Genomic DNA, 72,089 nt, shown 5'->3' with positions numbered 1-72,089 from the left:
AACAAAAATATCTACAAATTTATTAGTATTCATTATATTGCCTAAAGTACTTTCAAATTCTTCTTCAGTAGGCAATTAGAACCTACTGAAAAAGAATTTGAAAGTACTTTAGGCAATATAACAAATACTAATAAATTTGTAGATTTTTTTGTTAATTAAAAAAAACTTTTTAATTAAAACAATTTTGATAAAGACAAAAAAATCTCGAAGAACAACACACAACCAAGGGAAGATTTGAGATACAAAAACTAAAATATTCTTACAATAAATAGTTGTTGTAAATTTATTAGGATAATTTTCTCATCGATGACAGTTATTTTATTTTCTAATTAATGGCCGTAGGGCTTTAATAACTAAAAAAAATAATAATTAAACTTAAAGTTAGATGAAAGCTAGAAATATATTATATCCTTTGCTTTTCAAAGAAAAAAAGAGATATATAGTCAGTTCAAAAAGTTTAAAATACAAAGAAATTGAGGAGAAATTTTTAGTAGCTGATTTTCTTAACAGCTAAAAAAAACCTTCAAATTTTCAGGAAATGTTTAGTGCATTAAAAGAAAATATTTTGTTGAAACAAATTAAAATAAATTTAATGTATTATTTTTTTATGACCTAAATACTATTTTTTTAAAAAAGAAAAATTTAAAAACAAATTAAAAAAAGTCTTACACCAAAATTGTTTATTTTCAAGTTGTGGTAAAATTGAAAAAGTTGATTAACAAATTGTTAGAACTTTTAGTTAAAGGCATACTTTTAATAAACAGTCTTTTTTGTCTATTTTTATGATCCTTCCATAACAAACCCATTGACTTCTCTCTCTTTGTACCCTCACATCTCAAAAATGAGTTTCTTAAAATTTTTTTATAGCAAAAAGCAACTGCAAGCTGAGTTAAAGATCTTTATAATAAAACCAACATTTAAAATAGTTTCAACTCTCATATTACTATAAATGATTATAATTTATTGTAAGCTTATTTAAAAAAGATAATTTCATTTACAAAATAATATGATATGTTACATTTATAATGAGGCTATTTAAAAAACAATATCTTTAACAAAGTTATAATGCACCTTTACATTTTGTTATTTAATTTGTAATTTAATTGTTCTTTATAATAGTTTTAAAAATATAAATTTCCAAGTGGAGTTTTCTCTTTTTAACATTTTCTTTGCTTTAAATTGTCTGATTAACATATTTTAAAATTTTACTTGCTGTTTTTTTTATTTGTTTTCAAACTGCTTCTAAATAAATCTTACTTATCCCTTAAAAATAACATTTAATTTTTGCCTATTTAATAAAAGTTTATGATAATACTTCTTTAATTACTTCTAAGTTTATTTTAAATAGCCAATTATTTTTGAATGAAATGTTTTTGAACACATTCAAAACAACCTAAATTTTTTATACATTAATGTTCAAACAACTTCATTAAATACTTATGATATTTATTACTTAATTTTTGATATTATTATACAATGTCATTTGATTTTTTTGCCTATTTTACTATTTTCTCTGTGAGGTTTACATTATATTTTCAGAATATAAATAAGTCTTAAACAAAATATCTGCTCAAAAGTAAAATGGAAAAGAAAAGGGTAAGAAATTAATAGCTGCTTTGATAGTACTTAAAACAGTATAGTCAGTACATAGTATGATAAAAGTGTGATAAATTTTTGAAAATATCTTCTGAATAAGTTGTTGTTTTATTAACTCATTATTGTGCTAGAGTTTAAGGTGACAATTTTTGTAGATTACTAGATTTACAACTAAAAGGTAAAGTGTTTTTCAAGCTTAACAATTATAGTTGTTGTACATCTTGAGTTTATTATAGAATTTTGAAATACATAAAAAAATATTAGACAATTAGAAAACAACATAAGATAATGATTGATAATTTTTTATCTGATTTATGTTGTTATAAGTTTTAAAACTAAGAAAAATGTTCAATAATTTTTATGCATGAACTGAATTGTGCAATTAAACTAAATGTATGCATATATAATTTTGCTATACTAAACTAGTTTGAATAATACTAAATGTTTTTTTATTCACTTACCGTGTTTGTTGTTTTAGTTTAGAAAAAACTTTTTAACTAATATTAATAAAAAAGAGTTTAAAGTATAGAAAAAACTAAATATTTATGTCCTATTTTTGTCAAAAAATTCAAACACATGTAAAAAGTCAAGTGCTTATAGACTTAATTTTAAATAGTAAAACAGTTATTACACAAAATTTGGAAGTGAAATTATTTTTTAAGATTTTTTTTGAAAATAAATATCACAACGTTTTTATAATACTTTAAGACAATTAAAAAAACAATATTTATTTGTTGTTTTGATTTACAAAATGTAGTCTATTGTATATTTTAAATTTAGTTGTTTTAAATATAATGTATTATAAACTGATAACTGTAGATATATTAAAACTTAAATAAAGTCCGAAAATTATACTTTATAGTTAGGTTTATGCAAATAATAATTCTTTTTAATTTGTTTTATAAATATGTTCAATTATTTATATTTGTAGACTCATTGAATAAATGATAAATTATTTTTTTAATCAAATTATTACACTGTAAAAAGTATGTAAGTGAGTATAAAATAAACAATATTATAAATTGAGTAATCATGCATTTTATTTAAAATAAATGTTGTTTAGTTATTAAACAATTATATTAAATAGATCGTTTACTTATAAGTATGTAGCTCTCTTCAAGCTACAGTCAGGTTTGCCACAAAACCTGGAATCTGGAAATCGAGAAAATTTGAAAAAAAAAACACCTAGAAAAACAGGAATTTTAAACAATTTTTACATGTTAAGTATTAAAGGTTTGATTTGACACAAAAATTCTATGATATAGATTTTAAAATTTTGTCATCACCAAAATTTTATTATTAAAAAACACATTTAAAGTAGAAGCTTTACAGTATCTTTTCAATGCTTTTATTCTACTTAACTTACTTTGAACCTTAAGCTTAACTTTAAACTAAAAATGAACCAAAAAATTGTTATTTAAAAACCTTGAAGAAGTGTACAAAAAACCTACAAGAAATTTCTCGAAAACCAGTGGCAACCCTGTACAGTTGATGTTATGCTATATTGTCAATACTCATTGTTAAGTATTGTACATTTTTATATATTAATATTTTTTATTAAGTCAATGGAAGCATCTAAGGTCTACTAAAAAATCAATTAAACGTTGTCTTAGTATATATAAGTGTATAGCAGGGTTTCTCAAACTGGCCAATTGGAGTCCATTATAGATATTTAGAGGGCCATGAGTAGAAAAGGGGCCATGGGGAGCCATGAGGTCATAGTTTGAAACTTACACTAGACATTTTGGAGTTAATGATGAAGACCAAAAAAAGGTCTTAGGCGTTTTTAATGGTAGTTTTGAAATTTACACCAGATATTTTCGAAAAAATGTAAGAAATTTAGCAGGCCACAAGCTATAAAAGGGGGAGCACAAGGCCATAATTTGAAAATTACACTAGATATTCTCGAGTTGATGATAAAAAGCAAAAAGAAATAAAAAAAACTTTGGTGGTTTTAATGGTAGTTTTTACAAAATCTTGAAAGAGGTGGCCATAGCTTTTTTCATTTCTTTAAAGGGGGCCTTTTGAAAAATGTTTTAGCCACCCTGGTTTAAAGCATATGTTATAATTTTTTTAATGTAGGACAAAAATTGACTAAAATAGTTATATATGTTTACATTTAGGGTATAGGGAAGGTAAAAACTTTTTTTTCAAAATATGTCGTTTTAGTTTGCGCCTCCCATAAGGAACCTATTGTTGCCTACGACTTTGACCGGCTATATCACAAAAATTATTTTGAATTTTTTAAATCTGTAAAAAGCATCTTGTAGCTTAGTAAAAACTATATAAAATCAAATTTCAAAAAAAGGTGTTTATCCCCCCCCCCTATGCCCTTAATAGGTTTAACCAAATGAAAAGCGAATATTAAACAATTTGTTTTTAAAAGTAATTTAATTGTATTTAAACTGTAAGTCAAAGGTTTAAAATAAGTAACTCAAAAGCAGTTTACCTAAATCTTACATTTTTCACAAAAAACTTATACCATTTTTGATAAGTGATATATAAGAATAAATTCAGCAATGAATACTAACATTCTTAACTTAAGTATTTTACTTAAAGTATTTATACAGAACTTAAAGTTAACTTTATTGTTATAAAAAATATTTTTATAAATTTAAAAAACATAAAGAATATATCTTAACACCTTACATCTTTTATTTTAACTGATTACTATAAAAGTTTGGACTGTTTAATGTATATAATATGTTGTTTAAGTAATCAAAATAAAACATGTTAAATTTTTAAAAACCTAAATTAGCATAGAAAAAAGTATAATTTTGTATGCAGTGTTTGTAGTAAATAGTTTTGCACTTTTATTTTTTAATGGTGTCTGATTGACCATAAACTTGCTGAAATGAACATGCTCAATAATCTTACCAGGAGATGTTTCTCAATGTCTCAAGTTAGTTTTATTTGAACGAGCTGCATGTTTGCTTTTTTAGTTAAAATATAATGTGCCTAAAAATGCTTAAAACTTTCAATTAGTTTGTAGATTTTGTTTACTAATACCCTTATCCAAAATCTAAAAAGTTTGTTCCAATAAGTCTTTTTTTTTTTGGGAAATTTCTTTTAAAGTTGTTATAAGTTGTTTAGCACTGTTTCTTTAAAAACTTAAAGATTTTAAACAATTCTTAATATATTGATACTAATTATTTAAAACTGTTCTGCAAGTTAGTTTAAACTAGTAATTATTTGTTCAAGCAACAAAATATGTTTTCTTAGTTATTTCAATTAAGTTAGAAAGTTTTAATATTTTGAATAACTATAAGCTCTATTTTTGTCCTTAGCAAAACTGGAGCACCAACCCAAAACTGCGAATAGCAGTCATAGGACAATCAATGTTCGGAGCTGACACTTACAAAACTCTTAAAAGAGACGGTCATGAGGTGGTGGGAGTTTTTACAATACCTGACATTGATGGAAAGGAAGATGTTCTTGGTTAGTTACAACAGATATTTTAACTTAATCCAACTGAGTGATTTAATTTTTAGTTGTCTGAAATTTTTTTGTTTAAGCTAGAATTTAGTTTTGTTATAATTTAAAACAGTTTAATTATATAGTTTTACACTTGTTTTTGTTTAATATTTTAGGGTCTTTTTTCCAATTAAATTATTATTTTCATACTTTTCTTTACAGTATATGCTACAGCTTTTATTTATTTTAATTGTGTTACCTATAAATTTGTTGTTTCTTTATTAACAAAAATAGTTTTTATTTGTTAAAAAGACCAAGTGTCTAAACAATAGTTCTGTTTTATTAAAGTTATCAGGGTTGCCACAGACTCAGGGAAACTCAGGGAACTTTGACCTTTTTTTTTAATTCAGGGAAACCCAGGGAATTTTGGGTTTTTTCTAAAAATTTCAGGGAAGTTTTAAGGTTTTTTAAAAAATCTCAGGGAAAACTTTTTCTAGATCTAGAATGAGATTTAGTTAATCCAGTTTCAATATTTTGTTCAAAAAAGTTAATTTTATTAATTTTCAAGTGATTGTTTAGAAATTTTTTAGCCTTGCAGCTAGTTCTTCAATATGTTTAGAATTAAAATAGAATTTTTTAATAAACAATAAAAATTTTAAGGTTTAAAAAAAACTCAGGGAAACTCAAGGAAGTTTAAGGTTACTCAGGGAAGTTTCTGGTCACTCAGAGAAGATTTTTTCTCTCAAAGAGTGGCAACCCTGAGTTATTAACTTAAAAGTTGTTAACCATGCTTAAGTTTAATATGAGTTAAGTTTTTGTTTTACATTTACTTTAATCTATGTTTTTAGAAAAGGTATTTTATAAACATTTCTAATAATTAAATATTTATCACTCAAAACTTTTTTAGCAGGTTTTCTTGTCAATTTAATGTATTAGTAATGTATTTTTTAAATTTATAGCATCAGCTGCTAAAGAAGATGGAGTACCAGTCTTTAAGTTTAAAAGATGGAGATTAAAAGGCAAATCACTTCCAAAAGTTGTGGAACAGTATAAGGAGGTTACTATTGTTTTAATTACTAAAGGAGGTATAAAAGTTAATACTAAATGAATTAAAACTTTGTTTTTAGTTATTTTTTCTTCTTAACCTAAATAATGTAATAATGTAATGAAGTAAAATGTTTAGTATGAAATAAATTTTGTACTACTACAAATAGTATTTTTTTAATTAACATTATTCTATAACAGGTAGGTGCTGATTTAAATGTCATGCCTTTTTGTTCACAATTTATTCCAATGGATGTAATTGATCATCCAAAACATGGGTCAATCGTTTACCATCCTTCAATACTTCCAATACACAGAGGTGCATCAGCCATTAACTGGTAATTAAGCATTTCTAAAGATTTACTTTTACAAATCTGGTATCAAAAGTATATAAAATTATTAAATGTATTTCTTAATTAAAGTTAAAATTAAAAAAAAAATAGTTTGGAGGATTGTTTTAGTTGAAAAAAGCTATAGCACTTTTTTATAAATGTATTAATCTGTTTATTTTATTTTAGTTTCAGGCATTGTTTTAAATTTTAATAAGATATAGAAAGCTTAAGAATATTTTGTTTCAGTTCATTTTACTTTTTATTATCCGTTTTTAGAAATAAGAACAAAGTACTGTTGTAGCAAATATACTGATTAAATATTTATATTTAGGACTATCATGTCAGGAAGAAAGCATGCTGGATTCACGATCTTCCATGCTGATGACGGGCTTGATACTGGGCCAGTCCTGCTACAAAGAAAAACTCCAATAAAAATGGACGACACTCTGGATGATGTTTACAATAGATTTTTGTATCCCGAAGGTATCAAAGCCATGGTTTGTTATAGTTTTAGCTATATAAAGAGGAATAAATATTATTAGCTTTCTAGCTTTTTTGTTAGCTTATTTAATATAAAGTATAAAAAGACAGTTAACTGTTTTTTGATTTAATATTTGTTGACGAAAGGTAAAATTACAGTTGTATTTTATGGGAATAAAAGCTTTTTTTTTTAACTTTTGTAAGAAAAATATTTTTGTAACAAAAACATCAAGTATAGATCATTTTATATTACAGTGAACAATGATGGCCTGTTGTTTTACTAACTAACGTTAAAACTATGTTAAGCAAACCTTAAAATAAAATCCCTCATTACTATATTGCTACATCCTAAAAAGCAAACAATATTACAACTCTATAGTTTAATGTAAACTGTTATTTAAAACTAAAAATATTAAAAGGTAGACGTATTATGCCTAAGCATATTGCCTATGTTTTAGTATTTAATAAAAAAGTACGGCACTAAAACTATATTTGTAAAAGTTGTATACAATTTAATTAATTAAAGTATGTTAATATATATGAAAAAATAAGCTATTTGAAGTAATTCACTACTTTATTGCTAAAAACTTCGAAAACAATTTATTGTTCTTTTTTTGGGTCAATCGTTTACCATATATAAATAGTGTGTTAGTATAAATTAGCTTATTATTTTTACTTAAAATGATTGAATAACCTTTTAAGCCTAATTATCCTCAGTTTTCAAAAATACATTTTTTTAGAACTATCTTTAACTCAGAATCAAAACCTTTACGAGCTTATGACATTTACATTTTATTTCACAGTAACTTGACATAAAATCAATTCAAAGTACTAGTTTTGCAAGCTGCAATGCTACCATTTAACTCTAGTTTATTCTGAAACTAAACTTAATTAAAATAGTTGAACTTACAAACAAACTTGTTCAGGGGGAAGCAGTCCACCTGGTTGCAGCCGGAAAAGCGCCGAAGATCGAGCAGAACCACGACGAGGCCACGTACGAGCACATCATGAGCAAGGACAAGGCCAAGATCGATTTCAACCAGACCGGTTGGCAGCTGCACAACTTCATCAGAGGAAACGACAAGGTGCCTGGTGCTTGGTGCAATATTAACAACGAGGTACGTCTGATTGTTTCATAGTACTGCGGTATTAATGTTCTAAAGAATATCAGACCATCCTATTTCATACAAATTTCATACTTCGTGTAAAGTTTGATTTTAATAAAGTTTATGACCTTTTTTTTCTATAGCAAGTAACTCTGTATGGATCAAGCTTTTACCGAAACAAACTTCCCGAAGGAGAATCAGTTGAAATAGAAGGGCTATCTGCAAGGGCTGTAGTTCACAAAGGCGGCCTTTGCATTGAAGGAACGGACGGAAATACAGTAAGCTTTTCAGTTTAAAAACTATCTCAAAGTTTTAAAATATTTGTGTATTTTAAGTCCTAAAATTGGAATTTTATACGTTATAAGTTTAACCTAAATAACATGTTAACGACTTTATCAATTTTAGTTTAATATTAGTTTCATATAATACTTAAATAATATTGTAAGCTTTTCAATTTAAAAATATCTTAAATATTGAAGTAATTTTTGAAATTCCAAAAATTTGATTTTTCTTTTATATGATGAGTTAAGTCTTTATGACATTTCTACGACTTATTATTTTTTATTTGAGGTAAAATTACTGTAAGTAAGTTTACTGCAGAATTTAGTAAGACTTAAAAGTTATCAAAGTAATAATAAGAGTAACAGTCAATGGTAATATTTTGTATACTATTTTTTCTTCCTTTAATATGTTTATAATCTATATTTCTTGCAGGTAAATGTAATGAACCTTCAAATGTCTGACGGTAGAATGATAGCTGCTAAAGACTTGCTAAACCCATCATCAAGCGAAGCTTTAGTGCTCACACCTGAAGAACTAGACATGGAAAAACAACTGAACAATGTTTGGAAAGGAATCGTTAATAAAGATGTATGTCTAATTTTAGTTCCCTTTTTAATTTCAACAACCCTCTTTAGAAACTAATAATTTAAATTCGTGTTTTTACCTAACAAATTTATCAATTTTTAGATTGATGATTCAACCGACTTCTTTAAGTCAGGTGCCGGTAGTATGGATGTAGTAAGGTGAAGTTTTTAACTTCAATGTATAAATTTAGTTGTGCTATAATTTACTACATGTTTTAAAAATATTTTTAAACTTTAATGTTTTAGTTACTTATTTTTTATAATTTCTAAAGCGTTTTATATAACAACTTGAAGTAGAACTACTCAGTAAAACAAAAAAATTTAAGTATATTTTGAAAATTATTTTTTTTACCTTAAAAAGTTAGTTGAAGTTACTGAAAATATTTCTTTAAACTTTATACACCTAAGAATTTTGTACATAGTAGTATTAGTTTTAGTTTCAAGTTATCATACATTATTTTTCCAATGCCTCTTCTTAATTAAAAAACTATTTATAATGTTATTATTAAATTTATAAAAAGTACAATAGGACCTTAAAAAAGTCTTAAATTTTATTATTTCTTTTAACTTGATACAAAATTAAAATTAAAGTTTATACTGTTTTCAGTTCTTATTACAATTATAATAGTCTGTAAATAGTTTAACAAATTGATGTTTTTTTTGTATTTAACCCAAATGAATAACTAACAGGTTAGTTGAAGAGATCAAGCAAACAATTAAAGTTATAATAAAAACTGACGATGTCTACATGAATACAACTTTTGGTGATCTTATGCAACATGTAAGCTTCTTTTTAATATTTAAATTCCAATTATTTAGTTAGATTATTCATAACTGATTTTTAAAACCATATACGTTGGTTATACATTGCATTATATACTACTAATCACAAAAAGTACTGGTAAATTTCCGCTTAGCTTTACGACATTTGTGAAAAAACATCCAACAGTGATTAGGCAAATTGTTGCGAAACAAACCTAACCGGCTGTTGTTTGATAGTTGTCTGCATACTTGTTGACTGCTAAAAAAACTTGGCATGTGAATTCATATTTGTTTGTTTTATAACTGGTTACTATTGAATAAAAAAAGGTGTTGGTATAGGTTTGTCTTTTTATTGGTTTTGAATTTAATTTGGTTGGCGCTAAGTAAATAAAACTGCTAGTAAAATTTTATCAACAGCTATTTTGCAAAAATGGTTTCTATATTATAAATTAAATGATTTATAACATAATTGTAATACTATTGGCTAGAAAAAGTATTTATGATATATAAGATTGATAAAATAACTACTTTTCACCTATTATAAAATTAAAGTGTTTTACCATGTTTTTTCTATAAATCTAATGACAATAGCACTAGCTTTGTTTCACTAAAATAAAAATATTATTGCTATTTGATCCACATTTTTTAGATTTAATGGTTAACAGAAGTTGATTGTAAAATAAAAACCAATAATTTTTATATCTTTTCATAAATACTTTTAAATAGTAAAGTAAAGATTTTGTCTACTAAAGTATTTTTGTTAAGTTGTTCCTAAATTACAATTTGACCATGTTTTTCTAGTTACGCTTCATAATTTAAGTTTTTATTTACTATTTAACATTATAAAAACCTTCTTATTTGAACCTTTTAATTTACGTAAGTGAACAAGTTTAATATAAGCTATACAACTAATATAAATTTATATTAGTTTTATACTATTTATTAAGCTTTAAATTACCTTGGTAAACTTGTACATCTTATAGTTTGAACTCATAGTCTTACAGTTTAAAAAATATAAAACAAGCACATATTCCTTAATTATTTTGAAGCTGTAGTAAACTTTTTCATACCACCACAAGTACTTATAAAAAAAATTATAGATAATCAAAGTGCACAGAGGTCTCATAAAGGAAGAAGAATTAGAAGTCGATTATTGCGAGAAAGAAGTATTAGGAATGCCGTTGAAAATGCCTACTCAATTGTTTATTAACAACAAATTTGTTGATAGTTTCGACGGAAACGCTTATGACACCATTAATCCTGCTGATGAAAGCGTAAGTTTGTTTTTTATTAACTTGTTGAAATCTACCAAGATAGTTTAATTTTTAAACAACGATGTACTTAAAAAACTAATTCATTATAAAGTGTTTAACGTGCGTTACGTCTGATTTTTTATTTAGTTTTACCTGTAAGTAGCGACTTTTCAACTTGATATTCAATTGAAACAAAACACCTCGCTTCAGGTAATTTGCAAAGTTTCAAAAGCAACACTTCACGATGTCGATGAGGCTGTAATGGCTGCCAAAGAAGCTTTCGAAGAAGGTCCTTGGGGAAGTATGAATGCGAGAGATAGAGGAGAGATTATGTATAAGTTAGTAAAACGATTAAAAGTTATTGCTTTAATTACATATTTTAAATTATTTAATGATATAAAAGTTTTTAAATGTACTTCGGAAGATAATCACCATAAGTATCACAAATTATTTAAGTCACGCAAAATTTATTTTACTTAAACAAAAATATTTTCTTATATTTTATTAACCGTATTATTAATCAATGTATTTACATTAATTTAATCATGCATTGCCTCAGGATAGCTGATCTAATGGAACAACATCAAGAAGAACTGGCAGCAATTGAGTCTATTGACAGTGGTGCTGTTTACACACTTGCTTTGAAAACTCACGTTGGTATGAGCATTCAAACTTTTAGGTAACTTTTTTCGTGTATATCTTTTTTTAAAGCTTAGAGCTACCTAATACTAAACAAAAAAATCTAGTTTATTTAAGCTGTATTGAATTTTTTTAATAAAATTAAAACTTTGTCTAAACCAATGTGTTTATGTAAATAGTACTGCTTTTTAATTATAGTGGATTTTAATACAACGTTTTTACCCTAAATTACCAAATTATTAAAAGAATATTATGCTAATGTGTTTTAATTTTATTTTTATGACGCTAACGATAAGATTAAAACAACAGATACTTTGCTGGATGGTGTGACAAAATACACGGAAAGACGATTCCTATAAACAATGCCACTCCTAACTTCAATCTCACATTCACCAAAAAAGAACCAATTGGGTATATTTTATTTTTTGAAGCACTCAATTGTGAATTTTTATTACAAGAATGTAAATTGATTAAATTTTAGTCCATTTTAGTACTACATAATTTATTCGGTTATTGACTTTTAGTTTTTCCTATTGAAATGACACTGAACTGTTTATAATGTCAATAAATGACTTGGCTATTTTAAAACAAACAAAGCTTAGCAAACAAACTTAAAAGTTTTTTATGTTTTCATTCTATTTTTGTCCTTGAGTATTTGACTATTTTTGTCCAACTTTTGATAGACTTTCAAATTTTTACAAAAACTCAAAACGCATCATTACAGTTTTATCATAGAAATTAATAATTATAATAAGATATTCTATAAAAAATTTAAACAAACTTTTAATTAAAAAATTCACAATAAAAACCAGGGTTTGTGCAATCGTGATTCCATGGAACTACCCTCTGATGATGTTGGCGTGGAAGATGGCTTCATGTCTAGCTGCCGGCAACACTGTAGTTCTCAAACCTGCTCAAGTCACTCCCTTGACCGCCTTAAAGGTGTTATTTTGTTTCTTAAATATAAGAGGAGTTACCAACTCTTGATAAACTTTTAACAAAGTTTAAGTCTTTAAAAAACTTTTAGTTAACTGATTTTATGGAAACTATAAAAAATATTAATAAATTTATCAAGGTATTATGATGTTGGCAGTATTCTAGTTAAACTAAAACAGCTAAGGATTATGATTAAACTGTAAACTTATATAAACACCACAAAAAAGTATGTTTTCTTCAATGAATATCTTTTGTTTAACAGTTTGCAGAGCTCGCTGTAAAAGCTGGAGTTCCTAAAGGTGTCATCAACATCCTTCCAGGGTCAGGATCTTTGATTGGTCAAGCAATGTCTGAACATCCTGACATAAGAAAGCTTGGATTTACTGGGAGCACACCGATCGGAAAAACTATAATGAAGAGGTATTATGGTTCATGTTAAAAAGTTTACAAAAATAGTAACTATATAATTAAAATATGAAAAATCACACTTTGTTTGAACCGTAGTATGGAGATAAAGACTTCTTATCTTTTATATTCAAAAATGATATTGTTTTATTTATACTAACTGTGTATGCTGTTCAAAACTTAAACTAACTTATTACTTTTACAATATTTTTGATTATTGTGACTGCTTGGATGTTGTGTTTTTTATGAGTTTCATTGTAGACAGTACCATAAGTTACTCCGTTTGGGTTTCATAAAGTGTGCACCTGTTTACAGGAGCATGCATACAATTTATTTTGCTGTGCACAGAACTTTAAAAGAGAATAAGTGTTTAAAATATCTTGAAATTTAATATTCTAGTATATATGAAGTTGTTTTCAAACGTCAATTTTTAATAGTTGTTAAAAAGTTTTAATATCAAAAACAAATAGGCTAGGTAAAAATTATTAAGATTAATTTTAGTATATTATTATACTACTAAAATATCTAGTGTGCAAATAATTCTTTAGTTTAAGTTTTACTGCACACAGCTTTAGAAAAGATTAAGAAAAGCTGTATTAAAAAAGCTGATTACAATATTATTTCTAACTATAAATTTACTAAGAACTATAAAACTAAAACTTGATATTTTATGCAGTTGTGCTTCAAACCTAAAGAAGACTTCCCTAGAGTTAGGAGGAAAGTCACCACTTATTATATTTAAGGATTGTGATATGGAGAAAGCCGTTAGATTTGTAAGTTTAATTATTAATAAAAAATCATTATACTAGTTCCGTAAAATTTCCTTACCAATTTTCCTTATCATAGCTTGTTTTTCAAAATTAGCAATGTGCTATATACTTCTTTATACTAATTTTTTTGTTTTTGTACAGGGAATGTCATCTGTATTTTTCAACAAAGGAGAAAATTGCATTGCTGCCGGCAGACTTTTTGTTGAGAACTCAATTCATGACGAATTTGTTGGCAGAATAATCGAAGAGATCAAAAAAATGAAAATAGGAAACCCGCTTGACGCCAGCACTGATCATGGACCACAAAATCATAAGTTGGTTTTAAAAATTAATTAAGACATATGAGTTTGTTAACCAACTACACAATTATATCAACTAAAAGTTTAAAATTATAGTCACTGTTTAAATTTTATCAAATTTTTTTTTTTTTTTGGTACTACAGTCCTGCTTATTCTATGGAAAGATTTTTATCTAACAATTAAGAAAAGTAGCAAAAATTAGTAGTGTATTAATGTTGAACTATTTTGTTAAAAGCTTTTTTTCATTATTAAATAAATTATTTATCAAAGCAAGATGTCGGTGAAAGCCACGGTAAAAGTTTTTGAAGCTTGCATATTAAACTATATCTTGATTTGAAACTGTTTTACATAGTGTGCTTTCAGCTATGCAAAAATGAATATTTTCGGATGTTATAGAAATTCTTAAAGTTCTATTGTATTTTTTTATACTGCTTATTAGATGGAAGCCTCTTGTGCATCGTTCTCGCATCGTTTATTCAAATGTTAGTATTTGCCATTATGTTCGTTACATGCTGAGCTCAAGGATATTTCAGGCCACTTTTGGCAACTATGGTACTTTCTGTCTCGTAACTCAGATAGTTGAAATTTTAAATTCAATTTAAAAGTTACAAAGTGTTAGCTACTATTGTCAGAAAAAAAATTATTTGGTAAAAGTTGTTTTTTTTTAATTTTTTTTTTTCAATTATGATTCAGTTACTTTTTCAATACTTTTTTTTATTAATGTTTAGGGACTTGACCGATCTTATAAAGTATCTCAAAACAACAATTAAAAAGGACTGTGTTGTTCTTAAGTTTTTAGAATAAATCAAAGTTTTGCTTATTGAAATAATTTTGAACTATGTATAACAAGTTTATTTTATATACTATATTATTAGTAAACTTATAAGCAACAATATTAACGTGTAGCTGAAACATTCTTCTGTTGATAAATATATTACTGCAACTAGAAAAAACGAATTATGTATTGTAATATTTTAAGCATAGGTATTAAGTATATAGTCATCTATAAATGTTTTTGACACAAAATAAAATGTAAGTTACAATTAAGTATTGATAATTTCTATATCAATAAATTTTAATGAGTCATTTGAGAAAAGTGCTATAAAGTTATAAGTGTTGATAAAGTGTATAAAAATGTGTAAGGTTTTCCTTAAACTGTATTAAAGTTAAACTATATGCATTGGAAAGCGGAATAATGATTATAATGTAGCGAATACTATGAATAAATATCATTTTGTACTTAAGCTTAAAAGAACTCACCAATATTGACGATTGCAGCATTTAGGTTGTATATAGTTTGTTTGCTCACTGACTGGCAAGCCTACCTAGAAAGTAAACAGAACGTTGTTTATTATGTAGCACTTAAGTAAAACATATTTAAAGAGCAGTAAAAAAAATTTATGAAGGTCATTCTGTGTTCCAATATTTTATTAACTTTGTAAATGCAATGAAAAATAGTACTAATAACTTGTGCTGCTTTTCTTTTTATTATAACAAAATTGTATATAAAACTATATAAAACATACAACATATTGAAAAAAAAAATCCAGAGAGATTTATTTTTTAGTTATAAAAAAACAATTTGTTAAACATAGTTTTAGTTACACTGCTTAGAAAAATTATTCATGCTTAAAACTAGTTTGTTACTTTTAAAAAGTTAAAGAATTTTATTGTAAATATACATCATAAGTTAAATGCTATGGGTTTTTTTTCCAAAAAAACAGCTTCTTCCTTTTGATTGCTTTTTAAATAAATCAAAAAATTTTATTCAAGTAAAGTTGCGGACTAATTTAATATTAACTAAATTTTACTTTATTTTTTCTTGTTTTTCAAATATTTTCATGTTTAGTGGTAGAAAAATTACTTTACTTGGAATCTAACTAGTACTTACAAAACAACAGAGCCCATCTTATGAAGTTAGTAGAATATGTTGAAACTGCAGTAAATGAGGGTGCAACTTTGGTCCACGGAGGAAAAAGATGTGACATGCCAGGTATTGTAGTAGTTTTTTTTAACTTTAATCATACTTTAACTTTTAAATGCTGTCATTAAACAAATTTTAATATCATTTAATAATTTTAAACTTCCTGTAGATAGGATTTAGTACATAACTTGTGATAGTTTTATAACATTTAAGTTTCTCAAATCGTCATTTTCGTATGTCAATCGTATTTTGTGATTTTTTTCCTTTATCTTAATTATTTACTAAAAAATATAATACATCAGAAAAATCAACAAAGCTTTTATTTTAAACTCATTACTATTGATCTAAGTTCTTTTAAATGCGTCGTCAGCAAGCAAGTAAAATAAGAACTCTTAATTTTTTATTTATAGTGAGTACAAAACTAGCAATTTGTAAAGTATATACAATCAGGTTTGTACATGGAGCCAACGGTGATCACAGATGTGTACGACAACATGTGGGTGGCTCACGAGGAATCATTCGGACCAATCATGGTCATATCCAGATTCGAAGATGGGTTGGTAGAAATATTTTACATAGCTCATTTAGTTTCAAAATTAAAGAAAGTATGAAACTTTTGCACATGTACTCTTTTATAACCCTTACAGCTTTATACTTTTTGTTTTCTAAATTACTTATTTACTAAAATAAGATACCTTTAAATTAGTTTTGCAATTTGTATAGTTACAGAAAAAAAGTATTTAATGTATAAGTTCTTTATTTAATACTGTTTCGTTTAAATGTTTTTTTTTATCAATGAAATTGTTCAGCGACATCGACGGAGTTTTGAAATCAGCAAACGGCGTCGAATACGGATTGGCGTCTGGAGTTTTCACTGAAGATGTCAACAAGGCGATGTACGTGTCGAAGAACCTCGATGCGGGAACTGTTTTCGTCAATGTTTACAACAAGACTGATGTGGCCGCGCCATTCGGAGGATTTAAGCAATCCGGATTTGGAAAAGATCTCGGTAATAAAAGTTTTGATAAGAAAAATTATTATCAGATTGCGATTTATTTTAAAACTTAAAACTAGTTTTAAAATTGACTTTTGTTCTATGAAATACAATAATTTCGAAAACTAATTTTATGAAACAAAAAAATGTATGCTTGTTTACGAGGTACGAGATTAGACTTTGAAATAGTTTATAATTAATTACGACTATTACTTTTGCAGGTGAAGAAGCTTTGAATGAATATTTGAAAACCAAAACTGTTACTGTTGAGTACGGTATTTAAAAAGCTGTGGCTTGAATCAAAATAATCTTCAATCATTTTCAATCTTCTGTAATTTTTTACTAATTTACTCTTTCTTTATTGTTTTATTTTTACTAGATATATATATGCTTTGACTTTTTAATCAACTTCAAGTGTAAATAGTTTTAATTAACCCATAATATCCTTTCTATCATATTTTTATGAATAATCAGTATTTATTTTTTGAATTTTTTTGTTCTTTAATGTTTGTAACTTTTAGTTATACTAGTGATACAAGTCAATTTAAAGGTGAATAAAATTGATACATATGAAAGTAGTAGTTTTTTTTTATTATTTTGAGTTATCATTTTAATTTCTAAAGACTACTTGAAACAGTTATATCCTAATTTTCTTAGGCTAACTTGTATAAATGTGATTCGATGAACATTTTTTTTGCAGTTACTAATTCAAGTCCGAACAATTTAATAATTATAGATATTTTTTATTGAAGTTGTTTTAACAATAAATTTTTAAAGAGCTTCACAATTAAGGAGCCTTTATACAATTATGACAAAAGTTAAATTGTAAAAAAGTTTATTACTTAACAATTGTTTCACGCTAGTGCGATGATCACAAATAAAAGTAAACAAACTAATAAGTTGCAACGGACAAACATTTTATATAGTTTAGATAAGTAATTAGTTGATTAGGTGATTGGTTAACTAATTCAATTTTAGTAATATTCAGCAAGATAAATTATAATTAACGTAAATACAATTATAACAAAAATCAAACGACAAAACAAAACTATATAATGAAAACAAAGGTAGATTAAACTTAAATCTAGCAAATTAAGACTTTAAATAAAATTTTGTAAAATGTCTACATTTTCCCACCAGTTCTGATCTCAAGTTTAAAAGTTTGTTTTTATCTGCAAATGCGATTTTGAGTCTTTCCAAGTTACATAGGGTACAAATTTTACTGGGCTTATTTTGGTTACTGCGATGAATAGTTTCCCATTTTATCATTTTTCTCCAATCAGGGTTGCAATTTTTTATTTTGTGAATAAATCTACTTAATCTTGTGCTTTCTTTCTTCTTTCCATTATTAAAGGATTGTATATGTTCGTAAAATCTACTTTTGAATTGTCTCCCAGTTGAACCAATGTAAATATGTTCTTTTTTGTTATACATGACTGTTGCTTTATAAATGACTCCTTTAGTATAACATTCACCTTTAACTGGACAATTATTTTTTGATCTACAATTGCATAATTTGCGGTTTTCTTCAGTTGTATCATTTGAGTTTTGAAGTAATTTCTGGTTGTGATTGGACAATTCTTTTTCCAAATTGGACATGCAAGAATATGAAATCTTAATTGTATTTCTATTAAATATAGAACCATAAAAGCCTGATTTAGGAAAATGTCCGGATACTAATTTTAGGAATTCTTTCCCAATATTCGTCTTTATAGAATTACTGAAAGGAGGATTGAAGTAAAAAACTTTCTTTTTCCTTAATTTTCTTCTACTTTTTCCAATAGGATCACTGTGAACATATGATAGTTTTGTTTTAAAGCCACTATTTTCTAAGGTTTTTTCATACGGATCTTTTATCTTGTCAAATATGTCTTTAGTTTTGGATAGTGAGGATAACCTTTTTTGTATCATTGATGGAATTTCTTTTTTTATTGGGCATGGGTGATTTGAATTAAAGTTCATATAAATATTCTTAGCATTTTCTTTTCTAAATGGAAGGTACTCGTCTTTCTCCAGGTCCATAGTTATGTCCAAAAAATCCACCCTCTGTGTGCTGAGTTCGATTGTCACTTTTAAGTTATGTAGCTGAAATACTTTCGTTAGGGATTTTCTCAGTTGTTCAATAAATCTTGGTGATCGTTTTTTCACTATAAGTAAACCGTCATCTCGATTAAGGCCGCAATTGGATATTTCGATCTTCTTATCATTAATAATCTCATTTAGGATAAATAATCCAACCAGTTCACAAACCTCTGCTCCATGAAAGCTTCACATTGGGATATCAAAAAGATCATGAGCAGAATTCTTTTTGATCCAGCATTCATTATTGAAAAATAGGATAGTTTTACATGAGTGAAAAATAATTTCAACTTGATCTTTACTAATATCAATATATTTTCTTGCGAATTGAATAGACTTTGTTAAGAGTTCTTTGGAAATGCTAGGATAAAAATCTACGACATCAAATTTCATGAAAGCGTATAGTTAATAATCTCTAAGAATAAAATAAAAGGTAAGATCCACAAAATAAATAATTCAAATGCCTTTATTACACTAAAGGATCATAAAGAAAACTTTCCATACAAAAAATCATGTAGATTAATAAATACATGTAAGTCCAGTTTAGGAATAATCAGTAAAAAAATACTGGATAATATTCTGCCTGTGATTAGATCTAAAACAGGGCTGCTACAGTGGAAAAATTCACTTGAAGTTCTTGAATGGTTTAATAATATCAAAAATAAGAAACTATACGCTTTCATGAAATTTGATGTCGTAGATTTTTATCCTAGCATTTCCAAAGAACTCTTAACAAAGTCTATTCAATTCGCAAGAAAATATATTGATATTAGTAAAGATCAAGTTGAAATTATTTTTCACTCATGTAAAACTATCCTATTTTTCAATAATGAATGCTGGATCAAAAAGAATTCTGCTCATGATCTTTTTGATATCCCAATGTGAAGCTTTCATGGAGCAGAGGTTTGTGAACTGGTTGGATTATTTATCCTAAATGAGATTATTAATGATAAGAAGATCGAAATATCCAATTGCGGCCTTAATCGAGATGACGGTTTACTTATAGTGAAAAAACGATCACCAAGATCTATTTAACAACTGATAAAATCCCTAACGAAAGTATTTCAGCTACATAACTTAAAAGTGACAATCGAACTCAGCACACAGAGGGTGGATTTTTTGGACATAACTATGGACCTGGAGAAAGACGAGTACCTTCCATTTAGAAAAGAAAATGCTAAGAATATTTATATGAACTTTAATTCAAATCACCCATGCCCAATAAAAAAAGAAATTCCATCAATGATACAAAAAAGGTTATCCTCACTATCCAAAACTAAAGACATATTTGACAAGATAAAAGATCCGTATGAAAAAACCTTAGAAAATAGTGGCTTTAAAACAAAACTATCATATGTTCACAGTGATCCTATTGGAAAAAGTAGAAGAAAATTAAGGAAAAAGAAAGTTTTTTACTTCAATCCTCCTTTCAGTAATTCTATAAAGACGAATATTGGGAAAGAATTCCTAAAATTAGTATCCGGACATTTTCCTAAATCAGGCTTTTATGGTTCTATATTTAATAGAAATACAATTAAGATTTCATATTCTTGCATGTCCAATTTGGAAAAAAAATTGTCCAATCACAACCAGAAATTACTTCAAAACTCAAATGATACAACTGAAGAAAACCGCAAATTATGCAATTGTAGATCAAAAAATAATTGTCCAGTTAAAGGTGAATGTTATACTAAAGGAGTCATTTATAAAGCAACAGTCATGTATAACAAAAAAGAACATATTTACATTGGTTCAACTGGGAGACAATTCAAAAGTAGATTTTACGAACATATACAATCCTTTAATAATGGAAAGAAGAAAGAAAGCACAAGATTAAGTAGATTTATTCACAAAATAAAAAATTGCAACCCTGATTGGAGAAAAATGATAAAATGGGAAACTATTCATCGCAGTAACCAAAATAAGCCCAGTAAAATTTGTACCCTATGTAACTTGGAAAGACTCAAAATCGCATTTGCAGATAAAAACAAACTTTTAAACTTGAGATCAGAACTGGTGGGAAAATGTAGACATTTTACAAAATTTTATTTAAAGTCTTAATTTGCTAGATTTAAGTTTAATCTACCTTTGTTTTCATTATATAGTTTTGTTTTGTCGTTTGATTTTTGTTATAATTGTATTTACGTTAATTATAATTTATCTTGCTGAATATTACTAAAATTCAATTAGTTAACCAATCACCTAATCAACTAATTACTTATCTAAACTATATAAAATGTTTGTCCGTTGCAACTTATTAGTTTTTTTACTTTTATTTGTGATCATCGCACTAGCGTGAAACAATTGTTAAGCAATAAACTTTTTTACAATTTAACTTTTGTCATAATTGTATAGATATTTTTTATACTTAAAAGTAAATTTTTAGTTTAACATTTGTTTTAACTACCTAAATACTTTCAAATATATTCAAACTTAACTTTTTTTTTAACTATTCCAAATTTAAATCTATCTAAACGTTATTTTTTAAAGTCAGCAAAATTACATAGCCATTTTTAAATAAAGATTAGATGTATTTAACCGAAACTAATTTAGACTTTTATTAGCATAATATCTATAAATGCTAATAAATTTAGTAAGCATTAGTGTAAACTTACCTGATTTATAAAATATTTCTAAACACATGTGAACTTATTATACACTTAATACCTAAGCCGTTTAACTACATTTATGATAAACTGTGTGCCACTTGAACAACGAAGTTCTTAACATGATTGTAACAGTTTATTAATAACAATATTTTAGATATATTATTTATGAATTTAGTAAATAGACCAGGGTTTCCTAAAATGAGAAATAATTCCCTTTACCAGCATCTTTTGCTTTCAGGGGGCAATAAATTAAATAGGTAATAAACTACAAAACAGGCAATTTCTATTAAAATTGTGCCTTTGTTTTTCAAACTTTTACCAAGGGAGTGAATATGAAAACGATTTTAGGAAACTCTTCTCAAGGCGCTTACTTTTAACTAAACAGCATGTTAAACGAAAATAGTCTAATTGAATAAAATTTTATTAAGATAAAAAGTAATGAATTACTTCGTAATCTTTTAAGAAAATTTATTTTCAAAAAAAAAGAACCATTAATTTTTATTTAGTATAAAGTTTTCAAAATTTTTAGTGAAGTTTTAAATAGCTAACTTTCGAAACTTTTTTTTGGACATAACTCAAGAAGAAAATAATATTAGTTTTTTTCATAATCTGTTAAAAATATCTTAACTAGTGAACAAAAAAATATCTGTTCATAAAATGCTTTTAGAAGTATACAATAGATTCAATTTCCTTTTTTAAATTCTTTTCTGCTTCAAGAGTAAAATTAGGTTAATTTAGTTTGTCTAAAATATAAAAAGCAAATATGAGTTTTAAAGTATAAATAATTTTTTTCTAATAAGGTATGACACAAATAAGTTCTGGGCACGTTTAATAATCAGATATGATGTTGAAACAGATTAAAAAAACAATCAATTCAAGTGGGTGAAACTCAGTTACTGTCTGAATTTTGCAATAATATTTCCTAAAGTTTAAATAATAATAAAAAACTAGGTTTCACATATACTTGAATATCGTGTCAATAGCGTTAAAAATTAAAATTCTTTATTTCTGAAATGGAATAATAGAAAAACTACTATAGCTTAACAAGTTAAACCGCTTTCATTGATTTTTTGGGTAAAGTTTTCAGTAGTGATTTTTTGTTATTGTTATCTTTAAAATAGTATACTAACATTTCCCACCCGCGCTCAATTCCCAACCGCACGATTACCACCTGATAAATTCCCACTTGAACCATTTCCAACCCAAATAGAATCCCACCCGAATCATTTCTTCCCGATCAAATCCCACTAGATCGATTTCCACCTTAATAAAATCCCATCCGATCAGTTTTCACCCGGTTAATTCGCAGCCGTATCAATTCCCACCCAATTTGTTCGTCACTTTCATAATGATCTTTTTTTTCACGGCGTCATTTTTATACGGGTTTTATTTTTGCACGAAGCATCACTTTTGAACGAGTATCCACTTTTGCATAACATTATTTTTATACAATTCGTCAATTTTGCACAGTTTGAAACTTTTTCAATGTATAAGTATATTTAAAATAAATTAAACTAAGTTGAATTTAAGTTTCAAAAACCTTAAAAAAATCAAACAAATCTAAAATTAATTTTAATTTCTACTGTACAAAACCTTAATATACTTAGTATAAATTATACTATTTAGACTCGAACTAAAACTATACTTGAAAAAATATTTGTTGATAACTAAAATGTTTTTTAAGTAAAATTAAAAAAAAAAATTTAACTTAAAATCTTTGCTTGCCTAATTTCAACTTAAAGATGACTTTGACTTGGTTTAAAGTCAAAAAAACAACATAGAATACATAGATGCACAAAAACACGCACGAACCATGGTTTTTGACAATGGTGTTAAATTATATTCTTTTATGTTTAACTGTACAAATGCCAAGAGTCTTTAAAAAACTTTTCTATTTTAATACATTTTTGCTTAAGTTAAACAAAAGTTTGATAGTTTTACTTATTTTTTATCTAGCTTAACAGTTTACTAGCATGTAACTTCATCGAAAAATAGGCTAATTGACTGACGGATAAAGCAATACTCAATTTTATACCCTTTTTAAACCATACTATTTATGAAATATATTCCATCTAACTCATTGAAAAAAACTGTAGTTCAATTGATCACTTATCCTATATAAGAATATCAGATAACTTAAAGTTTTGATCAAGTAATCTAAGACTACCCTACTAATATCAATGAATGTAATTTTTTGCTAGGAAGAGAAAGTCCTATTTGAATTACGTAATACCAAAAAATCACTTTGTACAAAAACAATTGAAAATTTTTTTATGCAACTTGATTACCAGCTATTGTTATAACTGCCGTGACATTTTAACTTTAAGAATATTAGCCTTAGAAAACATCGGCGTAAGTTTAAATAGAACCTAAGCATGGACTTGCATAAACCGTGAGATAAGCTTAAGTAAAGCATAAAAGTTTGATCATACTACTTCGACCATATACAATTTCAGAAAAAAATATAATGTATAAGTTCTTTACTTATTAAAGTTTTAGTTAAATGTTTTTTTTACCAATAAAATTGTTCAGCGATATCGACGGAGTTTTGAAATCAGCAAACGGCTAGTAACGTCCTAGTATGATCATACCAGCAAACGGTATATTTATGGTGAAACATTATCAACTGTTTGTAAGTTAAAGATTGCTGATTTTTCGGTTGCAACTGACTGGCAAGTTTCTACCGAAAGCTTTTGGTCAGGTGATCTAAAGTTTATCACAACTTAAGCTAAAGCATAATAAGTAATTTTTAGTTCGGGTTTTACTTATTTGATTAAAAAATATAACTAAACTTGTAAATCTAAAATAACAGTGCTTTTCTGTTTAGGCAAATAAATAGTTTTTATCATTTATTTGTTTATTCATTTTTTATCATTTTTTCAGTTGGTCAGTTGCAGAAAAAAAAAAAAACAGATAGAAAAATGTGCGACTAATTATATTCTTTATTAATCTGTTTTAAGAGTTTGATTTTGAAAGTAGAGTTAGTTTATTCGAAATTTTATTAAAATAGGATATCCACCAAAATTTAAAGACTTACAGAGTTCTTTCATAACATCACAACCAAAAAGCTCTTTAGAACTTTTATTTATGCTTTTTAAAACACTTTTGGTGCAGCGGGAGAAGGTTTGTACCTGTAAACCATATTACAGACCAGTTATTCCGCTCAAAAAATTGTCTTCCATACAATCTCAACGAAAAAGCTTCTTCGAATATCCTAAAGGAGCAAGACACAAACATTGATTTATTATACAGTTGCGGTCTACAGCTGTGTTCACAATACTTCGTCAACAAATATTTCGCCGGCTTGGACATGTCCATCAAATACAATAAAAAAGGATATCAAAAGTTAAATTATACGAAATACGTATTAATTGCAAGAGTAATTTGGAATGTCGCTACAGGGACATAAAGGAGTTAAATTATGACCTAAAAGTTTAAAATAGGTTGCAATGGACCGCTGTTAGTGCAAAATAATAACAAATTATTTTACAAGTTAGCAAATTACTTGTATGCCCTATTTAAGTAAAAAAATATATATAATTGATTTGAATATAAAATAAACGAGACAAAAAAATAAAAAAACTGCCAACAACAGTTGCCAGATTTCAATAAACAAGTGGCCAAAATGATAATGGAGCATTAACTGTTTATTTATTTTTGTACATGTGTTGGTTGACTACTTGAATTTGTTTTTGCAACGTTTATATTAAAGTGATTTCAAATTTGTCAATAGGATCCTTATTTTCTTACGCTACACGTTTTATAAATTTTAATTTTGAACAAGCAGACACTTATTAAGTGTTCAGATTTATTCATTTTTGGAAACTCTGCTGCAAACAAATTAAGAAAATAATTTTTAGAACTGTTACAACTAGTTTCAACTAGATTAGAAACCTTTTTTTAAGGTGTCGTACTTTTACATAGCATATAAAATGTCAATAATTGTAATGCAAGATTAAGCTTAAAATAAGTATTATGTGATTAGTTTATTTAATAAAGCTAAATTATAATATTAAAGTGTAACTTTATTTTATGTAATTACTGTGACTTTAGCTTGTGACTATGAGTAAACATTTTTTAAACATTGGAAGTTTATTAAACAAGTTTTTTTTTTAATAATTACATTCTTTTTAAATCAAGTTGTTTTAAAACTGAAACTTTTTGCATTTATTTATTAAGATTAACTGCTTAGCTCAACTGTCTAAGTGAAAAATTATGTTAACTACAGGTGCTCAATAAAGATAAGTTTTTTTTAGTAAGTAATGGCATTTCTGCTGTCGTTGAAGTTTATTTTTTGAAACTTGACCGTACTTTTATTAGGCTAGAAATACTGTGGGTTTTAATAAATTATTACTAAAACTATTTCTCTGCTCACAAGTATTATTTCTGTTTAAGTACAAAATGGCGAATAATAAGAAATTCTAATTTTTGGCAGGCTTAAGTAATAATGTACAATGTAGAATGAATATATAAAATAAATTAAGTAAAAAATATTGTAAATTGTATTTAAACTTATGAATTATTAAATTCATAGATTATTTGATTGTAAGTAGTTTCTAACTGGCTATTTTATTTACTCATCTTAATGTACATTCCTAGCTATATTGAATAGAGAATGGTTTGCCTTAAATAGTTTGCTAAACTTTGCATATTTTAATTGCAGTAAATGAATATATTTTTGATCTGACCAGGAATGTTGACACAAATATAAAGGAAAACTATCTGCAGTTTTTTGAATTTATTTGATGTGTAGACTACTTTCTTAAAAAACTCCAATTTTTGTTGTTAATGTTATTAAAAATCTATAGTTGTAATTTTTAATTATAAATTTTAGTTATCCTTCAGTTAATATCATCTCATTTTGTTCAGGCTTTCATTGAAATAATTTTTTATTGCAATTTATAAATATTACACCTTGTACTTTGATATACAGTTAAACTCTAAAAATACTTGATAGTTTCAAGAAAACATTACTTTACTAACTCAGGAAGAAAACCAGAAAATGTAGAAGTTTTAAAGATAACAAATGGCCTGAATTGGTTCTCACTATTCTTCTACTTACTTGACTTGACAGTGGCCAATTTGTTAAATGAGATTTAGTTGATTTAGTTTTCAATACCTGTTACTTTTATAAACATGTTGGAATGCTTATTTTCTCTAATTTTAAAAGGTGTTAATTTCAATTTTTAAGTACAAGTTTCTATGGATAGAAGTGCTTTAAAATGTAGTTAATACTTGATTAGTGCCAAAATAAAGAATTGTAATGTAATAATGATGAATTTCACTGTTTCTGTTTGAAGTTTTTGAAAAGCTCAGGCAAAATGGTTTCTTTTTTGAGAATCAAGACTAGTTTTTTGTTAAATTTTAGCGGATAATGAGTTAATTCATTATTTGTTTTATTTACTTCCAAGGTTGCCAAAAAACCAGGAATCCTAATTAAACATAAAAATTGAATTTTTAGGTAAATAAAAGAGATAGAGAAATTTTGAGCAAATATAAGAAAAACCTGACAACTTGAACAAAAATCATTGAACACCTAGAAAAACCTCAAGTTTTAAAGAGTTGAATAAATGAATTTGATTAGATAAAAAAAAATCTATCATACAGAAAAAAATTATCATTAAAAATTAATCAAAAAAACCGATAAAAGATCTATTCTTTAAAAAATCTAGAAAAAAATTATTTGACAACCTTGAAATGTTCTGTTTGTTCTCTTCCATGGGTCAATATTTTGGTCTTACAGCTAGCTTTGATGTAATTTAAATTCTAAATATGATTGCATTTAATTAGAACTATAGTGATAACATAAGCAGTTTAGATGAATAACATTTAAAGTTTTGTAATTAAAATACTTTAGTTTATTTCAGAGTGTTAAAAATTTAGTGTTGTTTAGGGTTTCCTAAAGGTGGGATATTGCTCCTATCTAGCCAATTTCAGTAAGTCAGGGGCTATTTTAAAGTTTTTTAGCAGTTAAAGAATTTTTAATTTTTGTCTTGCTTTTTACTTATTTAATAATTATTACCCATGAACCAAAAACCTGTAATCCTGGAATATGACAACTAAAGATAACTAGGAATTTTGGACAAAAAACATAAAAAAACCTAAAATTATAACTATTTTTGCATGGAAAGTAACAAAATTCAATTAGATAATTTATCATAAAGATAAAAAAATGTTTGTACTTGATTGTATTTTTTTTAATAAACAAATAAATATACTTAAAAACTTCATGCTTATTAAGTTTTTTAGTGATTTTTGTTCAATATCCCATGTAAAAGTAGTAAGACACCAAAAAATTTAATTTAACCTATACTAGATGTTCTAGGGTTTGTAAAAGTAATTAAAAAAAGGTCTGAAGAGAGTTGCTACTCACTCAGGACACTCTAAAAATTTTGTAGTTTTTGAAAAACTCAGGATGACTCAGGACAGTGTTTTTTGACTCAAAGAGTGGCAACCCTGTTAGAATAATTAAGGGCATAGGGGGGGTAAACACCCTTTTTTGGTTTTTGATCTTATTTTATATAGTTTTTACTAAGCTAAAAGATGCTTTTTACAGATTTAAAAAATTCAAAATAGTTTTTGAGATATAGCTGGTCAAAGTCAGAGCCAACAATAGGTTCCTTATGGGAGACGCAAACTAAAACTGCAAAAATAGACTATTTCACTAAAAATCTGTCTTCTCCTACGTTTTTTGAGATAACTACTTCAAACTTTCAGGAAATGTTCCTTGATATATTTAGAAAATTCTGTCGGAAGGAATTTTTAAAAAATAAAAATTTTATATAAAAAATAAACAACAAATATTTCCAACAGAGTTTCCTAAATATATTAAAGATAGGGTTGCCACTTTACCTGGAATCCTGGAAAAACCTGGAATTTGACAATTTAGGCTAAGAAACCTAGAATTTGGGAAATTTTGAAAAAAACCTCAAATTTTAAACAAAAATCATTAGAAAAACCTGGAATTTAAACAATTTTCACATTTTCAGTAGTAAAATTTGGATTTGACTCAAAAAATCTATCATATAAATAAAAAAATTTGTCATCATCAAAAATTTTATTAATTAAAAAACATTTTTAAAGTAGCTTTACAGTATCTTTTCAGTGTTTTTATACAATTTAACACATTTTCTTAAACTTAACTTTAAACTAAAAATAGACCCAAAATGTGTACTTTTAAAAACCTGAAAAATTTTGAAAACCTGGAAAAATTTTTGAAAAAACAAGTGGCAACCCTGTAAAGAACACTTCCTGAAATTTTGAGGTAGTTATCTCAAAAAATGTAGGAGAAAATAGATTTTTAGTGAAATAGTCTATTTTTGCTGTTTTAGTTTGTGCCTCCCATAAGGAATCTATAGTTGCCTCCAAGTTTGACCGGCTACATCTCAAAAATTATTTTGAATTTTTAAAATCTGTAAAAAGCATCTTGTAGCTTGATAAAAACTATATAAAATAAGATCAAATTTCAAAAAAAAAAAGTGATTTACTCTCCCCTATGCTCTTAACAGCATCTTTTTAATGTTTTTATACCATTTAACACAGTTTTTTACCTAAACTTAACTTTAAACTAAAATAGACCCAAAAATGGGTATTTTTAAAAACCTGGAGAAAATTTGCTAAAAACATTTGGCAACCCTGTTTTATACATCTTAAATCTACAATAGTATTATAAAAAGCATATTATTGACAAATATTACACAAATCTTACCAAACTTATGGATTTTTACAAAATCATAGAAAATATTCCTATTTGAAAATTAAGTGAAAGAATGTTTGAATATTTTGAATAATAAATTTGTTAAGTTAGAAAAAGTTGTGGAACATCCTGGAAATTGGTACAATATCATTCAATATTCTTCAATTTTTAACTGTTTTCAAAAAGTATGAACATTGAATATCTAAAAGTCTTCAACTTAAATAAAATCTATATGGTATATTCAGAGTTTCCAAAAAACTTATCCTGGAAAAACCTGGAATTTGACAACTTAGCAAAAAAATAACTGGAACTTAAGAAAAAATAAAACTTAGAATTTCAACCAAAAATCACTGAAAAACCTGGAATTTTAAACTATTTTACATGTAAAGTAAGAAAATTTGGATTAGGTACAAAACATTTTTCTAAAGTTATGATTAAACCTTATAAATATACTCTACAAGATACCTTTCAAAGAATAAAAAAAATATTTATTAATTTTCAAGATATTGTCAATTGTGTAAAACGTTTCCAATGCAAACATACAAAAGAATAATTTTTTATTGCTAATATTTTATAACTTTCAAAAGTTTACAAATAATCTTCTCCATCATTTTTACTTACCTCAAATTTTCAGGAAATGTTCTTTGCATTAAAAGAAAAAACCTTATTATAAATAAAAAGAAATTTGTTACCAAAATATAAAACATAATTGAATTTAAAAAAGTTCTACAATAGAAATGTTTTTTTATTTAGTTAATATTAAACTAAGAAAGTTAGCTTGAAAACTGTAGGAGAAGATAGATTTTCAATGAAATAGTCTTTTTTGCCTTTTTGCTTTGGTCCCTCCATAAGGAACCTATTGAGCCTTCCGTGGTAAAAAGCAACTGCTAGCTTTCAAATTGAAGATCTTTAAACTGGAATCAAAATGTAAAAAAAAAGTGCCTTTTATAAAGATTTATTTTATACAAGTTTCTTAAAATTATTTGTGTTACAAAAGAGCTAAAAATTATAAGAAAAAAAAGTTAACAGCTAAAAAAACATTATAAATGTATAACTTGTAAAGTTTGATAAGTTTGCAATCCAGAAATATTTAAATCGTATAAATTTTTTTTTTTTTGGTTATTTTGGAAATCTTAAGTTGATTGTTTACTACTAAAATAATTCAATTTTCAATTTTTATCTCAAATTGACAAAAGCTTCATAAATACTGCTTAATGTAATTTCTAAGTGTAAAGTTAAAACAAATGTATTTAAAACAATAAACGCAATACTTAATTTATTTATGACCAAAATACCTATTTGACTTGATATTGTGAGTAAAATTAATCACATTTTCATTTATTGAAATTTTTTTAATAAAATTAAAAAGTATAAAGTATTTCTTATTCATTGCAGATACTTTATATAAACTAAAATGGCAAAAAGTTTGAGAAGTAAATGGAAGAGAAAAATGCGTGCTGTAAAGCGTGACAAAAACGAAGTAAAAGTTATAAAGCAGTTAAAAGAAGTGCTTAAAAAAGACAAGATCAATTTGACTGAAGATATGATCAAGTTTAAAGCTCTTGACTTGATAAAAAAAGAGGAAGCAGAAAAAGCTGCTCCATCTACCAGTGCAGGTAGTATTTGATTCTGTTCTTAAATACAGTAGACTACCGCTTAAGTACGCAAATTGAACCCGACCAAAAAGTGCGTACTTAGCACGGATAGTGCGTACTTTTTGACAACATAGTATAATATGAAATTTAGTTGTTTTTTTTCTTTCTTACTACTAGCCAGCAAATAATTAAAACAAATAAACAAGTCTTTTTATTTTAAATAACATTTAATAAATAATTCTAATCTGCAAATTTTTTTAATAGATTTTGAAATGATTTATTTTTTCTGTAAAAAGTTTCTACATAATACATACATTTAATATAGAAAGTCAATGACAGTCAATGAAATAAAAAAGAATATTAAGCCATATTTTCCATATTTTATTTTGTTAGAGGGAAAGTACCAAACTACATTTTGTTTACCAAACATTTTCAAAACATCAATGTGTGTACATTTAAATTATGACTTAACTATGTTGTATTTGTAGGTTATTTTTTAACTTTGTCATCTATATTTATTTATTTTATAGCATTACAGCTCAAATATCATTATTATTTTCACTTTTCTGCAACCACTACATAAGTATTTAGTTTATTAGCATTTAATAACAGGACTGTCACAATCTCAGGCCACTTAGACTACTCAGGATTACTCACCCTAGCTTAAAAGTTGTAAAAGTCTCAGGCTAACTCAGTAGGTTGGCCATTCTACCTGGAAACATAAAATAATCTGAAAAAACTTGATGATTGAAAATTTAGGTAAAAAAACTGGAATTTATTAGAAGTTCTAATATAAACTTCCTTTATTTTGATATTTAAAGTTGATATAAATATATAAAAAATATATTTTTTTTTTAATTAACCTAGAATTTTTTTTTGTCTTTCTGGATAAGTGCGTACTTAAGGTGGGGTGCGTACCAAAAAAAGTGCGTACTTAAGCGGTAGTCTACTGTACTTATATATTTAAAATAGTTTGTTGGTTTTAAAATATTATAATTTTTACTTATTGATGTAAATATCTTATTAAAGTATATAAATTTTATATCTGAAATTAAAAATCTTTGAGTTTTAATTTTAAACTGCCTAGTGCCATACTTTTACTCTTAATATTTTCAAGTCATTAGTTTTTTTTTCTTAATTGTAATTTTTATTTTTTTACAACTACAAAGCTAAATGTATAATTATACTGTTTTCAGGGTTGCCAAAAAACTTGAAAACCTGGAAAAGCCTAGAATTTGACAATCTAGGATGAAAAACCTGGAATTTGAGAAATTTTGATAAAAAACCTGTAAAAACCTGGAATTTTAAACAATTTTTACATAAGTAGAAACATTTTGATTTGAATTATAAAACCTTCCATACAGAAAATATTTTCTATCATCATTAAATATTTTTTTTTTGTTCAAAAACACTTATCAATTAGCTTATTAATATCTTTTCAATGTTTTTATACTATTTAATAATTGATAACCTTAAACTTAACTTTAATCTAAAAATTGACCCAAAAATTAGTACTTTTAAAAACCTAGAGGATATTTCAAAAACCTGGAGAAAGTTTTCCAAAAACATTTGGCAACCCTGTGTTTTCTAGGTACCTTTGAAAACAAGTTATAAAAGGGTTTATATTTTTACAATTAGTTGTATAAAGAACAAAATTAACAAAAAAATATCACAAAAGTTTAAGGGTTGCTTACTATCAACATACTTTGGATAACTCAGGATATTTTGTTTTAAAAATCAGGCTGACTGAGGGTAGTTTTTTTTAGATTAATAACTCAAAATAGTTATAGGTTTTTTTTTAAACCTCAGATCAGATTTTTTTCTAGAGTTAAAATGAGGTTTACTTGATTCTGTGTCAATATTTTGTTTTTATATAAACAACTTTGTAGAAAAACTTGAATTTTATGATTAAAAAAAAAAAAACTTTTTAAAGATATGAAAAAACTAAGAATGACTCAACTCAGTTTAAGGTCACTCAGGACAGTTTGTAATCACTCGGAGCTATTTTTATGACTTGAGTCACTTTTGCATTGTCAATTTTGCACAAATGGACACTTTTGCATGGCTTGAATGTTGTTTTTGTTTTCATTATTATTTTTTTAATTAAAAAAAAATTCCTTTCACTTCCCCTTACCCTTGGACAGTAATTTTTTTTAAATAGTATATATTTATTATTATTATTTTCATCATATTTATTTTTACTATCGCATTTAACCCTTACCCTTGTGGTTTTTTTTTTCATATTTTGTTTTTTATTATATTTTTTCATTTCTTTTATTTGTTTTTATATTTTCTTGTGCAAAATGTTTTTGTGCATATTTGACCTGTTCCTATTTTATGGACCACTTTTTTTCTATTGTTAAACATCCCAGAAAATTTAGAATATAAGTATAAATCTTTTTAAATACTTATCTACTTGATACTTCAAATTTAAGTTTAATATAAATTTTTTGCAATATTTTGAAACATATGTCCAAGTATAATTATTAAATAAAAATTTTGATTAAAAAAGAAAGTCAATTTTTTTGATATTTTTTAACTTTAAATTAAAATTTAATCAAAATATATGTCAAAAAAGATGAACATTGAAAAATTGTGTAGTTCTACTAGGTGTGTATTTACACAGCAGATGATTGTACTTTACATTATGATGTTTTAATCTATTAAATAGTATAGTTGACAGTTCTTATACTGAGTAAAATACTAATTTTATTTATTTAATTAAGGTATTTGAAAGTATCAATGCAAAAAAGAAAAATAAATCAAAAAAATTGGTCTTAAAAAGTAATAGAGGTTATAACAAAAATAAAGTAAATTATTATTAGTTAAATATGGTGAGCCTATCTAAGGTATATTTGTTGAAATAGTTTTGTTATTTTGAGAGCAAAAGCTAAAACATTCGAATCTACAGTGTATTATTTGAATATTAATGTTTTTAAAGCTAACTACATTACAATTTCAATTACTTACAAATTAAGTAATGCCAAAAACACTATTGTTTATTAATAACAAATTTTTGCTTTGTATACTATAGTTGCTGCTGCCAAAACAGAAGATTCAATGGATGTGGACAAGGAAAAAGTATTTCGTGACAAAAGGACTATGTTAGACGCAGATGGCCAATATCCAAATTGGGTCAATCCCAGAAAAGCAAAGAAATTGCGTGCCAAAAGAAAGGCCTCTAGACAGAAGGGTGGTGTTAGAAAAACAGCCAAGTCAAAACAGCTTGCTTGGTAATAGAATCGGTTTTAAGCATAGGAAATTGTTTTGTGTACATAATTATGTAAATTCACATCTAAATGCAACTAAGTATTCTGATTTGATTATTAATTACTTGATTTTTTTTAACAAGAGCTATTAGTGCAAATTAATAAACTAGTTTAATTGCTTTTTTCAAACCGTGCTGTCTTTTTTTAATGAATTTTTTAAAGTAACTAAATTTAATGAAGTTAAAATTACAAAAACTTGAAAGTAATAGAATATTAGTTAAAAATACAGTTAAAGTACAAGTCAATAAAATAAGTATCATGCCACCTTTAGTAATGTTAATTTTAAGTAAAAGTTTAAGTTATTTTTAAAGGATGTTCAATAAAAAGTTTGAATGAAACAAGTTTGTTGGAATGTAATAACAACAAATTACTTAAACCTTAAATTTAACAACGCATCTATGTTTTAACTAAATAAATCATTGCTAGTTGAACTCTATTACAAAAATAAGATGGCTAGTTTTTAAGATTGAAAAGTTTATAGCAATGTTCTACTAATTTAATATTTTGTCTGTACTTGAGAAAGCTTTAACTATGTTACAACAATATTTTTTGTTTGGACCTTTCATTAATTAAATCGTGGTGTTTCAAACACTAATTTAAATCAAATAAATGATTTGAAAGTCATTCAAGCCTTTGATGTGATATATTTCACCTATCTTTAGCAAAAAAGATTAACTCTAGCAAGCTAATAAATTTATTTTCAAAGTACAGTATAGGTAGATTTAAAGTTGTAATAATTTTATAGTATAACATTTTTTAGTTATTTAATATGTTTTAACATGCGTAGTTATGAGCTAGTTAAATGGAATTGAGTTTTTTGACAAAAATAACTAAATGTTTTTGTAGAGCTGCTGTACAGTAGTGTTGATCATAATTGTTTAAAATAACTTCTTTTAACACCCAACTTAAAAGTTAAAAATATGTTCAAAAAATTGCTTACATTATTTGAAGCTTTAGTTAGTGTTTAACTTTTATGTGTTTTGTTTCTTAAACAGTTTTTAGTTCAAATAAAAATTTGTCTAATCATTTTACACTTGTGATTTAGTAGCTTAAAAAAAATTACAACATCTTAAACTCTACCTTTGCTTTAAGTAAAAATCACTTTTATAAGAGTTTATTTTAAAAGAAAGTTTTCTATTATACTGATACATGAGCAATGTTATTAAGTTTAATAACTTAATTTTTCAGTAAATAATCATTTTTAACAGGTACATATAAACTTAGAAAAGTTAATTTACTAAAAAAACTTTGAAGTTTGAACAAGAAAAGGTAAAAGTATTTTAGTTATTATTAAAGGTTTACTTTTCAAACTATCAAGAAGATATATTTTCTTTTCACTATTGATATTTTTAAGTTTCAAACTCTGTTGTGAATACAAATTAAAATGACAGTATTTTAATTGTTTATCAACTTATAAACTTGTGAAGTTTTAAAGACCTCTCTGAAACAATAAATCAGAATTTTGAACAAATTAACACTGAAACCACTAACTGTAATGCAAGGATTTATAAACTTTTTATATTTAAAACTAACAACTTCCATTACATTCCACCATCAAAGACCGCAATGTCATAAAATAAAAATCATCTGGTTATTAGTAAAACTACTTATTCACCAATAGAATAAGGTTTTACTTAAAATTTAAAAGCAGAATTTCTTAACCTATCATAAGACATATAACCTGATGGCTTAAAACTAATTTTTGATATATTATTTTAAAAATGATATTGCAGATTGTCACATGAAGTGTTGTTTCTTAACACTTATTGAATGATGGCGAAAAGCCAGCTTTGCTTTAGATAGCCAAATGAAAATAACAGACATGAATTTAAGAAATGTTGAAATCGGAAACAAAATGAGTTAGACAGAAAAATCAACAGTAGTAGTAAACTACGTAATTTTAAAATGGTGTCATAGAAATTAAAAAACTAATTCTTGTTAAGAAATATTTATTCAAAAAGAATGCAAATGCTTTTTAGTTGAGATTATAGCAATGCACAAGCTATATTCATGATAACTACCAAAAGCTTCTGTTAATTTTTAGTACATTTTACTATATTTATAGAAAGATTATTCCAAGCCAGTCTACTTCACTTAATTCGTATTAATAAAAATCAAACTTGCTTATAAATAAAATATTTGAACACATTACTGCAGGTTAAACATAATATTCTAATTTTGTTTTTTGCTCTATCAACTGATTCTAGTACATTTTCTTTATTCGTTAAACTCATAAATCTTAAAATTGTAACCACTTGTCTGTAAAACTATATAGTTGTAAATCTAAAAAATCTTTTTTAACTTACATTCAAGTCAAAAAACATGTTTTAATATAGGCTGTGTCTAAATAAGCAGATATTAAAACTTAGCCAGACGTTTTTTTTCAATATGTAATTGATTTTTACCATCAGTTAAGGCTAATGTCATCCTTAAAATTCACATACTTAACACTAAAGTATGGAACCTTCACATTATTTTGCTTATAAAATGCTTCGATTACAGCCTGTTTTAAACTTTGAAAACAATCAGAGCACTTTGTAGTATAAATTAGAAAAATATGAACGAGCTTAAAGTTAATTTATAGGCAAATTTATAAATTTTTCAAAAAACATAAAAGTTTAATGTCAATTATTTTCCTTATCTTAAAAGCTATCTAATTTTTTTTTCTTCTATAGAGAACGCACCGTTGTCTTTAATTTAAAAATTGGTTTGGGGTTTGAATTATTTCATGGAGTCCCTCCAAAAATAAAGGTTTTTTTTTTATTATTATGGTATTAAAACCAAAAATAAATATATATTTTTATTTTTTTCCCTTATTTTGCAAAATGATGTCCATTACACTATCATTTGCCTTGGCCATTTCCTAGATAAAATATTGATAAAAGATAAAAAATAATTAATAAGAATGTGAATTACAACAAATTTAGTTAAACTAAAATAATTTAGTTAAATTTGTTGTAATTCACATTCTAATTAGTTTTTTTTTCCTTTTATCAATTTTTTATCTAGGAAATGGCCAAGGCAAATGATAGTGTAATATACACCATTTTGCTTTGGGGCAAAATCGTAAAAGATATTAACATTATTTATAAAATAAACATTTAAGAGTTTTAATATAATGCAAACTAAGGGGAAAAAAATTTTTTGGTTTTAATACCATAATAATGAAAAAAAAACCTTTATTTTTGGAGGGACCCCATGAAATAATTCAAACCCCATACCAAATTTTTTTTTCTTAAATTAAAGACAAAGGTGCGTTCTCTAAAATAAAAAAAAAATCTTTAGATAGCTTTTAAGATAAAGAAAATAACTGATATTTAAGTTTTATGTTTTTTGAAAAATTATAAATTTGCCTATAAAATTAACTTTATGCACGTGAAATATGATGATAGTGTTCGAAAATTGAAAGTCTGTTTTTATAAAAATTAGGTATCTTTATGATTAAATTTAACAACCATTTGTTACCAACTAGCTTTAATGATTACTTTAAAAGTGTTAAAAGTATCCATAATTATTATACGAGGTTTCAGAAACAAATCATTTCCTACCTAGAATCAACAACACGAGTGGTCACAAATTGCTAGCTTATCAAGGTAGTAAATTATGTTGAAAAAATCTAAGTCATTTTGGAAAATTCCAGGATGAACTTTAAAAATATTTACTAAATAGTTATTATCAAGGTCGTAAGTAATCATTGCTACTCGTTTGTTTACTTTTGTTCAGGGAGTTAATAATAAATGTCATTTATTACAACAAAAAAGTTCAAAAGTTGATTTTTATGGTTACAATAACAGTGGTTCAGTCTAAATTGCAGCATTTTCTATCTGGCTATTGTTTTGATTATTAATTAAGATGACTACTTTGAGTTAACTTCAGAATTTTTACAAATTTCTTTATGTATATATTTATTTCCCTAGTATTTCCATATAAAAATTGAGTGATAGATGTACTATTTAGCAGAGAGTTAAGTAAATAAATAAATGGTAAGTTGAGATTACTATCTCAAGTTAACTTATAATCTATTAAGCTGATTTTCTGAGGAAACCTAAAACAAATTTTCTTTTTTTATCTTTGCAAATATAATCTGTTTCTTTATAATAACATTAGTGGGCTGAAAAAAGTATTCAGAAGAAAAATTTAATAAAATAAATTTTTTGTTATTGTTATTATTCGTTGTTACTGTTTTATTTTATTTTCTCATCAAGTGCATAGTGTATAAATGTTACAGTACTTGTTTCTATATTGTTATTTATAAAAGTCAAGTTGTGCTTATGGTCAAATTCACTTGTTTATAAAATAATTAAATTCTTCTTGTATTTTTTTGTCTATTTATTAAAATATTAACTTCTTCAAGTATTTCAACCAGTTTAAAAATAAATTAAACTTTTCGCATAAAATACTGATAAAATTCAACGTAAAAGTATTTCAGCTTTTTACAACTTTACCTTATTTAAAAAGTTGTGAACTATTTTTCAATTATATTCATGTCTGCTATTAGTACTGTTTTTCTCGTTTTATAAATTAAGTTTTAGTAAACTTTTTAAGTCTAGAAGTGTTATTTACTTCTATGTTAATTCTTTTGAATTTTAGGCTTAGAATGTTTTTTTTATAATTAGACAAGGCTTTGAGTAAATTATGGTTAACTTTCTAAAGTAAACACATAACTTAGTTAATTTTCGTTTATTTTATTTTTTTCATTTTATTGATTGTTTTATTTCTTAAGGCTTTAAACTTCAGTATAAAAAAATTTAATTTTTTAGCTCCGGAAAACTTGTTAAAGCATGTGGTGTACGACTCGATAACCGAAAGGTTTTTTCGTACAACAGGTCCTTAGCCCATACTTTTCGAGCGCTTATTTTTTCGTTCAATGAACAATAATGTTACTCTGAAAAATATTAGAAAACTTTTAGACTTAACTAAGTTTTTACTTTACTATGGTCAGTTTTTAGTAATTTTATTCCGAGGAGATCTAAGGAAATAAACAAGCGAAACTTTTTCATTTTGGATCATTTTGAAGGTTAAAGGACCGAGTTGCAGTTTATAACTCGTACGAATAATAATTAAATAGTAAAAATATCAAAATATCCATTAGGCCGAGGATGAATGGATTCCCAAGTTACACAGCCCGATATTTCACTTAGACCAGGGGCCGCCAGCCTTTTATAGGTCGTTGGCAAATTTTCCTAGAAAAATTGCTTGCAGGCCGTAGTTTATCCAAAAAATAAGAAGTAAAAGTTTGAATATTACTTTTTAAAAACTTACTGTGATAAAACAAGCTTTAACAGAGCAGTACTAAAGAATAATAATTAGATTAGTAATCTTATTATAACTTATCTTACGACAAAAGTTTTTTTTTTGTTAAAATGTATGTTTTCGGCTTGAAAGTATCTCGCGGACAGCAGATTTTTGCTCCGTTGGCCATAGTTTGCCGACCCCTGGTTTATACCAACCTTTTCAATGATCAGGTTGCCCAACTCAAAACATCCAAATCTTTTTTTTTTGTAGGAATGAGTTTTACAACACTTTTAAAGTTCCACAAAAATTACACCTTTACTTTTGTTATCAAACAAATACATTAATCAAATAACTTTATGTCCTTTTTTGATTTTTTATGTTTAATTAAAACGACAGAACTAATGGGGACCAACTAAATTTAATTATTTAAGCATTACACTGAGTTGATGACTCGCTATATGAGATCGTTAGGAAAGTAGTCGAGTTTAATTTCAATGACATATTGTTTTGCTTAATTGATTTAATTGCAATGGACTCACATTTAGGTCCTAGTGCAGCCAATATCAATAACAGATATTTCGAACATCTCAGATATAAAACCATACATAAAAAAGGTGTTTAGGCTGCATAAGTGTTTGCATTATACTAACAAGTAACAAAGAGAAAACTATTTTCTTTAAATTTTTTTACAGAGTGGACCGATTCATAAAATTCACTAAAGAATATAAGTCAAACAACAGATTAGCATTTGATTTATCTTCTTGCCGTAAAGAGATATAAGAACGCGTAGAAATATCAATTAAATTATAACTTTGTATCACAGAGCACTAAATTTTTCTAATTAAAAGTTTAGGGTGATGAATAAAATAGTATAAAAGTACTTTTTTACTAAAATAGATAGGACTGACTGAAACGATAAATTGTCTCCCCAAATGTTTGCCGAGTCAGCATTTTTTCAAAAGATTTAATTTTCTTTTTTATTTGTACCCTTATCCCTAATCCACTTTACCCAAATATATTAAAAAAACTCAAAAAGTAGTTTTTTAATAACTATAAATAAAAAGATCATGAAAAAAAACTTTTTTATTTTGATGACTTTGCAAATATTAGGAAAAATACTTCAACGTTTCAACAAGACTTCAATAGATATTAAATTATGTTAGTAAATATAGTAATTAAGTTGTAGTTCGTAATTAAGTTCGTAGTCTATTAAATCAATTTTTTTAGTCCATAAAGTACTTTGGACTTACGTTGGCTCATCGGAGTTAATTCTAAATTGTGATGAAAACGTAAAAAACACTCTAGTAAAAACTCTTTGCAATAAGTAAGAAAGAGGTTTTTGTCCTATTCTAAACCAATATTAAATCCAACGGAAAAAGGCCTATTGATAATACATGAATTTTTTTTGTTTATAAATATGAATGCTTATGCGAAAATAAGCAGATTAGGCACACATGGAGACTAGAGAGTGATTACATAAAAAATAATATAGGATAGGAGCATGCGCTAAAGTGCATTAATTCATATATTTGTTGAGTATAGAAGAAAATAAGCTCAGCATTAGGAAATGATATAAACATATCGTAGATAACAGTTCTATAATTACTGTTTTAATCTTATATTTCAAGGTTAATTTTTAAGGATTTTTTGACTTTTGATTATTCAATTTGTCTCGAAACTATTTTAATATACTTAGAGAAACCTAAATTTTGTAAATTGGAGTATTTTTAAATTACGATTGCATTACTTATACATATTTATTTTGTTTAAGTTGTTTTTTGTTCATTAGTTTTACTGTGTTTTTAAGATATAGTTTAAAAGATAGTTTACTTATTTTTCAATTGTATATCTTCTGTTTTATTTTGTGCAGTTTGAATTGTGTTTCCCTGGTGGTAATTGAAGGAATATTGAAAAAAAAATATTTTGTTAGGCTTTATTTATTAAGAAAACAAAATACTGTTGTCAAATTTATTAGCTTAAAGTTTTTTAAAATTTTTGATTTAAATTTTTTTTTTCATATTTTACATTGTATCATTTAACATACAAATATTTTTATACATTGATCCATATTTTAACGATAAACATTTTAATTACTAGCTTACTATTTTTAATTATCAGCTTATTAAAACTATAATTATTGCTAATCAAGAATAATTTATAAACATTAAAACTAGCAAACTAAAAAAAAGAAATTAAAACTAGAATAACATTTTTTTTTTTTTTGACTATATCAGCTTTTTGTAGTTTCTATGATGTGAAGACTTATAGTTTTTTGTATAACCAAGACAAAATGTATTTTTTGATTTTTACCTTTAAAAAGGCCGTTTTTGACATTAGCTAGTTTCAAATTTTCTACTCCATACAATCATTACATCTAAAAGAACTGTTATAACAATTAAAAACTCTTTCATAGTTTCTCACGTTACACTATAGTTTTGTTTAACATATAAGCAACATATATTAATATTAGGTTTAAACTTTTTTTTAAGTGTATTGCTTGTTTGTTCATTTGTTTTATACATTCTTTAACATTTTTGCCGTGTTTTTTTGCAGTGCAGCTCTAGTTACAAAGATAAGCATTTCTTGATAAAATAGAAAAACTAAATAAAACTAGGAAAATATAAAAGTATTTTATTTTTGATTATTATTTGTCTCTGACTATACATGATTTTATCATTTTTATAATTTTAGCTAATTTTTTTTATTTAAGTGAGAGAAAATTGCAATCGCGTTATTAAAAAAAAAAACAGTTTTTTTTAAAATACATAGTAGTTTAGGTATTCAAAAATTTTTGAAAGACATTATTAATTTTAAAACTTCAAGAAGTATAGTAAGAACTACTAACTCTAAAATTATAAGTAGAAATTGCCAAAAATTAATTGAAATCATAGTTGAAATACACTTTAGTATATAAAAAATATAAAGACAACAGTTTAAATTTATGAAATATGTAAGCTACAATGTAAAAAAAAATTATATTATTTCTTAATACTTCTTGTATTATAAGCTTAGTTTACTGCAGTAACTTTTTCACAGAAAATAGTAATTGTGAAAACAAATTCTATAAAATAGTTGTGATTAGACAAAAAGTGTTCACTTTTTCATGTTTTTTTAGTTGTGCAGACCGTTATGAGATTATTTACACAATAAGGAGAAATAGTTTGGTCAACAAGACATTGGATACTGCATACATTATGTATGTGTTTTCTCCTTTTACTTTAAACTCAGATTTAAAAGAGCGAGAGAATTTATGGTTTAAATCTAGAGCGCTTCTTCAAAAAAAAAAGAAAGTTTTTTGTTAATAAAATTTGAAAATTGAATTTTTATGAGCTTTTGTTTAGAAAAATAATTTAAAAAATAAAGAAATTTTTTTATTTTTATTTTATTTTAATTAAATTGTCTAACTTTTTTTATTAATTTGTAAAATAACAAGTATTGCTTCTTTTAAATATAAAGTAACAAAATAAAAATCTTGTTAAAATTTTAATGCTAGTTTTAAGAAATATGTCAAGTAATTTCAGCTGTATTATTTGAAATAAAATAAAAAGCTACAAAAACCGATGTAAGTTAAGTTTTTTCGAATTGAATATGGAAGTATAAACCTGACGCTAAAATTTGATTACTTAAAATTAAACTATAGTAACCTTCAAATGATCATTTGAGAATGTAACTACAATATTTGTGACAACTTGTAAAAATCTTTAATTTCAGAAGTAATAGAACTATTGAGGCGTTAAAAATAAAGCAATTTTTAAATGATGTTCTAAATATCTACCATAGAATACAAAAAATTCAAAAATACTTAACAAATAGTTTTTGTTAAAGTGACATTAATTTAGTATAACAAAGTTTGAGATATAAACCTTTTTTAAGAAACTTAATTTTAAGTTTGTGTATATTTGAATTTTAGTTTAAAAAAATAAATTCAAAACCAGCAAAGCAAAAGTTTAGAAAAGTTGTAAGTAAAATTAGTGCAAAATGATTTATTTAATAGTTTACAGAAATGATGGTTTGAAATATAGCTAAAGTTTGTTTTTAACAGCTTTTTTTTGTTATAGTTTCATTGTTGCATTAACTTCGTTATAAGGTGTGGTAAATACAAAAAACTAACTAACTAGATTTAAGTTAAAGTAAAAAGAAATTGATGTGAGTTTGTTTAGTATCAAATGGGTTTAATTTTTTGATTTTTATTATAATTTTAAAAATAAAATACTTGCATTTCTTAAAGTCTAAGACAAAGCTTTATTTTAGTTTTGTAATTATATTCAAAATGTAAACTAATAAATTGTGAAATTACATATAAAAAAATGTGGAAGACTTAAGTTTTGTATTTACTTTTTATGTACTTACAAACTTTTGATTTACTAGAACTTTGGTAATCAAATATTAGCTAATTCCGATAAAAGATTTTTAATGTTACTTTTATTAAAAATTTGTTGATTAATTTTAACTTTGCAACTAGCTAAACACAATAAAAAAATACTCAATCAAGGTATATCTATTGGAAAAATTATAAGATTTAACCTAACTTTTCAGTGGTAAAATAGTTTTGCTGTATTGACTATGACAAACTTCAACAGTAGTGGAGGTTAGTATTTTGTATAAAAAGTTTTTATTTTCATAATATTAGTGTTTTAAAAATTAATAGAACAAAATAGTTTAAAAAAAATTAAAACTTAAAGTTAGAATACAGGTTAGAAAATATCTGAAGTAGTTAATTTTTCTTTAGTCAAATATTTAAATATATTATAAATTATTCTACTTGAATAAAACTTATTTAAGCACTGACGAGGTCTTTGACCGAAACTTAGTTTGTAAAATAAATTATTGAAAGAATAAATCCATATTGTATACAGTTTATTTAAATTTAAAGTTTAATCTGACAAAATAATCTTTTATGGGCCGTGTAATTTTTAAAATCTTACTGTAAAAACTTTTAGACATTATGTGATAGTAACAAAACCTATATGAGATAACCATTTAATAGGTCGTACTGTGTAATAAAAATCGCATTAGAAGTATATTTCAATCTGTTTAGTATCAATTTTGTTTGTTTTCACAATCTTTTTATAGCTAAAATATACGTCTCATTGCCCACCCCTACATTAGAAACTTACGATTAAAGCTTAGTTTACAATACTAATAGTATAACTATCAAAAAACAAAACTATTTTTAACTTTTGTTTAATCTCATATTTTTTATATATAGTACCTTAAATTGTAGTTTTTTAGAATGGCAAATAGAAAATTACTGGAATTCTAAGGATAATTTTCTAAAAAATGAAACTACAAGGAGTTTAATTGTTCCGATAGTAACTTCTATAATTTACCTTTATATCGTCTTTGGTGGAACAAGGTACATGCAAGATAGAACAAGGTGTTTTTTAGTTGTTTTTAAACATTATAAAACTATATCTATCAAAAATCAATTAAATAACTTTTGCAATTTTTTATGTACAGATTGCTTGATTAATTTCCATACTTAAAGCTCGTTGCTAAAAAAATACCTTGATACTTTATATGCTAGTAGTTATCGACTTAAATCCATTAAAAAAATATACAAAGTATAAATTTGTTAAAAACCATTATTAAATAACATTTTTAACAGGTTTTCTTTACGCAATAGCTTATGCCTGTGGTCATCATTGTTGGCGTTGTACAGCATGCTGGCGTTGTATCGAACATCTTTTGTTATTGCAAATACATTCAACCTCAGTGGAGTGAGGGGAGTCGTATGCTCCAATGATGAATTTTACAATGACTCAATTTCTGCATTTTGGAGTGCTACGTTTGTAATTAGCAAGTTTTTTGAATTAAGTTAGTCGAAGTTGCTTTTTTCCCAATATTTTCATTTTTTAAAGGCGTTGAAAAAATAGTAGAACTTAATTAATGCCTCTAAAAATTTGTTTTAAATAAATAAAACAAGTCTTTTATTTTAATATTTTTCTATTCAGAATAGTATAACTACATATAGATTGTGACAAAAGTATTTATTTCTACCAGTTGATACAGTGTTTATTGTACTTCGAAAGCAAAAGCTAATTTTTCTTCATTGGTATCATCACATATCTGTTTTGTGGTTTGTTTGGATCACTTATAGAGGATTTTATTCTGGTTTGTTGATAAGTTGTTGATTTAAGTATCTCATAATTATTTTTATATTCTTAACGAAAGTTTCAAAGTTATAAGGTTAAAAAATTGCCTTTTTAATTTTATTAAGACCTTACAAAAAGTTGTATTTTAGTATGATGTTTTTTATTAACGTCATTAATATAAACAAAAACTGCTAACGAAAATAATTAAGATGTATAACTTAAAAGTAAGTAAACCTTATTAAATTTCTCAGTTATCCAAAGGCTCAATCCTTTGTTCACTTATTTCTTAAGCAAGCTCAAAAACAACTAAATAATGATTATTTTTGTGCAAATTTTTCTTACCGTGCAAATATTATCAACATTTTAGATTTTACTAAACTGCTGGCTATCAGAGTTAAGTTATTGCATTACTTTTTACTGACTTTCTGTTAAAAAAGACTATTTAAATAAGTATTTGTCATTAGTTGCTCTCTAAAGGAAGATAGTTACTTACAACTTGAATAATACTAGTATTTACATTTATACACCTTACATTTACAAAAAAAACCAATATTTTACTCAATTATACTTTAATATGTAGTATTTTTGTGTATGTGAACTTAAAAATAATTACTACAGGTGGGATCGTATTTATGGCTTTGAATTTGTTTGTGCATTCCCTTATGTACAGCTATTACGCAATTAGAGCATACGGTCTGAAGCCACCTAGATTTGTTAATAAAATTATCACTTCTCTACAAGTTAGTTTTAATAAGTAAGGTGTTAATAATAATATGTAAAATTGTGTGCAATTTAAATTTATGATAATTTTAATGGTTATACGAGTGGTGTAGAGTTTGACATACAGTTTTTTTCAACTATAAATATCATTGAAACCTAATAACAAGTTATTTGTTATCTATTAGTTAGTAATTGTAATGGTTCTGCTAAGGCTATACATAAAGTAATTTTTTTATTACAAGCGAAATCAACATTTAAAGAAAATTAGAACAAACCCAAAATAAAGATCTCTTTTTAAGGAATTTTTTGTTAATACCAAGTTTTATAACAATGAAATGCATTTAAAACTTGGATTTTATATTTCTCTAATACATACTTATTTAAATAAGAGTTTTAATGCCTTAAACTGTTTTATTAAAGAAACGTTTTAAAGTCAGAAAACTAGCAAAAGTACAATAATCTTTACCCAAGTGTTTTAGTCAACATGTTTTATTCAGTTAGAATTGAAAAAAAGTGTTATATTTTATAAAATCAGTATTTTAATCTTAACTTAAATGAAAAGTTTTAAATAAAGTTTGATTAGAAAATCATGTGTATAACTCATTTTCTAAACAATCCAGATATTACAAATGGTAGTCGGGACGTTTTCTGTATTTGCAATAAAGTATTGGGAGTCGGCTCCATCGGTTGAAAACTCACCATTCTGCAAGACTTCAGAACTTCATTTCTACTTTGGATCTTTTATGTACTTTTCATACTTTGTTTTGTTTATGCACTTTTTTTATAAAAGTTATATAGACAAAGCTACTAAGTGTGAACATATAAAAACTGAAACAATGAAAAATGTAAGTGCACATTTTTATTTGAATTAAAAAAGTAGTTTACAATTTTGTGCATAATAGTCTCGAAATCTTTAGTTTACCAAAGCACATTTATTAGTCACAATATAAAATATATATCATAACGAATAATAAGAATATTATATAAAATTAGTAAAAGTATTACTCCTTTAAATTAGTTTTGATTTTTTTTAAATAGTAGTTGTCATTATTATTTATAATAGCTTAAAATAATTAAAATAAAATCTCTTTGCACAACATTATCATTTACAATTTAAAATTTCTGAGAAGTTATTTTAAAATTTTATCTGTATTTAAGACTTCAGACTTCTTTTAGCTTTGATAAAACTTGCAACTTAAAATTTAATTTCTGAACAAAGATGAAAATCATTAAATTTAACGCTAATATGAATGATTACAAATAAGTACTTTGTAATAAAAGACAAACAATTTAAAAGTTTGACAAATCTACTAAATAAATAATTTTATATAGACTTCGCAAAGTCCTGGAGTTGTAAAAGAACAAAAAATCCGAGACACATTGAGAAAGAGAAATTAGACAAACTGAAGTTTTTAATTTACAATATGAAACTTATTAACGAAACAAAATTATCTTTTAGCTTTAAGTAAACATGTTCTTTAAATAGCTACATTAATTTAATGATATTAGTGCTGCTTTTAAAAACATTTTGTTTAAAAATATTTATATATATATGTTTACACTATAAAATATTTTTATTAAAAAACCAGCCAAAAATGTCTACTACGTGTTTTTGTAGTTTATCTTGTTTTAAAAGATTTACTCACGTATACTATACCACGATTTACGGATGCAAACTGTTTAGTCGATATTTCATTTATTTTACTTTGTTTTGAATAAATTTGTTTGTTCACTTGTAAATACCTAACACTTTAACTTCGCTAATAATCTTTTTAAATCATTATATTAGTTATATGCTCACATAATCGTATGATCACATAATCATATGGTAAAACAATCATTTCACTAGTTGAAAGATTTACTTCACTTGTGTCTTAATTAATACAAGTAGAATAAAAAACATTTTTGTTATCGGAAAAAGTTTAGAAGAAAACAAAGAAGTTTTAAAGCTGTAATGTAACACAGCTACTATGATTAAATATATTTTTAATTTAAGAATATCTTACACATAGACAATTTTAATATATATCAACTTTGAAGTATCTAAACAACTGATTTTTTTCTAAAATATTTCATACTATCCTTAATATTGAAATTGATCAAAATTTATTTACTTTATACAACCTATAAAAAAGTGTCATAAAAAATTTTCATTTTTTAACTTCATAAAAAAAACTTCTAGATGAAAAATATTATCTTCAAAGAACTATACAAAAGAAAAAATTTATAATTAAAAATAAGCATTTTAATTTAGAATACGATGACAGTGATAATCGTTTGGTAAATGTATCTCATTCTAGTTAGTAAATCTATAATAACATTAAAATTTTATACCTTTGGGAATTAAGTAATAATATTTTTATAAAAAAGTAAAACAAATAGTTAACCAAGTTAAGTAAAATTTATTTTAGTTTAAATAAAACTTAAACTTAGAATTGATGTGTGCATAAATTAATTAAAATTTTTTTTTCGTTTAAAAGGAAGAACAAAATGTAATTAGAACATTTTTTAATTATCATACAGAGAGTATATATTATTTTTTAATGTCGGATTGTTTGTTGTTTTTATAAATATCGTAAGGTATATATCAAAGCTGCAGCAATTTGATGGCTGTGGACCAATTTTCGAAAAAAAAAAATTGCAGACCGCAGTTGTAGTTTTAGTTTTTGCTCTTCATTTCAAATCCCAAAATATATGGTCACTAATAAAGGGAATAGGAGTCAAATATACACAGAGGGTCACTTTTACACAAATAATGTTTTGCACGGTTTGATTTTTTTGTTTGTTTGTTTGTTAATTTTTTTATCAATTTTAATTTTTTCATTCTCAATAAAAGAAAGGTTATTGTAAAAAGTAAAGTAAATGTCTACAGAAGCTGAGATCAAAGCCTTGATTGAAAGTTCCAAAATAGGAAAACTTTTGAAAGAAAAATTGATTGCATTTGGATGTAAAAAAGACAATGAGTTCAATATACTCCAGGCTGATATTTTTAGATTAAAATCTGAGTATAATGAGAAAAGTAAGAGTATTGAGAAGAGTATTGTTGAAATTCAGATTGATGACAAAAATGTGATGTTTAGTAACAGAGTTATTTCCTTAGAATAAAAAATCACAGAGTTACAAAGAAGTTTTTTGAAATTTAAAACAGAGTTTTCTTCGAAATTTGAAAATTTTGAATCAAAGTTTTCTAAATATGCTGATGCAATAAAAACAATCAAACCAAAAGACTTTTTTCCCAAATCAATAATAAATTTAACAGTTTTGAAGGAAAATTTAAAACTTATGCTGATATTGTCAAAAACAAGCCAGTTGAAGTTCTTACCGACATAAGCAGTGAACTTGATGTTGTTAAAGATAAAATAGATGCTAATACCGAACAGAAACAGATTGAAAAGAAAAGATTAAATATCATCGTATTTAATATTCCTGAAAATAAAAATGTTTCTTTGCAAAGTCAATTTGATAGCTGTAAGAAAGATTTTAAAGTCCTACAAGAAGTATTAGTTGAAAATAAAATCAAAAAACATGAACTAAAGTCTTTATACCGTATAGGTAAATTTGAAGTTGGAAAAGTCAGACCGGTTATTGTAAAACTCAATGACACTAAAGCTAAAGAAAGACTGATTAAGCTGAGAAATCTCAAATATGTGACACATGACTTTGAAGTTAAAATATACATAAATGCGGATCTAACCATTGAAAATTTTTAAGAAATTGCGAGAAGAATTAAAAATAAAACAAGAACTAGCTGATGAAAAAAATCTGAGAGTACAATACGTTTTACGAAACAACAAAATAGCTAAAAAAATATAGCAGCCCTTTCGTTACACCACCCTGTAACTCCTGGGTAAGTGTTAGTTGTAACAACTTTGTTGAAATCTATAATACATTTAATAATAAGTTTTGTAGAGTTTTATATATATACAAAAAACATAGATTTGTTTTTCTTAACTGAAACTTGGTTAAATCCTAACATTATTAATTCTAATTTTTGTCCATCTGGGTATAATGTTATTCGCAATGATAGACTGAGCAGGGGGAGGCTTTGCTGTTTTTGCTAAAAATTGTTTAAACATTATTGAAGTTAAATGTGAATTTATTACTTTTGACGTTTTTGAATTTATATGCTTTGATTTAATTCTCAATGGATTAAAGTTGAGATTTCTTTGTATTTATATCCCTCCAAATCTTTCTTAATCTATAAAAATTGTATCCAACATGATTGACCTAATTAAACATTTCACACTAAAAAATGTTTCTTTTTATATTATTGGTGACTTTAATTTTCCAAATATTGATTGGAGTATTTCAAGCTCAATTTATAATGAATGTAATAAAAGTTTTATTAAGTTTTGTTCAGAATTTTTTTTAACTCAAATTATTGATTCACCTACACATAAAGACGGTGGTATTCTCGATTTAGTGCTTTGTAATTGCATGGGGTTGGATAGAATTAAATTTCATTCAGTGGATTCACCTTTAACCAATACTAATGATCATTCCCTTATATCTTTTGGCATAAATGTTAATAAGAGCATGAAATTAGCTATTGTGACACTTTACCCTGCTTTTTCCAGAGCGGATTTTAAGTGTATTAACGAATATTTATCAAGTATAGATTGGAAATTTACAGGAGTTTTATGATAAACTTGTTAACATTATTAATCTTGCAATCAAAAAATGTGTGCCCTTGAAAAAGAAAAATAGAAAAAGAAAAATATATCCTTCTAATTTAAAAAAGCTACTAAAAGAAAAGCAAAAGCTATACAAAAAATACAAGTTAGATCAGCATTTACTAAAAAATAAAGCTAGTTTCAAAAGAATACCAAAAGGCTGTAAAAAATTTCGACATACACTATGAAAAAAGCTTTTGTCAAAATACAAATTCAAAGAAGTTTTACTCTTGTGTAAAATCGAAGCTAAATCTAGCACCTTCCTTCACTCTTTTACTCAATGAAAACAATTTACCATTAACTTCTGACTTTGATAAAGCCTCTTGTTTTAACAAATCATTCCAAAAAGTATTTAGTAAAGATTATGAAGGTGAACATTTTAAACTCATTGAGAAAAGTTGTCCTGAAATGCAGGATTTTTTAATAGTCATAATGAAATAATAGAATCTGTAAATCATTTAAAAGATGAAAAATTTAGAACAGCAGAAAATATACCTTCATATTTTTTAAAACGAACTATTTGCTCGCTCAATTTCGCAATCTCGTTAACTCTTAATTGCTCGTTAGCTATATCTTTCATACCAATACAATGGAAAATATCTTATGTTATGCCAATATACAAAAAAGGAAACATAAATAATCCATTAAACTACAGACCAATCTCACTAGCTAGTAGCTTTTGCAGATCTTTTGAACAAATAATTTCTTTAAAAATACTTAATCATCTTTTTTAAAATAATCTTTTTTCTCCTAAACAATTTGGTTTTCTTCCTAAACGAACTTCCTGTATTCAATTATTGGATTGCTTTCATTAATGGTTAGTATTTTTTTTACCAATAAATCTATCTATGTAATTTATATAGACATTCAGAAAGCTTTTGACTCTGTCTCTCATTTTAAGTTAATTAAAACTTTATCTCAATACAAAATAAATAGAAATCTAGTTGAATGGTTTAAAGAATTTCTTCAGGATAGAACACAAAGAGTATTTATCAATAACACGTTCTCAGGATCCTTACCAGTTTTTAGTGGAGTTCCTCAAGGAGGGGTTATTTGCCCACTTTTATTTTTAATTTACATTAATGATATAGCCTCAGAAGTTGATTCTAATAGCAACATTAAGCTTTTTGCAGACGACACAAAAATATTTAGCCAATCTAACTTAGTTTTACAAAATTCTTTACATAAAATCTACCATTGGTTAAAATAAAGGAAATTAAACCTAAATCCCAGCAAATGTCATGTTTTAAATATTCACAAAAGTACAACTATTCCTACTTTTGACTTTAAAATAAACAATGTAATCTTACATAAAACTGAAGTGTTTAAGACCCTGGAATTTTTATTTCAGGTAATTTAAAATGGAACCATCACATCAACTATATTTACCGTACTGCATCAATTTTATCTTTTCAAATTCTAAAAAGCTTTATATCTACGGATTTGGAAATTCTTAAAAAAATATACCTAGTTTACATCCGTCCTAAGATGGAATACAACACACCTTTATGGTCTCCATGTTCTATAAAAAAACATCAACCAACTAGAATCTATTCAAAGAAAACTTACGAGATCAATCTTTAATCGGTGCAACATTTCATATACGTCTTACATAAACAGACTAACAAAGCTTAGTATAGAAACTTTAGAGTACAGAAGACTTGAATTTCATCTTGTTCTTTTTTTTAAACTAATTAACAATGAAACTACTATTGATTCACAAAATTTTTTCAAACCTTATAAAAATAATTACTCACTCAGAGGTAATAATAGAAAATATACATTCAATTATCATTTCAACAATTTTGGTTGGCAAAATTCTTTTTTCTATCGTTCGGTAAAAATGTGGAACGAACTTCCAAATGAACTAGTATCTTGCACAAATCTTCAAAATTTTCGATTAAAGTTAAAAAAATTTGATTAGAATAAAATATTTACCAGTAAAATTTATAAGTATTTAGTTTTGTTCATCTCTTTAACCATTGATTTGGTATTTGGTATGTAGTTTATTGGTAGTTTAATTTGTAAGCAACACCTTCCCCTTATAGATCTTTTAAGTACTTTTTACTTTGTAATTTTGATTTTTTGGCCGGTCTATTGTTAATGTGAATGTGCTTTGGGCTTTAGACTCAAAAACTATTGGATGCTCAGTTGATTTGTAAGCTAGATATGTGAATTGTTGCTGCCACATGTTTGAAGTGATTTTTGACTGAGTTTGTTGTGGTTAAACTTTGAAAACATGATGAGTAGCTAATAGTTGTTAAGGTCAATGTTCTGCAAGATAAAGATTTCTGTCTACTTTTAAAAATGAATTCCATTTTGAAATTTCTTGTTTGATGAAGAGTGATTGACTTATGTCTTCAAGATGGTTTCTAGAATTTCGAGATGAAGAATTTTGACAAAGAGATGCTTGTTTCAAAGAACTGTTGTTTTGGAATTTATAATTGGAGATTGGTGGCTTGGAATCAATGAATATTTCGGTTGTGAAAGTTTGAGTTTTTTCAGTTTGTGCCTTGTATGAGTTTTATGTTTGTTTTAACATTGTATTTTGTTTTTCTTTTTATGTTAGTGTCTTACAATTTAAGTGGATTAGGTTTTAATGCCTAGGTCCTTCGTTTGACAATAAACTTCAAAAATAAAATTAATTTTATTTTGTTATTAGTTTCATTTATTAACCTTTTTATTTTTACTATCACTGTTACCCCTAACCCTTACCCTCGTTCGGTAATTTTTTTCTTCTTTTTGCTTTTTTTGTTAATTTTATTATTATTCTTTTTTTTTTTTTTTTTATTATTTTTATTAGTAATTTTTCTTAGCTTTTATTTGATTTTTTATTTTTACTATCACTGTTACCCTTAACCCTTACCCTCAGTCGGTAACTTTTTTTTTTATAAATTTTATTTTGTTATACTTTTAAATAAAATTTTTTTTAGTCACTTTTTTATCATTATTTTTACTACCACTGTTTCTCCTAACCCTTACCCTCGGTCGGTAATTTAGTTTTTTTTTTCTTTTTTTTTTTTTTTTTTTATAATATTTTCTTTTTTTACTCTCGTGTAAAAATGACCCTTCGTGCAAAAGTGACCTTCCGTGCAAAATTGTCTTCGTGCATGTTTGACCCGGTAAAGGAGCTTCCTGAAACGCAAACTTTAAATTCAGTAGATGAAGTGACTAATATTTTATCAGAACTAAGTACGCAGATGTCGGCACCAAGATATATTGCACACAGAACAGTTTTGAACGGATTTAACTGTTTAATATATATATTTTTTGTCATTTTTTTTTGTTTTAACATCTTTGTTAAACACAAATAATAATTACCAAACTAAAAAGTTAATTTAATGATTTAACAGTTAGTAAGGCACATAAAGAGTACTCGGTTTAAGTAGGAAGTGTGTAGTATGCATAACGAATACGATATAAAGAAAACTTTGCTGTGAAAACAAGATCATTGAGATAAAAAATAACAGATTATAAAATTAATTAAAATATTCATACACTCTAGCTTCAGTTTATAAAAAAAAAAGGTTTGCATGTATAATAAAAACTAAGTTAAATGATTTTTAAACGCCAACATTGCTGTAGTGTATTAATAGAAACAATCCTACCACTATTGGCTCACTAATTTACATCTTGTGGTGCACAAAGATTTTTTTAGAGTAAAGTGCACAGATTTGGATTAGCTTGAAGACTACTGATTTAGTGTAATTATCGAGTTTCCCATGGTATGTGCCTAAGAGTTTTTTTTTTCAAATTCCAGAATGTAAGTTCAAAAAATTTTATTTGCGGGCTGCTCTTTTACCCATTGCGGGCCGCAGTTTGCAACCCCTGGTATAAATAATAGTATGTTAGTACACATGTCTTGTGCAATTTACAGTAGTGATAATTTTAAATCAATGTAAGAGTGAAATATATTTTAACAAAGAAAACAAAACTGTTAAAACTTTTAACAGCAATGCAAAAGTTTGAAAATTATCTATACAGTGGTGCTTGAGTACTAAACTGAAACTTATAAAAATTTAAAGTTGTTTTTAAAATGTTACTTAGTTATTTATTGGTATTTGACAGTTATGCTTAAATTATGTGTAAATTTTGTGTTTTTACCAGCAAAATAAAAACAACAACACAAGTCCTTATTATATATGTTTTTTGTAGGCATTTTTCATAAAACACAACTTTATGAAAATTAAACATATTAAAACTTTGATTATAATTTTTTTAAAAATTGTCCTGGACAAGACGTTAAAAGTACTCGTGGTGTGCGACTTGATAACCGAAAAGTTTTTTGTGCACCAGGTCCTAGGACCAAATATCTTGAGCATTTTTTTTTGTAGTTCAATAAGCTATTATTATTTACTGAGCTATACAGACTGAAGAGTAAATCACAGTTATTTTGGGTATTTTTACATTTTCAAAAATCTTTTACTTAAACAAACAGAATAGGGGTGAGAAATATGCGGCCCTTCAACTGAAATCTTTGGCTTTCGACGCAGCTTTTGAACAGCTCATGTGAATCAAAGAATTTGAGCTACTTGATAAAAATCAGTTAAAAATATGTTTTGTTTATATTTTTGTACTCAGCCGTGGTTATCATTTAATAAAAACTTTACTTACAAGTTTTTTTCTCAATTTCGTAGCACTACTTTTCAAAATTCCCGCTAAGATTTTTTTCATCAAGTCCGGTCCGCGAAGGTGTGCTAAATCTGGCCGCCAATAAAATGTTGTCAACGCTTAAGAATAAAGATTAACTGAAGTATAAAGTATAGATAGAAACTAAATCTAGTTAAAACTACTACCAACTTTAAATTTTTATAAGATACAGTAACATACTTTTTTTTATTGTGTAATTATTGTAACAAAAATTAGATGAAACTATGTTGTTTTACTTATTTATCGTTTTAGGTACAACTATAAATTTAGATTTCAAAAAATTGTAAATACGTGTAAATTTTAATGAGTAAAAATAAAAAATGACAAGAAAAAAAGTAAAACTAACATTAAGAATGAATAAACAGAAGCCGAACAGTAGTTAAAAACTTTATTAATAAAAATAGAAAACTTGTACAAAATAGTCTTGTATTCCAACAAACTGTTTTTAATTTAAATTAGTTTTAAAACTTTTTTTTAATATCATAACATTTTTGACTTAAAAAACAAACAAAAAAATTCAGATAATTTTAATAAACATTGTGATGCAAGTTGTAAGTGTAACTTTAATGAGTAAAACCCTTTAAAATTTAAAAAGTATTAAAATGATAAAAATATTTCAGTAAAAAATAAAAACGAATTGTGTTGAAAATAACAACCCAAGTATTTTAAAATTGTTTAAAAAACACTTTAAGCGTTCAAAAAAGTACAAAAAAAAAAAAAAGGTATAAGTCAGATACAAAAACATAGCATTTAGAAGATTATTTTTAGCTTGTTTTTAGTCTGTACGGCACTTTTAAACATCTTTTGTTTTGAAGATAAAGTTTGAAAAACTGCCTAAGGATCTAATTTAGTTTTTTGTTTTAGTATAAAGCCTTTCTTTAAATTTAGATAAGGTGCCGGCAACCGTTTGTCAGGATAGGCTAGACCAGGGACGTAGCTAGCTCAAAAAAGTTACGAATCTACAAAAATTAAAACATCTGAAATGACGGCAGATAACGTCCTAGCGGGAACACAGCAACTTAGACTACCTCTAATGTTATTGAATTTAATCTAAAACTATGCAGTTATGTTATTACATCAAAATGGAATGTTGAAGTACGAGTGATAACTCAATTTATTTTTCTCCACACCAACTATGACTCTTTATGTGTGACTTGTGTAAACCCAGAAAACATTCATTAAAAATAAGTATAAGAAAATCACAATTTAACTTATTACATAACAAATAACATTTATATTGTATATCAAAATCATACATTTAACGTAGTCAATAGTAACAACAGGTTATGCAAACTTTTGTAAAATAAAATTGTATGATTTTGATTTTTGAAGCTCCAGCTTCCATTAGCATCAATTTTGCAATGCATTTTTTTTGACAAATTAAAGCTTTAACGCGCTAAATGTTACAATTTGGATGTATTTTATTTGTTTAATCTTTACGACACTAAAAGTGCTATAGAGTACATACATGTCGAAATTATCTCTCAGGAGTGCATAACTAAGTCTAAATGAATACTTAAAGCTAAGAAAGAAGAGTCTTTTTAAGCTGAAATAAAAACAAGTTTTTTCGCATATAAGTATACATTTCTGTAGATTTGCAGAAACGTACCAAGCCACGTGCCTGGGCTAGACTTACTTAAAAATATCTTTGCGTGTAATTCTCTAATAAAACAACTTTACTTTTAAATTTAGAAAAATTATAAACAAGCGCAAAAGTTCAATTGAAAGAACCAGTATATATTTTTAGAAAGATAAAGTATTCATACCTAAGTTCAAATAAAAAGATACTTAGCTAACACTTAAACTAATCTTAGATATATATATTTTTAATTTTATTCTGGTTTATCATTCTATTTAAAAAAATATATAGCTTTATTAAAAACTAAATTAGTTTCATTAAGTCTAGTTTTATTTATTCTACTCTAATATAAAAAACTGTATCTAACGTGATTAAAAAAGAATTAATTAAAGATTAAACACAAATATTTCTCATTTAAAAAGTACCATGTTTTATATAAAACACTTTTTAAAATATAGATTTATTCAAACGTTTCTACATGCTCTGTCTTTTTAAGAATATTATAACTTTAAAATACCACAGATGTTCTTGTGCTAAAACTTTATTTCAACTAACGGTGTTTCACTGCTCTCAAATAAATTTAAGAACAGATCTACGGAGTCTATAAAATATTAACACACATTAGAAAAAAAGCAGAAAAAGCATGTATAGTTATGTATAGTGTTTATGTAGGTAGTAACTATAAATGAACTTTATGGTTTAAAAACAAAGTTTGGGATAAAAACATAAAATTATAAAGTTGTCTACAAAAAATACAAATTTAATAAAAGTAGGCACTAACCTCAAAAAGCTCTAAGAATAGGCAAGTTTTTAAATTGAAAATAAAATTAAGTTATGCAGAAATGTTACGTCATAATAAATTTAACAAATTGGTCAACAATTTATACAGCTTAAAAACATGAAGTATTAAACTTGCAAGTGTATGTGATTGTAATGTGAGTGTTGTGAAATAAATAGTACATAATTAGACAGAGTTATTTAAAGTAGAATCGTCGGTTATGGGGACAAATATTCGATAAATCTTGCCGCTTATTCAGAAGTAGGTCTTTATCTTCTGCTGCAATTACTGCTCTTTCTGTATTGCAAGTTGGGCAAATTCTACATACTCCGTTGGATGCATGTTTGATCTTTGAAACAATACTCCACTCCATGTTTGGCCTTTTACCGTACCTGTGAAAAAAGCTCCAGACATAATCCGATAGACGCGTGCTTTGTTTTTTATTTATATTTTTAAAAGTATTTTATGGTTAGCATATCTATCCTTGAAACTACCTGCTGTACTTCCGATATAAACTTTATCTGGGCCCTTACTTTCAACTTTTACTTTATAAATTACATTTTTAATTAAACAATGACCTTTTAATGTGCAGTTATCTTTGTTTAATTTAGGGTAATGACATGTTTTAGGCATATTACTTAACTTATTACTATTAGGGTTAGTTGGTTTTGAATATTTACTTATAGTTTTATTGTTATGCATTTTGCTTATACTTTTAGCGCTATTATCACTTACTTGTTCTAAGTTTTCTTTTATCATTTTAGAAATACTTCTAGTTATACGTTGATTATTATAACCTACACTATTATTAGTACTATTGATATGGATTTTTCATTATCATTAATATTAAAGTTATCATTATAGCTTATATCTTTAATGTTTAAAGTTTTAATATGTTTTACAATATTGTTACCATAATTAAATTTTTACTATTAGGATTATTATTATTATTACTGTTATTATTACTATTATTAAAATTATTATTCTTATTATTACTGTTATTATTAATATGATTAGTATAATTAGAAATATTGTACATATCTACGTTATTACTAACTTTATTACTAGAATTATTATTTGAATTAGCTTTGATATGTCTACTTTTAAAGTTTGAAATTACTGTTTTGTTGTGCGATTGTATTAAAGTTTTAACATTACTCATGCAACTATAAAAAATTTTAACTGTCTTTCTATTAAAAATTTTGTTATAAAAGTGGATATCGGGGAAGTGCTTACCGACTAGCTTTAAAAATTCTTTACCTAAGTTTATATTAACTGAAGAGCAATATGGAGGATTATACCACATTATATGTCGGTTACGCGGTTTTTTGCGTTTTTTATCTACATCTAATTTTACATACTTTAATTTACATTTAAAACCTCGATTTTTTTATTCACTTTCGTACGGTGCTTTTATTTCGTTAAATATCTTTTCATTCGAAGAGAGGGTACTTAAAGGTTGTTGTGTCATTACCAGATATGCTAATCATAAACATACTTTTAAAAATATAAATAAAAAACAAAGCACGCTTCTATCGGATTATGTCTGAGCTTTTTTCACAGGTACGGTAAAAGGCCAAACATGGAGTGGAGTATTGTTTCAAAGATCAAACATGCATCCAACGGAGTATGTAGAATTTGCCCAACTTGCAATACAGAAAGAGCAGTAATTGCAGCAGAAGATAAAGACCTACTTCTGAATAAGCGGCAAGATTTATCGAATATTTGTCCCCATAACCGACGATTCTACTTTAAATAACTCTGTCTAATTATGTACTAATTTATTTCACAACACTCACATTACAATCACATACACTTGCAAGTTTAATACTTCATGTTTTTAAGCTGTATAAATTGTTGACTAATTTGTTAAATTTATTATGACGTAACATTTCTGCATAACTCAATAAAATTTACATTTTAAAAACTTGCCTATTCTTAGAGCTTTTTGAGGTTAGTGCCTACTTTTATTAAATTTGTATTTTTTGCAGACAATTTTATAATTTTATGTTTTTATCCCAAACTTTGTTTTTAAACCATAAAGTTCATTTATAGTTACTACCTACATAAACACTATACATAACTATACATGCTTTTCTGCTTTTTTTCTAATGTGTGTTAATATTTTATAGACTCCGTAGATCTGTTCTTAAATTTATTTGAGAGCAGTGAAACACCGTTAGTTGAAATAAAGTTTTAGCACAAGAACATCTGTGGTATATATTCCGATAAGCTTAGCTTATCAGGATCTCCAGGATTTAACGCCTTTTAACGTTACATCTTATAACTTTAAAATATATATTTATAGCATTGTACTTTTTGTTTAAAGTAGTTTTACCTATCTTTATACTTATATGTACTTGTGTTTTTGATAAATTTTTTATTGAATTGAAAATCTTATATACAATTTTATCAACATTAAATTGAGTCTAATTACGAAAATCCAGTCTAATTTTGTTTTGGGTTCTAAACTAAATTTGGCTGGCAGTGTGTCTTGTAATTATAGATTTTGTTTTAAAGTTTTTTTTATAAGAATATGTTTTTTAAATTTATTAGTTTTATAAATTTGTCACGTTAATTTACGAAACCTGTAGAAAAATATTTAAAAAAAAACTTATTTATTTTTTTCACGCATAAAAACAATTGTAAATGCATTCAAATTATTTAAGGTACAATACCTACTTGAAAAGATTGATATGCTAAACTCGACGACCAAACAGTTTTTATATACGCCAGCAGGTCTTTTGACTATAACTTTTGAGCTTGAGCGTTTCTTTTTATTGTGTCCATTATATTTCATCTTAGTTTTTAAGTCGTATAAGTAAAAAAATAATTTAGATTTGCATGTTTAAATAGATCAAAAAATTTCTTATAAGTATTGAAGTTCTAAAGAAGTTTTAGATATATTCATGATAACAGTGACTAGATATTTTTAGTTTGACAATTTAATCATTCACGATTTTACTTGTTTTATTTTATTGTTGCTCTTAAACATTAAAGGACAAAACTATTAAAGCCAAATTAGTTTTTACTTAATTCAAAGTTGGCGGATACTATTTGCAGATATACTGCATAAGCCACATGGTCAATGGCAAATAGTTACATTAAAAAGTATGAAAATACTAAATATAGTTGTTTAGGAAATATAACAAAGAGCTTCATATCAATTACAAAGTATGTTATTACACAAGAAAATTTTCCAAAAATTAATTTAGAAGACTGAAGTATTTACAAGAGAAAAAAATGTCAATGATTATAACTATAGAACTGGCAAGGAGAATAACTTTTCAATCATTCATCAAAAACTTACTCTTTAACTTGAAGTATTTTGAGCTAACAAACACTTTAAACAATAAAACACTTAAACAAAACAAAACGTAGCTTAAGATAAATAAAATAACTCTAGTACTGAAAATCTTTTAATTTATAAACAATCTTAATTAATCCCATTGCTGCCAATACTGACCACAAAAGCCACATTAAAAGTGTTAAATAAGCTAAAGTATTTAAAAACTAATAGTCTTTATCTTTTGGAGAATAAGTTGTTTCTATAAGTTGTGTTTTATTCATAGTAGTTGTACAAGTTAAGTATGCTTAATAAAGGTGAAAAATAATACAGATAAATATCTAATGTTAAACTAAAGTGGTTTCTTAATTTATTTGTTTTAAATTCTTGGTATTAAATGAAAAAACAACAGTTATGTAAAAAAATCAGGCTGCTCAAATTACTTAACCCTCAGAAAAGGTTTTCGATGCAGAGGCAACAAAAATACTCATAATTTTTTACCTTGAATATTGTAAAAAAAAGTCAATATTGATAGATGAATTATGAATTATTAGTTAACTAGTAAACATTTTTTAGACAAAAGCATTTAATTAAACACATGCTAAGTAAATGTAAGATAAAAAATGTCTACCTTTTGTTAAAAAAAGGTTACAGTTTAAGTGACAGCAGTTCAAGAAAACTTCAAATTTTTTATAGAAAGTTTTTAGTTTTATGTTATTTTTTATCTATACCAGGGGTGAAATAGAGTATTTTCAACTACATATTTAAATAAATATTACTATTTAACTGCTTGCTACTATTGATATCCATTTAAGTTTTAGTAAAAAATCATTATGTTATAAAAAACGTTAAGTTTTACTTTATTATGAAATTATTTGCTTTATTTTTTCAATGTATGCGGCAACTAAATAATTAAAAAAAAAACAACATTAATGTTTATTGAACATAAAAGAAATTGCTCAAAAAGTTTGGTCTAAGGACCTAGTGAATATAAAACCATTTGGTTATTGAGTCACACACCAAAATGCAGTTTAATGCCTTGTCCATGACAAGAAACTGGTTACATTTAAAGAAATTAATTAACATAAAGAAGAAATATGTTGTAAATTAAATAGGATTACTTATAATAAACAAAATAAATAAATAGGTTATTTAATATGTTATTTCTATGCAACTTTAGTTTCATTTTAACTACAATACCAACAATAATACTTAACTTTTTCTACAGGTTTATAGAACTAATATAAAGATTAAAAGAAAAGTTCAAAATTTTGTTGAACAACTGCTGCAAAGTTATACTAACGAAAAGCTTAATTTCCCAGTAAAGTTTCTATTCATAACTAAGTCTTTCTATGCAACTTAATGTGCCTATAAGTATACTTTATTTGTTTTAATTAAGTTTTTATTTTCCTTCTGAATTATAAATAAATAGACTTGCATTTAGATTGATGTAAAAGTTAACCATCTTAGGTTTAAAGATGGTGAACATTTACTGCCGTTTTCCTTTTTTATGAATAAAAGCTTGAAATAGAATTATGATTCATTAAATACAAGTATTGTATTTAGTATTATTTAATGTAATCAAAAGAAGAAAAATAAAAAGGGACATAGTTAGTTTTAAAGTATTAAAGGTTATATAAAAATATCTAAATTGTCACCTTTAGTACTTCATTTATTAATTTTTAGTGTTTATAAAGCTGAAATATGTAGAAAGTTGTTTTAGGAGTAATTTTATTATTGTTTTTTATTTCTAAAATGATTAGTCTTTTTAGTTCAAAATTTCCATTTTATTCTGTTATACGTACATAAACTACAAAATGGTATAAAATTTGCAGGTGTGTATATGCAAAAGTAATTGTTTTCAAATTCAACTAGTTTTGCTTGTATGAGTATGTAATACATTAGGTTTATCAGGGTTGCCACTCGGTCAGGAAAAGTCAGGAAATCAGGAAAAGCCAGGAAAAATTAAAAAAAATGACAAAAGTCAGGAAAAAAATGGGGGGTTTTGAAAAAAAGTCAGGAAATTTGATAAAATTAAAAAAAAAGTCAAATTTTGTCAGTTTAAATTTACAAAATTCCTTGTTTTCCAAAGCCTTCAAATGGTAAAGATTAATTAAAAGTCCTTTAAAGTCAGAAAAAAATTCCAAAATTTTCCTAGAAACTTACAAAAATATTTATTTTTTTTTCCGATGCCTTTATCTGGTCTAAATTAGTAAAATATCCTTTATAAAACTGCAAAAATTTTCTATTAACATATTGAACACGTACCCTACTTGAACAAGCAGATTTTGTAAGCTTTTTAGTATTGATGATCTGTAGCAAGGACACTTCCATAGTGAAACTGTGATATATACACAAAAGTTTATTTTAGCATAATTTTAGAATCAAAGTGTTTTTTGTTTTAGTAAATAATTGAGTTCTTTATAACTAAGCAGTTAGTTTAGTATTTTATGTAACAAGTTAATGTGTATACTTTACCTCTTTATAATTTTTTGAAATTTGTTTAAATTTATAAAATAAGTTATAAGAAAGGTATTAGTGGCTGATTGGCCATCGAAATTTGACCAAACATAAAAAAAAAATTTCATGTTTGGAAGTTAGGTCCAAAGAGTAAATGTCCTGACAGCAGATGTTACCAAGTCGTAAGGGATGCAGTGACTGATTATCTTGTCTTAGTGAAGATGCATTTCTTTAGTTATGTAGCATCTCTCATGCAACCTTTTTTGACACTATACCAGAGTACTTGGATGGTTCATTTATGCATGAGGACATTTCGTGCTTGGTGATCAAACTGCTGTGTATCTTTATGAAAGACGGGATAGTTTTGAACCTCAGCCTTCCCAAGTTATTCAAGATTGAATTGAATGATCAAGCTTCCCTGAAACCTGCCCTTGATCTTGGTTTTGCAGCAACCAATTTGCTTTCAAGTTTGAGGAAAAAAGAACTAGTTTAGGAAAAAATAGTCTTAAATTTTAATAAAGAATGTAGAGTATTTGTTGCAAAAGTTGTTGAAAGTCTCCGCAGCAGAACGTTTGTTTATCTAGATACATTTATGCTAGGAAATGCTAAAAAATTGTGTCTTTTTTCAGACAAGCTGTGTTTATAAGGTATTAATACAAGTATTTTGCTGATAGAGCTGTTTATTACAAACATCAATCATACACAGATGGTTCAAGTGATGTACTGATAGTTTGATGACTGTAGTTATTAACCTGTATTAAAATTAGATTGAAAGCTTTATATAGTTTCAAGTGTTAGATTATGTATTTTAGAATAAGTTTAATTTAAGAATTTGATTTAGAAAAGTCAGGAAAATTTTGGTAAAAAGTCAGGAAAAAGTCAGGAAATTTTTCTCAGCTTGATCAGTGGCAACCATGGGTTTTATATGATATTGCAAAAAGCAAAATGCAAAACAGTAGAACAATTGATCCTCAGCTGTTAAAATTTTAAAATTAAAAGACCCTAGTTATGCAAAACAAAGGTAAACATATTACACAAAGCTAAAAACATTGTGCCTTAAATTTTAACTTTTTGCATGATGTTTTTTTTTGCAAAAGTTAAATTTTGCTTCGAATTAAACAAACAAATTCTAGAAAGTTTCAATGAGTGACTTTAAAATTTTTCAATCAAAAAAATAATTTTAAACATGTCTACAAGTGAAAATAAATTCACTCCTTTCTTAATACAGCCCTTTTGTTTTAAAGCATGCATAATAGTGGTAGCTAACATGCTTTGAAAGCTCTTTTTCATTTCCATACATAGGTCCTTAATTTTTTTTTTGTGGTTGCCACATCTAGACCTAAACTTAGTTGTGAATGAGCATAAACCAATGGAAAAATATCTCTTAAAGTCAGAGTTCACTGTAGCTTTGTTGACAATGTTTTTCTGAACGAGAATTTCCTCTTTTCAAATTATTATTGCAGCTACTTACACTGACTTTCATATCGAATCTATTTATATTTAGCTTTAGCCTCAAAGAGTGGTAACCCTGATATATAAGGTGCTTGTCTTTTAACATTTTGCTCTTAAATATAGAAAAAAAAAAAAAACTCACACTTAATTACAATTTAGTAATTTATTTTAGAAGCATATTTTTTAAATTTTGCTTTGCGTTGAAATAGAAATTTGTTTTAGCTGTATGGAACTGCAGGATCCAAGCAAACCAGTATAATTATCACTGCCGAATATAATACATAAGTAATTTGTTTTTCTTTGTGTTAGTAATTTTCAAGCTAAGATAATTAAAAATATGTTTTTTATACTTTTCTATAACTGAGCCTTGATAACAAAAAGTTAACAAACTTGTTTTAATATATACTTTTTAGTATTTAAACAGTATTATTTTAAATTTTCATAAAAAAATCGATTCATTAACTAATTAATTTTTTTTGTCAAATGTGAGTTTTTAATATAAAGCTTACAGTTAGATGATTTTTAAATTTTTGTTTACAAAAATAAATATCATGTACTTTTGTAAACAAAATAAACTAAAAGGATATAAAAGATTAATTTAAAAGGTAAATTTAATTAATTTTAAATTATTTTTTTTGCTTAAAAAATCTTTTAAACATTTTTTATTTTTGGTACATTTTTTCATAAAAAAATATTAATCTAATGTAAGATATAATGTTAAAAGGCGTTAAATCCTGGAGATCCTGATAAGCTAAGCTTATCGGAATATATACCACAGATGTTCTTGTGTTAAAACTTTATTTCAACTAACGGCGTTTCACTGCTCTCGAATAAATTTAAGAACAGATCTAGGGAGTCTATAAAATATTAACACACATTAGAAAAAAAAGCAGAAAAAGTATGTATAATTATGTATAGTGTTTATGTAGGTAGTAACTATAAATGAACTTAGTGCCTACTTTTATTGTATTTTTTATAGACAATTTTATGTTTTTATCCCAAACTTTGTTTTTAAACCATAAAGTTCATTTATAGTCACTACCTACGTAAACACTATACATAATTATACATGCTTTTTCTGCTTTTTTTCTAATGTGTGTTAATATTTTATAGACTCCGTAGATCTGTTCTTAATTTTATTTGAGAGCAGTGAAACGCCGTTAGTTAAAATAAAGTTTTAACACAAGAACATCTGTGGTTAATCTAATGTATGTTATTTTATTAATAAAGACAAAACTGAATTATAAGATATTAGGATTTTAATAAAAACTTTATACAAATATGATCAAAATAAGTAAAAATTAGCTAAATTTTTCTTAAAAAAGTACTTGTTTTATATAATTTTACTATAATCAAACTTTGTTTACTTAAAACATAAGTACACTTTTTTTTTAGGATATAGTAATTTTTTTTATATTGTGCATGTAAGAACTTAAAGTAACAATTAAGGTCAAAAATACTGCTAATTAACTAGACTGATTAAAAGTTTAATTTAGTTTTGGTTATAAAAAATTAACATTATTATATCTAATGAAAAGTTTCACTATAAGATTAAGTGTTTGCTGTTATTATACAGCAATAAGAAAATTTTGTTTAAATTCTAGAATATTTTTAGAAGATAAATTTTTAGCTGAAAATGTAATTTTGATGATATCAATAATGTTTTTTATTTTTATCTGTTGTCTGCTGAAAGATTATTAATAAAAATATTATAAAATAAAATTTATGACAACAAACACCGAGCAAAAAATGTCTAAGATTAAAGGCAATGCCATATACATTTTTTTTTTAATATTTAAACTATTTAAAATTTTTGCTGTAATATATTTGTTACTTATTTATTACTTTTATGTTTTTTAGGATCAATGCAATTACTCAAAACTTAATCAATTATATATTTATTGTTTTTAATTTAAATCAGTTATGGTATTAAAAATTTTAGATAGGCTAAATCTTGGTTTAGATTTAAGTTTAAGGGCATAGGGGGGGTAAACACCCTTTTTTAGTTTTTAATCTTATTTTATATAGTTTTTACTAAGCTACAAGATACTTTTTACAGATTTAAAAAATTTTAAATAAATTTTGAGATATAGCCGGTCAAAGTCGGAGCCAACAATATGTTCCTTATGGGAGGCGCAAACTAAAACGGCAAAAATAGACTATTTAACTAAAAATCTATCTTCTCCTACGTTTTTTGAGATAACTACCTCAAACTTTCAGGAAATGTTCCTTGATATATTTAGAAAATTCTATTGGAAGGAATTTCAAAAAAAATAAAAATCAAAAATTTTATATAATAAATAAACAAAAAAAACAGTTTTTTTTTGTTTTTTTGTTATAATTTTCTTTTTTTTTTAATTTTTTTAAATTCTGTTTTGACAGAATTTTCTAAATACTGCAAGGAGCACTTCCTGAAAATTTGAGGTAGTTATCTCAAAAAACGTAGGAGGAGATAGATTTTTAGTAATTTCTAGTTATTTGCCGTTTTAGTTTGTGCCTCCCATAAGGAACCTATTGTTGGCTCCGACTTTGACCAGCTATATCTCAAAAATTATTTTGAATTTTTAAAATCTGTAAAAAGCATCTTGTAGCTTAAAAAAAACTATATAAAATAAGATCAAAAACCAAAAAAGGGTGTTTACCCCCCCTATGCCCTTAATAGCTAATTTTATTTAACTTAGATTAAGTTTTTATTAAAATTAGTAATTTAAGAATTACATTTGTATAAAGTTCTTGAAGTTTCAGTTAACAGTAGCTTAACTTTGTAAATCTTTTGTTTTTGAGAAGTATAAAAAATACTTACTTAAATAAACTCTAGTTTTACTAGTACCTTTTATTTACTCATTTCTTAGTATCAATTACTAAATAATAAAGTACATTAACCTATATTAGTTTTTGTAGTGTGATCAAAGTAATTTAGGTTATTTTATTTTATTTGTATAAAATCTATTGTAACTCAATTTTACCTAAATAAAGTAATAATTTATATTTAAAAATCCAGGTGTTTTTTTATAGTTCAAAATTTAAATAAATTATTTCAACCATAGAAAAAATGTCATTGTTACAAGATAAAAGTTTTGACATTCATAACCACTATGAAATGAAAGAGACAATAGGCAAAGGTGGATTTGGTAGAGTGAGAAGGGCTATCCACATACCTACTGGGGAGACTGTCGCTATTAAAATAATGAGTAAAGCTGGATTAGGAGTTAGTTTTTCTAAAAACCACAACTACTTATACTTTCTATTAAAATGGTTTAATAAGTAAAAGTATAAATTAAACTTTAAGCTGTTTATTAAAATAGATATTTTTAGTTGTTTATGCTTTTAAATTAAGTTGTAATAATGTTTTACAGCCTGATCTACCACGAGTAAAAACAGAGATTGAAGCAATGAAAATGTTTTCACATCATAACGTTTGCAGACTCTATCAAGTTTTTGAGACAAAAGACAAATACTACTTAGTTATTGAGGTTTCAATTTAATTTAAAAAAAAAATTTAAGCAGTGGTCTTCACAGTTATTGAAATCTGTGCACACTTAACTTGAAAAAAATATGTGCACCCCAAGCGCAAAATCACCAAAAATAAGCCAAGGCTTGTTTGCTCTTCATCGTAAACTCTAGTGTGTCTGTTGTAAATTTCAAAACAATTTTTGTGCACCCCTACATAAAGCATTAATTTAATATAGTAAATTTTTCTTACAAAGTATAAAACTCAGACTCAAAACTCAGATAAACGTTATATGTTGTAATTGTGTAAGCTTTAGTTAAACATCAAAAATGTTTTTGATTATGTTAAGTAAAATTAAGATGTAAATTGTCTATCTAAATAACAACATTGTTAGTATTTAGCTTGGTTTTAAGTCTTTATGCTACTAGATTACTAAATCATTTTGTTGCTTTCCGAACTGAAATAAATTATTTTTGTAGTCATACTTTAAAACTTTATAAGAAAATCATAAACGTTTACAAAAAATTTTAATTAATAGAGCAAGTATTAAAAGATTACTCACTGCTTAAAGTATTGATTTTGAACTAAAGTTTTTAAAATTTAAAAAGATGACTAGATGCCTTGAAATTGAATTCGTATGTAACTTTTTCAAGTAATTGTTTTACTAATTAGTTTAATTTTCCTCTAAGTTCTTTTATTATATCTAGGTAATAACACATAGCAAACAAAATTAAATATTATGTTAGTATGTTTTTAGTGTGTTTGTAAAATTTTTTTTATTGAATATATTTGTTTTATTATTATTAATATTATTATTGAAATTTTTTTTCAACTTATATAAAACAACAGTATTGTTCTGGCGGTGAGCTGTTTGATTACATTGTACAAAAAGAAAGGCTACCTGAAAATGAAGCGAGAGTTTTCTTCAGACAAATTGTTGCTGCGGTATCTTACATACACCGCAGAGGCTATGTACACAGGGATTTGAAACCTGTCAGTTTTTTAATTAAGATTTTCATAATTAGGCTAATGTCAATATATTAAAGATATAATTACTGTTTTTTTTTCAACTAAATTTAAATTAATCTTTTTGAACAGAAAGTTGTGTAACTTAGCTTATAATTACTAATATGTTTTTATAAGCCTACTTTTAAATTAACTTGCATTAGTTAGAACCAAAAATTAAAAAAAGTTGTTAATAAAAGCAAGATATATTACACTTTAGATAATATAAGTATTTGTTTTTCTTAAATAACTTTTTGCTTTTAAAAACTTCATGAAAACAAAATATAAAATAAACAATAGTATATTATGCACAGGAAAATATACTGATAGATGCTGATCAGAATTTAAAGCTAATTGATTTTGGACTGTGCGCTTCTCCACAAGGCGGAATGAATAATCACTTGGAAACTTGCTGTGGATCGCCCGCATATGCTGCCCCTGAACTTATATGTGGCAGGTTTGAAACTACTTTGAATGTTTGTTTCATACTACATAAAAGTTTATAATCTTACATTACATCTTGCTTTTTTAGATTCCCAGCTGTAAATGTTTTGAACGGTTAAGTTTAAATAAGGACAGAAGTTATAAAAAAGTTTTAAATTTTGATAAAAATACTTTTCATTAAAAAAAAGGTATATTATCAAACAATAATAACTATTCCACAGCTAAAATATTTAATTTGAATAACTGTACTAAACTAATACAACAAATCTAGTAAAAACAAAAATATTAAATTGTTAGTTTTAGTTTAAGTTGTTTTTTTGTAACTGTTTTACATAACTAATTAAACAGCTTATAATTATTATACTAACAATATAACAAAATCAGGCCATACATAGGAAGCGCAGCCGATATATGGAGCATGGGAGTTTTGTTGTACTGTTTGTTGAATGGATTTTTGCCTTTTGACGATGAAAATCAAGCTGTGCTCTACAAAAAAATAAAAGTTTGTTGTAATTAAATGAAAGCTTAAAATGTTCAAGACAATAAAAGCGTGCTATAATAATGAATAACATTTAGGATATATTTGTATTGTTTTATATTTATCTGGTTTTTACTAACGTAAATTTTAATAAATCATGAAACAATAGTTTTATAAGCTGTGATGTTATTTTTGAACCAATTTTTATACTTTAATATAATTTAAAGTTATTTATAAAAATATTATATGTTGTTAAGTTATATTCTCAAAATATTTTTGAAAAGTTTTAATTAACTATTTTAACAATAATAAAAAGGCAAGAGATCTTTAATTTTCATGATTTTTTTCTATTTTCTTTGACATTTTAATATGCTTTGTAATACAATTTTAATATTTGAAAATATTCTATGTTTTAATATATTAGAGATTTTCAGTTATAATTACACAGGGTTACCACTTTACCATGAAAAACCAGGAATTTGAGAAATTTCGAATAAAATCTGGAAAAACCTGGAATTTTGATCAAAAAACCTGGAATTTTTAATAATTTTAACATTTTCAGTAGTAGAAGTTCGATTTGACACAAAAAATCTATCATATAAATAAGATTTTTTGTCATCATCAAAAATATTTTTATTAAAAAACACATTTAAAGTAACTTTAAAGTATCTTTTCAATGTTTTTATACTATTTAACACAGTTTCTTAATTAGAAATTAGCTTAAAACTAAAAATAGACCCAAAAATGTGTACTTTTAAGAACATGGAAGAAATTTGGAAAACCTGGAAAAATTTTTGAAAAAACGAGTGGCAACCATGATTACATTCTGGAAATTAAAAGAAAAATAGATATAGACATTTAATCTTATTTAATTTAATAAGCTATATTTAAAACTAGTGAAAAACTTAAAGCTGCTTAAGGTATAAGATAAAATAATTGTTAAAAAAGTACAACAAGGTTTTCAATATGACTTAACAAAGTATATATATTTTTTTAATGTAATTTACTAAAAAGATTAACAAACTAAGATCTTGAAAATCTTTTATATAAACAATGATAATGGTATTACTTTTTTAGTATTTAAAAATACCCTAATTCAAAGTTTTCTAAAAAACGAAAACAAAACCTAAAGTTATGAACATACTTTAGTTTTACACTAAAAATTCTGTATATAACTAATTTGTAACAGTTTTCATGTTAAAAATCACACAGAGTTGTATGTGTTTTTTTTAGTATGTTGTATGTAAGTTTGATTATAAATATTTACAACAATTAAACTTTCTTAACAAAATTATTAATTTTATAAAATTTTATTTACATTTACAAAAATTAACAAATTATAATATTATAATTTATATAATATTGACTACAGCTTTATGAAAAATTTGAATCAGAATTTTTATTTAAAATTGATAATTAAGGCATTGTTTTCTATATAAAAATGAATTACAAAGTATAGTTGCCAGATTTCTGTGAAAAACGCCACACGTTTACTAGATTTTGAATCTATAAATTAAAGTTATTAAGAAACAATTATATTCGGATTTTTGACAATTTTGATATAAAGTATTTAGATAAACTTTTTTTTTGCAAACTTTTAGTATTAATAATCACAAATAGTTTCAAATTAGAAGTAAATTTATGTTTTGTGAGGTTTTTATTTTAAATTAGTTGTATATTTTTAAAATGTTTATCACAATAAATAAGTACACTTT

At 25.5% G+C, this 72,089-nt stretch overlaps 4 protein-coding genes across 7 annotated transcripts in view; all 4 read left to right on the top strand.

Annotated features, from left to right (window-relative positions):
• Positions 1 to 1,537: 1,537 nt before the first annotated feature.
• On the top strand, positions 1,538 to 17,389 carry LOC145829278 (cytosolic 10-formyltetrahydrofolate dehydrogenase-like). Of its 2 annotated transcripts, none has more exons than XM_082937031.1 (22): positions 1,538 to 1,596; positions 4,884 to 5,034; positions 5,970 to 6,067; positions 6,256 to 6,392; positions 6,718 to 6,883; positions 7,793 to 7,984; positions 8,116 to 8,250; positions 8,687 to 8,842; positions 8,942 to 8,997; positions 9,529 to 9,619; positions 10,701 to 10,874; positions 11,064 to 11,191; positions 11,413 to 11,532; positions 11,802 to 11,903; positions 12,305 to 12,434; positions 12,691 to 12,848; positions 13,510 to 13,606; positions 13,745 to 13,917; positions 15,804 to 15,895; positions 16,277 to 16,382; positions 16,636 to 16,835; positions 17,042 to 17,389. In XM_082937031.1, the coding sequence occupies exons 1-22, from the start codon at positions 1,582 to 1,584 to the stop codon at positions 17,101 to 17,103; spliced, it is 2,739 nt and encodes a 912-aa protein (XP_082793157.1). In that variant the 5' UTR covers positions 1,538 to 1,581; the 3' UTR covers positions 17,104 to 17,389. The 2 variants fall into 2 exon arrangements, with proteins under 2 accessions (XP_082793157.1, XP_082793156.1); XM_082937030.1 differs by lacking the exon at positions 1,538 to 1,596 and adding an exon at positions 4,362 to 4,498.
• Positions 17,390 to 30,603: 13,214 nt separating this feature from the next.
• Positions 30,604 to 34,961, top strand: LOC145829442 (protein LLP homolog). Its single transcript, XM_082937227.1, has 2 exons — positions 30,604 to 30,820; positions 33,834 to 34,961. Exons 1-2 carry the CDS (start codon positions 30,619 to 30,621, stop codon positions 34,034 to 34,036), a joined length of 405 nt encoding a protein of 134 aa, XP_082793353.1. The 5' UTR covers positions 30,604 to 30,618; the 3' UTR covers positions 34,037 to 34,961.
• Positions 34,962 to 43,866: 8,905 nt separating this feature from the next.
• Positions 43,867 to 55,304, top strand: LOC145828619 (very long chain fatty acid elongase 6-like). The gene is made up of 6 exons (XM_082936376.1): positions 43,867 to 43,891; positions 44,536 to 44,680; positions 44,912 to 45,120; positions 45,307 to 45,417; positions 46,017 to 46,138; positions 55,230 to 55,304. Exons 1-6 carry the CDS (start codon positions 43,867 to 43,869, stop codon positions 55,302 to 55,304), a joined length of 687 nt encoding a protein of 228 aa, XP_082792502.1.
• Positions 55,305 to 68,005: 12,701 nt separating this feature from the next.
• The window catches only part of LOC145830153 (maternal embryonic leucine zipper kinase-like), a 19,189-nt gene continuing 15,105 nt past the window's right edge, over positions 68,006 to 72,089 (top strand). For all 3 annotated transcript variants that reach the window (XM_082938047.1, XM_082938046.1, XM_082938045.1), the window contains exons 1-5: positions 68,006 to 68,204; positions 68,353 to 68,469; positions 69,297 to 69,440; positions 69,767 to 69,909; positions 70,281 to 70,398. In XM_082938047.1, the coding sequence (XP_082794173.1) occupies positions 68,049 to 68,204; positions 68,353 to 68,469; positions 69,297 to 69,440; positions 69,767 to 69,909; positions 70,281 to 70,398 (678 nt within the window). In that variant the 5' untranslated portion in view covers positions 68,006 to 68,048. The remainder of the gene's footprint in view (positions 68,205 to 68,352; positions 68,470 to 69,296; positions 69,441 to 69,766; positions 69,910 to 70,280; positions 70,399 to 72,089) is intronic.

This window comes from Thalia democratica, chromosome 2 (genome assembly GCF_965202585.1).
Source record: "Thalia democratica chromosome 2, ktThaDemo2.hap1.1, whole genome shotgun sequence".
Classification (NCBI taxonomy): domain Eukaryota; kingdom Metazoa; phylum Chordata; class Thaliacea; order Salpida; family Salpidae; genus Thalia; species Thalia democratica.
Note: the sequence above shows the minus strand (reverse complement) of the source record. Positions and strands in the feature narration are given on the sequence as shown.

Coding starts and splice junctions, on each gene's coding strand:
- LOC145828619 (XM_082936376.1), top strand. CDS start 43,867: ATGACAAACTTCAACAGTAGTGGAG. Junction 44,681..44,911: donor TACATGCAAGATAGAACAAG/GTGTTTTTTAGT, acceptor CATTTTTAACAG/GTTTTCTTTACGCAATAGCT. Junction 45,418..46,016: donor TTATAGAGGATTTTATTCTG/GTTTGTTGATAA, acceptor TAATTACTACAG/GTGGGATCGTATTTATGGCT.
- LOC145829278 (XM_082937030.1), top strand. CDS start 4,451: ATGAACATGCTCAATAATCTTACCAGGAGATGTTTCTCAATGTCTCAA. Junction 5,035..5,969: donor TGGAAAGGAAGATGTTCTTG/GTTAGTTACAAC, acceptor TTAAATTTATAG/CATCAGCTGCTAAAGAAGAT. Junction 6,393..6,717: donor GGTGCATCAGCCATTAACTG/GTAATTAAGCAT, acceptor ATTTATATTTAG/GACTATCATGTCAGGAAGAA.
- LOC145829442 (XM_082937227.1), top strand. CDS start 30,619: ATGGCAAAAAGTTTGAGAAGTAAATGGAAGAGAAAAATGCGTGCTGTA. Junction 30,821..33,833: donor TGCTCCATCTACCAGTGCAG/GTAGTATTTGAT, acceptor TGTATACTATAG/TTGCTGCTGCCAAAACAGAA.